Genomic DNA, 60,626 nt, shown 5'->3' on the forward strand with positions numbered 1-60,626 from the left:
GAGGTCTGAAGCGTCTCTGGATTTCCCCCATTTCCTCTCCGCTGCGCGGAGGCTGGCCCTGGAGGTACGGAGGGTGTCAGATATCCAAGGGGACAGAGGGGATGTGCGAGGCGGCTTTGAGACAGGGGGACAGAGGGAGTCAAAAGCAGAGGAGAGAGATGAGAGAAGGGCGGCAGATGCAGAGTCAGCGGGGAGTTTGGAGAAGGATTCGAGAGGGGGGAGTGAGGCGGTGACAGTGGTGGCAAAGGAAGAGGGTGAGAGGGAGCGGAGGTTACAGCGGGCTGAGGAAGGGTAGGTGGGAGGAGGGGGAGGAGGATGAGGAGGAAGAGGGAGGGAGAATGAGATGAAGTGGTGATCAGATGTATGCAGAGGGGTAACCGTGAAATCAGAGCATGAGCAGTTCCTCACAAAGACAAGGTCTAGGACATTACCTGCCTTGTGGGTTGGAGGAGAGTGTTGCAGGGAGAGGCCGAAGGAGTGGAGTAGCGGTAGGAAGGCAGCAGCCTGGGAGGCTTCAAGGTGGATGTTGAAGTCTCCAAGGAGAATCAGCGGGGTGTCATCCTCAGGAAAAGAGCTGAGAAGGGTGTCTAGCTCATCAAGGAAGCTTCCCAGGGGCCCTGGAGGGCGATAGATAACTACAATAAAAAGGTTAGTAGGGTAGGATACTGCAACAGAATGGAATTCAAAAGTGGATATGGACAGGTCAGAGAGGGGGAGAACAGAGAATTTCCACGAGGGGGAAATTAAAAGACCAGTACCACCGCCACGGCCAGAAGGCCGGGGAGTGTGCGAGAAGGAGAAGGAGGATGAGAGGGCAGCGGGAGTGGCGGTGTTGTCAGGTGTGATCCAGGTCTCAGTTAGGGCAAGGAATTGTAGGGACTGGAGGGAGGCATACGCAGGGATGAAGTCAGCCTTCCGAGTGGCAGACTGGCAGTTCCATAGTCCCCCTGTGACAGCAAAGTCCTTGAGCGGGGGGTAGCTGAGGTTGGAGGGGTTCCGATAACGAAATTACACTTTACCGTATCTAGTGGACGGTCCACAGCAATACCACACACCTGGTTACAATGATGCACTAATGACGAAGGACTACTACCGCGAGGCTAATATACGCCGGCGTCGCTCTGAAGACGCCTATTTAAAGCACCTACAAATCGCTCACAAGCAGTATCAAATCAGCGCTAATCTCCTGACAAACTCCTGACAAACTCAGCAATTTCAAACAAACGTTCAATCACTCTACAGGTATGCAACCAGTATGAGTGATTAACAATACAACAAACAGCAATACAACAAACAGACTGGCTCAAGCCCTAACCTCAGATTGTTCAAATTAGCAATAACGAAATTACACTTTACCGTATCTAGTGGACGGTCCGCAGCAATACCACACACCTGGTTACAATGATGCACTAATGACGAAGGACTACTACCGCGAGGCTAATATACGCCGGCGTCACTCTGAAGACGCCTATTTAAAGCACCTACAAATCGCTGCATGCCCCCATGCATTTTATTGTCATGTTACGTATTATGTTAGTCTAGTCTCGCCAGGTTGTTATGTTTTATTTCTTGTTACGTTTCATTTTCATGTCATGTTACGTTTCATGTTTAGTTGTTACGACTTAATTGTTAGTCTTGTCATGTCACGTTATATAGTTTATTATCATAGTTTTGCAAACTTGTTATGTCACGATTTATGTTTGTTTCATGTTATGTTCTGTTCATTGATTAGCTTATACTTTTTTGTGTCTTTCTGCAAACCTTGCATTCATGCTTTTTCTCTCTCTCCCTTTCTGTCACTCACGCTTCCTTAATTGTTTCAATTTCCCTTGTCTTCTTACTAATCTACTAACTTTAGATCAGGATTGGGTAATACTAACATTCTAACCATGTGTTCATGTTACCTTACGTTACTTGTGCATGTCATTTACTAATTTACTAACGCTAGGGCAGGATAAGTTTATTATTAATGATTACTAATTATCTTGTTAACTTGTCAATCCTCCACACCTGATTTCCATTCTGATGCTGCTCTCAAGCTAATTGTCTGCACCTGTCTACACCTGCATATAAGCTCAGTTTCATGTCATGTCTTTGTGAAATTGTTGCCTCCTGTTTGTCAGTGCAGGGTTAAGTGGTTTGGCAAGCTATTGGCGGCCCGTTATGATCCAATCCTGTTTATTTGCCTAAGATTATTGACTTCTGTTTTGTTTTTTTGCTTTTGCCCTGTGGAGTGGACTTCAGTCTTGACTCTTGCACTGTCGTCGACCCCAAGCCTGCCTACCGTCCATCTGTACTACTGCCCTGCTGACAGTTTTCCTGGTTACTGGACTTTTTGCATGGTGTACCGATTACAAGACTGCCTTCTCCCTCGGTACTGTACTTTGGTTTTGGCTGGATTTCACGTGAATGAACTTTGCTTGTTTTTTGACTACACTCACTGGCCATTCCCTGAATAAAGCCCTGACGGGACTATTTCATTTCTGTTTGAGTCATGCATTTTGGGTCCAACCCCCCCATGCACCAGTCTCAATGGCTCTCTTTTCTGTGTCATCTTTCTGTTTCCAGTACTAATTCGGTAAAGATGTAGTTTCTGAAACATTTTATTAGTTCACATTGGCAAGAAAGATGCATAAATTTTCCTTCTCTAATAACTTCTTGGACACTTTGGCCAGTTATCTTCAGAGAATGTATTTATCTTTATTGGTGATTATTTGTGGAGAGAGCCCTTGTCACAGTTCCTGTTTCTGACCAGCAGAGGACACTAACTCCCTGCTTCTCGTTGCTCATGTCTTTTCCTTGTAATTGGTTATTGGTTTATTTTTATTGCACCTGTGTCTATTTAAGTTAAGTGTTTTGTTGCCCTGATTCCTGTTTCTTGGTTCTATGGATCCTATTCTTTGAGCCTGTGTAGTTTTCCTGCTCCATCTTCCTGTCTTCCCTTGTGTGTGTTGAGGCAGGTTTATCAAGTTAATTTTCTCTATGGTATTTTTTCTTCTGCCTCCGTGTGCCTATTTCTGTACTTAACCCTGACAGCCTTAGGGTATGGATCAATAGCTGCAGTTAATTGTTTCAAGCTATCCTCTGTGGTTAAGGTCTTGTAGTGCTTCCTGTCTTGTCCTCTTTTTCCGTTTCCTAAAAGATGCATAAAAGTCAACTTTGCAGTTGCATCTATTATTCATAGGGTCATTGCCCCAATAAAATTTGTAACTGATTTATATACAGTATATGCAATGCAATCTATTTGGACAGTGGTACTGTTCTTTGGACTCTGCTCTCCAGCACATTCAACTAGAAATGAAACCATGAATATGAGGTTAAAGTGCAGACCTCCATGTTTCATTTGAGGGGGATATACTGTTCATTCATATTGAGTGGTCCTTACAGGAATAAATGTAATAGGCTTCTCATCTGATTTCTGATTAGTCAGGTGTATTCAATTGTTTTCTTAGTGCACATATAAGAACTTTCAGTACTATTAGTATTAGTGTTAGTGATTCTAGGCTTTTTATTGCCTTTGGAGTTAGTTATTGTTGTTTGTCAGCAGGAAGACCAGAGTTGTGCCAATGACAGTTATGGAAGCCATGATGAGACCGAGAAATAAGAAAAGCAGAGTCTGAGACAAATGCCAGACAATAAACTTACCAAAATAAACTGTTTGGAGCATCATTAACAAAAATGAGAGCTCTGGTAAGCTCAGTAATCGTAAAATGGCTGGTAAGCCAAGGAAGACCTCTCCATTCTCACCATAATGAAGAAAAAACCCCAAAAGCCTGTCTGACAGATCAGAATCACTTTTCAGGAGGCAGGTATGGATGTGTCATTGACTACTCTCCCACTATGACTACAGAGGCTATACTTCAAGATGCAAACCACTAGTTAGCTGCAAAAACAAACTTACAGTTTGCTAAGTAAATGGTTGGCATTTAAGTAGTCCATAAAAGAAAGTCTTTGACACCAGGGTTTAGTTCAAGCCAACCGTAAGCGGCCAGAGCAGTTAAACACATCTCTAGAAGTCCGAATTGAATTGCATTTCAATGCATTTAAAATTGCATTTCTTCTATGAATGTGGTCTAAATCTGATTTTCCAAATCCGATACAGTTTTTATTAAAAAACAGCACCATGTCTGATATGAATAGCATTTTTTCTGCAGTGAGCATGCATATTAAGAAAAATACACATTGTCCATAAATAGTGCCTGAAATCAAAACAAACCTACCATTTGGGTCAGTTTCTAATTTCTCTAATGTAAATGGCATGGTTTTACAAAGTAAAATTACTGTGCCTTTGCTATGTAACTTGAGTTATTTGAATAACTTGAATAACTTGTTCGTAAATTTGCATGTTCTTCGTCTCAAAGACATTTCTTTTTTAAGAAGTGAAAGTATTTTTTTCTTTTTATTGGGTTTCCTAAGCCTTAGATATTCCATCTGACTATCTTCAGATCTGTCCAATTTCCTCAGTTTTTATTAAAGAACAAAAAAATATATAAAAACAAATGCATGTGAAAAATGTCAAACCGAAAACAAAAGACAGATACAATTAGTAGTAAAGTGATTTGCATAACTGGCCACCGGGAGCATCCAACCTCTATCCAACACAACGGCTCCTGTAGAACTCAGTCCCCATGGCTGTAACATTGGATAACAGAGGTTGACATAAGCGATGTGCAAGTAAGCATTATCAGCAAAAAGATTAAAATGCATGGCAACTTTATCCTAACGGAATGTGTACCTAAAAACAGGGAGGCATTTGCGTTATTATGACATGAAATTGCTGTACATTTTAATCTTATTTGCTTCATTTTTACACTCCAATGAAACAGGAAGTGATAAAATGACACAATATAGTTCCTTTAGATTTCATTAATTTTATTTACAATAATTGTTTGGGGTGCCAATCATTTTGGCACCCACGGTTTTCATAAAAAATTTGATTACTTAATAAAAAAACATTTATTGAAAATAAAAGTATGAAGTTTCCCCATATGTTTGAACATAACATATAGGTATTATCTGTGTTGTTTGTTATACACAGCCTGTTTTCTTCATTTGTATTCTGGAGCCCACTTCATATATAGAAATATATGAACACCCATAGTTCCACACATGATATTGGCCTCTACTAAACACGTCAATCCAGACAACAATGAAGAGGTTCAAAGAGACAAAACAGACATCCATTAAGGTCATTTTCAAGCCTAGATGACCCTAAACTTGCCTCTGTATGGAGTCTGTGGCTGTTGGGAGAAAGGAGCAGGTTTTACACGCCTTTCTAAGCGGCCACGCAAGAGCTGAGCTCAAGTGGGGGAGGGGACTGGATGTTGAGATGCCATCTGGCCTCATAATTACAGGCTGCATAGTGACAGTCCCGATCATTACTATCCCCTCTCCCCTTCATATCCGTCTATAATAAACAATGGATCTGGCTAAATTAGTAATACATTCTAGAAATGCTTACTGGGAGAAATATGGATGATAAATCATCCACTATTGGTAAGGTGTCAGGAATAATGGTGGTGGGGGTTGGAGCTTTGAATTTATCTCATTGCTTAAGTGTGTCCACCCTGGAGACCTCGGCTGAATCTATGTGATGCATCTTCCAGGGAAGGCGACATTGAACAAGCACAATCTCTGCAATTTTGTATGACAATGTTGTCAAGAAACAGAATGATCCAATAAAATGTCCTCTGAAAGAAGCTTTTATTTTAATATGCTTTTGCTACCACAGGTTAATTACTTATCTGGTTTTTTTGTTATAGGCATACGTCTGTCATATTTATTGTCGCATCTGATTCTGGAGGAGGAATATTCCTCTTGTGTTTGTCGGTGGGGGTTGAGGGGGCGGTAGGTAAAGCATATGAGCCTTTACTTTGCAGGTTTGCACACAATGTCACGTAAATTTCGATAATTTGCATCCTGAAGAGATTTTTTAATGATGGTCGGGGTCCCAGTTTTTCTTGTTTCATTCTATGTTTTGGCAGGTGAAGTGAGACTGAACAGCTGTGCAATGGAAAATAAGCAGTGCACCCATTAACATCGACTTCAATGAACACTTTTACACTACAGTGTACTCATTACTTTATGATCCTGATCAGTGTTGCATACCCTGGATTATTGAGGACTGATTAGCAAGGGAAAAACTATTATATGTAGTAAGGGCTCTGGGATTGCTTGTCACTGAAGAGCAACAGAGAAAATCAGAACAGGCCCTAATAGATCTAGTTCATGTTGTGCTTGTTGGTAAAGATTTCCTGATGCCACCTACAATCCAAATAATCCACCATATAAGCTCCTTATGTTGTGCACAATCTCTTAGTTAATTGATTTGTTGTATGTAATCACACCCAAACCCCACATTAATGTATCAGTTTATTGTGGGTTCAGAGTTTGTGTTCATGATCTGATGCCATTCTATTTCAAAACTGATTTCCTATCTAGCATACTGTGAAATATGTTTTAAAATCAACAGGATTTTAATGGGTTTTATCTCAGTTGGTTAGATATTTAATGTAGTTGATTTAATTAATAAGCATGAAACTGATGAAAATCTATACTTTTATAATATGGACACTAGAATGTTTTAGTTTATTTACTCTGAGGTATAAAATGCATTTACTGTAAGACACTGTGTAAGCCATGTAGGGCTAACAGATTCACATATGAATAATAGAATAGGAACACTCATATTTTGGATGAATATTTTATCTGTAGGCCATTCAGCATAGGAGTGAAATATTTTCATTTGAAAACTAAATAGAGGCAGGTTGTGAAACAAAATAAGGGACATTTTGAATATATGTTTTTCATAAGAATGGTTCATAAGTGGCCTGCTTTGATGTGATTGTATTGGTCAGTTCCAGTCATTTGTAGAGGAATGCAGAGGTATAGCACTGAGGCTTACAACCTATTTTGTACACATTAGCTAAACAGTATTATATTATTAGTATTGTTATTATTATTAGTAGTAGCCTATTATTCTTCTTATTGTTATTATTATTATTATTATTATTATTATTATTATTATTATTATTATTATTATTATTAGGTTTCCCTAGATTTGCTTTCTTGATTAAATGTGTTGCTTTACTACATAATATCCTGATTTACAAATACAAGGCGGTGCTTTTGCGTCGCCCGATGCGCCCACCAAATAGGATTTCTAGGAAATGAGGTCCTGTGAATTCCATTCCGTGCCTGAATTGTTTGAACATGAAGGATTTTGACAAAATTAGAACTACAATTCCCATGTAAATGATTCATGTCGCACAACCGTGTCACGGTTAGAGAAACTCCCTGTGAAGGATCACGTGTGAGCACGTTGATCTCGTTGCATCCCTACAACGAGAGGGCAGCTTATTTGTTCATTTCGTTTTCGTTTTTATTCCATTTTTGTTTTTTAGCTGTTCTTTTACTAGATCAAATATTTCACCGAAGAATGAGCGATAACGATGACATCGAGGTTGATAGTGACGTAAGTACCTCCTCCGTTTCTATTTTGGACTTGCTGTAGTCGATATTAGCTCGGTGGCTAAATCTTGAGAATAAAAACGCCTTGTGTTATGTGTTTTGAGCCTTTACTACTGGGCGGTTGTTGGCTTGCTGACCACAGTTAGGTTAAGGAGTTGAGCGATCTGCTGCACCATGGATTCTTAGGTTAGCTCGCTAACTAACCTCGTTTATGTAGCTAGTCAAGTGATTGGAGTTTTTCGCTTGATTTAGCTAGATAGCATTGGCTATAGTACTGCTAATAACTAGCCTAGCTAACTAGAATATTAGCTATATTGCAAGTAACTGGTTAGCTTTGTATACTTAACGCTAGACATCGATGCTATCTATATGTTGTTTACACATTGCTACATAGATGGCAAGGTAAACATTTGCTTAATGCTACTAACTTGCTGGGTAATTAGCTAAACTAGCTACAGAGCGATACAGTTTTAACGTAGCTAGCTAACTAGGTAATTATTTTTAATTTTTCTGAAAAAAAAAAAAAAAACTTCACTAAATTACAAAACGTTTTCATATGTAGCTAGCTAGCTAGCTAGCGGTACTATTATTTAACTTAAAAACTGCCCAGCACCATAATTTAGGGCTAGCTGTAAATTAGATCCGCACTGAAAATTATATTGGGTTTTTGCGGTTGGCTAGTCCCCTATCATACTAGGGAAATTAACAGTCAGGGTACAACTGCTGTGCATATAACTTAGCTACTGGGCCCCGCAAGGGCAAAACGGTACACACGAGCTAGCTAGCTAGCTAGCTAGCTAATATCATTCGTTATTCTATAGCTAATAACGTTAGCTGTACTATGATTCATGTTAATAGCTATGATTAATAGCTTGGCAACTAATCAGGAAAAGTAGCTAACGTAACGTTGACAGGCTGTTGAAATGCCAGATGTCACCTCGTGTGCTTTAGTTTTTTCATATAACGCTTGTGCACGGTAGCTAAGGTTATCATTCATTGAGCTGGAGTGCATGAGGGTAATCCCAACCCACAAGTCTCGCGTGTCCTTTATTTAGAATAAATTACAATTGCCTCAAGCGGTTACCACTCCTACAGTTTGTGCGTGTCCGTGTTTTAGTATTAATAGGTGTATAACTTTAGTTGTGAGACTGGCGCAATGTAGCCAGCTAGCTCACTTTAAGAACCAGGTCGTATCGGAGAGAATTGAATAGAAGCAACCTGACACATTTTGACTAGCTAATGGAATGAGTGGCTAGCCAATAATAATATCAACTATTTGGTTTCGTAATTAACAGTGGACAAAGTCAGCTAACTATTTACGTTCTTAACCTCAAAGGGTAGCCTAGATGGCACTAACTATTTTTCTGAGCAACCAATATCCAATAATTTAAAATATAGATAAAGCAGAGTGAACGAGATAACTATAGCGTTAGGAAATAATAAATGTCAATTCTCCTTCATAGGATTGCATCAGCGGTTTGTCCATTTTCATGCTCGTGAAATTAATTTGCACTGTTAGTTGGCTAAAAAATTAACTAATACATGCTATGACAAACGATAACAAGCTAGCGTTTTAGTTTTGTTCTCTTGGAACATGTGTTCGTGACGTTAGCTTCCCAACGTTTTCTGGATTGCCACTGTGGAAAATGCCCCGGACTCAACCTTAGAGTCAGAACTTTAACATAATCTGGCAAAAACATCCAGACTCTTCTTGTAGTGTCCGCGAAGGGTGTGGAAACATTTGAACACTGTATAACGTGGCGAGTTATTGACGTTAAGTGTCTGATTATCCCTGTCCAATGTTTGGGATGCCGTTGCTGCATCCTGATCAGGCTACAAGGCAGCGTTGAAGCAAAGGCCTTTTCCTGTAGGCCTCAAGCCATATCGGTAGACTGGCGTGTTTTCTTTAATTATTATTTTTTGTTGTTGGCTTGAAAACCGAGGAATTTTTGCCAGTTAATTTAACAAACAAGGAAATCTTCCCGGTGACATTCAGACGCTTGTTTTTGAAATGGTAGCTGACCATTTTTGTTCTTGAAATTCTAATGGAGAAAGTAGAAGCATAATTAACGCAATTGCACAGTTCACAATCAACAATCGCATTGAATGTTGCCACTAGTTTGTAGATTGAACAAATATATAGATTTGGTTTGCTAAATTTACCACTACGGTTTAAGCATACTATTCGAATTAAATGTAGAACCCCAAGATGCAGTTGAGAGCAAAATTACCGGGTGGTGCTGAAGAGTGCGGGGGTCTGGTCTTGTGACCTCAGCGAGTCTAGTAGGCTCTGCATTGTCCCCTGGATGTTTTCAAATTACAGTGATACAACTCATTTATTTCTGACCGGTTTGCATGTTTGTTAAACAAAAACGGAATATGTGCATAATATGTGTGAAAATAAAGTGACTATATTGTGTATATACACCTACCATATTATTTGTAAACACATATTTATGATGGATGTGACATGCACTATCCTTCAATTCTTGGCTGTCATTTCTGTCACTCCATTTACGGGCTGTTAAAAGATCCTTGGTCAATACAATTTTAAATAAATTGGCACTTACTTAGTATGTCCTTAATCCATACATAATACTGAAGGCATTGCCTCTTTTGAGAGAAATGTATTGGAAGCAGTGCAGCATTTTGAGATAAATTAAGTAATTTTAGCACATTTCAGGATTTTAAAAACATTAGCTTTTTTAGTTTGCATTGTATTGTGTCACAGAGCTTTAATGATTATAATGCCTGTCCCTATAGCAAGGGAACAATGCTCCTGTTTGCGATTGTAAATAAAAAATAGGTTAGGCTAGAATGTACATTCTTTTGCAAAGAAAAACTTATTTTGCACAAAGGATGAGCAGGTTATTTTTAAAAACCTGTACCATGTTTTCCATATTGTGCTTTCGACTGGCTCTCCACAACCACAACTTGTGATTTTATTTTGATCCTCTAACTGACTGGTGCTTCCACTAAATGCTGTACTCGCTGCAATTTTAGCTGTGCAAATAGTTTGACTGGATTTTTTATTTAAATGAAAGCAGCTCTCATTAACTGGTCTGTGTATTCCTTATTTTCAGAGTGATTGTCGTCCGATAGAAAAGGCAATATAACCTCCACATGACAAATTTAACCGAAACATGCAAACTGGATGGGTGGTAAAATATATAGGCTTATGTGTGCAACACAGACTCTTTGGCCTTACTGATTTGTTTCGAGGTACACATGACTACCAACTGCTGTTTGAAATTCTTAGGGATCTGACCCACATTATTTGTCTGCATTATTAATTTCTTATAATACTGAACAAGTAGTACAGTAGAACTTTGAATGTGCAGACCGACCAGTCAGCCAAGGACATAGGAGAACAGAAATAGAATGCACAATTGTGCCTTATCGGTATGAAGTTGTGTACTCCATATCAGTCATGTGGTCTAGGTGGTGCCACTTGAGTGATCATACATAGGTAAGGTAATGACTCTGAAAGACAGTAACAATTCACTGGCTATGGGGTGTATTTTATACTGCATCTAATGTCAGTGAAAGAAATATATTTTTTCTTAAAATGGGATTCTGCAATCATATGTATATAGATTGTATTTCCAATCATAAGAGTAATTTTCAACATTATCAATGCTGTGACTGTATTTTTGGATCAATTTAATGCTACTGTGGTGAATAAAAGTAGACATTTCTTTCAAAAACATGATTTCTCAGTGATTCCAAAATGTTGACACATTGCTCATCATTCTCTGCATGGGCTCTGAAAATGGGGGGCTTTCATATCAGTTTTAGAAACTTACACTAATATAAGGGCTGACATTACCTTAAGTAGGCTTCCCATTTTAAGCCAAGAGGAATAAATTGAACCGTTTGAGCCATACATTGAATAATTTAATAATTGTGTAATTTGTAAAAATGTTTTGACCAAAATATTGTTGAAAATATAATGGTGATATTATAAATATGGAAGGGTGAAGACTGCAGTAATTACGGTGGAGAAAGCATGATACACTGGCATTGGATTATACAGCAATTGCCATAATTTCAACATTAAATATCATAAAAGTGTTCAATTATACATTTGAAATTGCACCTTTTTATATTGCAGTAGGATTGCTGCAGGTCTGGCAAAAATATTTTTTTTGTCTTGACCAAAGCATATCGACTCGCCTATAGTGGTCAAGAATATATTTTTCTTTCTGTATTGCCAACTTATTAATATTTTTAACCAATGCTCATACTACTGAATCAAAATAAAACCTATTCATACAAACATTTGAATTCATAAGCAAATTAATGACTCCTAAATATTGCCCAGTTACACTGCTTTCAATGGGAGGTATTTTTGTTCACTTCATGTCTGTATATGATTTGCATCATTAGTGTAGATTATTACATTATCTGTTCTTAACATGTCGCAAGAAGGGAAAATGGCACTTCATTTGCACACAAAGAACCTTAAGCAGAGTGTGACAGAGCATTCTGTATTTTCACGTAAATGGTAAAATTGTTAATTGTTTGTCATTTATATAGCACCTTTATCCAAGTGCTTTACAATTGATGCTGCTCATTCACCGATTCATACACACACTAATGGTGATTGGCTGCCATGCAAGGCACCAACCACATATAATGTTATTGGCGAGTGTTAATCTGATGGTGCTCTCTCCTTTCAGGCAGACAAACGGGCACATCACAATGCACTGGAGCGCAAACGTAGGGACCACATCAAAGACAGCTTCCACAGTTTACGGGATTCTGTGCCTGCATTGCAAGGGGAAAAGGTTAGCGATCACCTTCAATGTAAAGTAAGCGCCGTTGGCCTCTAGCAAGAGTGGAGAGTGGGGCTTGAATGTTGTGGGCCTGCTCACTGTTGTTATAATGATATAGGTTTGAATTTCCTATTAACTATTTATCTAATATGACACAATTAAGTGTGACACATTATTTACTGTATGCTAAACAAGGTGTTTTCTTGTGCAGTATGGGATAATTTTAATAATTTGTATGTTTGTTTAGTGTTTGCGTCTGTGTATATGAATATGAAATATGTTAAATATGTTGCAGTGCATGAAAATGTAAAAACAAAAAGGTTTTAATGTTAAATGAAATGTGTCATTAGGTTGTTTGCTTTATTTGTGTGCTTTATTTGTTTGCTTTATTTGTGTGCTTTATAAATGTGCGCACCACCACCTAAAAAAAAAAACTATCAGACTTGCAGCATTTTAATACATTTTCTATCGCTGGGGGGAAAAAAACCCATCATTAAAATCAAAAGTATTGGACTAGTCTATTCAAAGGGGATAACTGGATGCACACTACGATGTATGGATTCTGTTCCAGATTGTATTGGGATTAAGTACTTGAGCATTATGTCCCCCTAGGCTGAAAACAATCTATTGAAGTCATAATGTAGCTGATACAGTCTTAATGTGTGATTGGTCCATTTTGATGATTTTTTGCGTCAAGATGGATATTCTCAGGATGTTCTCCTAACTGCAGTAACTCCCCTGAACACTCATGGGATTTTTTTGCATGATAGGTTTGTTTGTAGTATAGGCTTTACTTGTTACAGTTGGTGTGCTGCTGTATAATAGCCATACAAAATACAGTCCAATTTAGCCAGGATTATAGGAGACTCTTCAATTGGATGCTTAACTATGGACGGGAGTGTTTAAACAATTAAATGTTTAAACTCCTAACGGCTCTCTATACGTTTGCAAAATATAATATTTGTTTGAACTGAAAATCATATTGCCTTCTGTGTTATCGCCCAAAAATAAAACTATTTTAAGCCAAACCATAGGGTGGCAATTTTCTCATTCTGTAATGACTCATACAGAATTCATACAGCAATTTAACATGCCTGAATGTCTAGATGCAACCATGCTCCCCTAGTGTATTAATGCAGTGTGTCTTGATGGAGCGAGGAGACGACGATATAGTCATATGTGTGCAAAATTATTTGTTAACACTTGACTGCTAGCGAAAACCGAAGTTAATGATGCAGCTTGGCTACTAATCGTTAATTAAATAAAAATGGTAGGATCAGATAATAGGGATTGAGATTTTTCAGCAAGCAACAACCAGGAGATTGAGCAAGCAAGCTAGCGCTAAAGTAGCTCTTGCTTGTTTAGCAATTTAGCTACTTGGCTATCGATAGTCATCTCAAGCTTGTTATGAAACAAAATGCATTAGACCAATTTAAAGCAAGTTGCGACTTGTACTCTTACCTGTGGAAAGACTAGCAAGACACATAGGTAAAAACTTTGCAGATCATCTCAACCACAATGGTGGGATGATAATACTAGCCACGTCAGTTCCAGTGAAAGAGTGGTTTCATCTGACATGGTCTTGGCTTCATGATTGACTTAAAAAAAGAAAAGAATATGAAATCCGAGTTCAGCATTTTATGTGTACACATGCCAAGAGATAGTGCTCTTGGTGGGGGCAGGGGTATAACACCTGTATAGTAATGTGATAAGGACAATGTAACCTTGCGTCATATTTTAGTTTATCATTTGTCGCTGACAGCAATCTATCAAACAGGCCTCCCGAGCCCAAATCCTAGACAAAGCCACAGAGTATATCCAGTACATGAGGCGGAAAAACCACACGCACCAGCAGGACATCGACGACCTGAAGAGGCAGAACGCTCTGCTAGAGCAGCAAGGTCAGTGGGATTGTTTGATCAAAGCCAGCCTCATTTACGCACAATATGCATCCTGAATTTCGTTTGAGGAAATGTGCTGGAAAAGTTCCATAGGAAAATTTAAGGTGTATATAAAAGCCTGCAAACCGTCATTTTCCCATAAGTGAATAATGGCCAAATAGGGCGGAAGAACCCGCTATGTTTCCTTCATTGCATAACAGTTTCCGCCTGAAACATGCATATAAAACTATCCAAACTTATATACAGTTTGATTTCCTGATTTCCTATTTTTTTGCATGTTTGTCACACTTCCAGATGTTCCAGATCATCAAACAAATTTAAATATTAGTCAAAGACAACACAAGTAAACACAAAATGCAGTTTTTAAATGAAGGTTTTTATTATTAAGGGAGAAAAAAAATCCAAACCTACATGGCCCTGTGTGAAAAAGTGATTGCCCCTAAACCAACTGGTTGGGCCACCCTTAGCAGCAACAACTGCAATTAAGTGTTTGCGATAACTTGCAATGAGTCTCTTACAGCGCTGTGGAGGAATTTTGGCCCACTCATCTTTGCAGATTTGTTGTAATTCAGCCACATTGGAGGTTTTTCGAGCATGAACCACCTTTAAGGTCATGCCACAGCATCTCAATAGGATTCAGGTCAGGACTTTGACTAGGCAACTCCAAAGTCTTCATTTTGTTTTTCTTCAGCCATTCAGAGGTGGACTTGCTGGTGTGTTTTGGATCATTGTCCTGCTGCAGAACCCAAGTTCGTTTCAGCTTGAGGTCACAAACAGATGGCCGGACATTCTCCTTCAGGATTTTTTGGTAGACAGCAGAATTCATGGTTCCATTTATCACAGCAAGTCTTCCAGGTCCTGAAGCAGCAAAACAGCCCCAGACCATCACACTACCACCACCATATTTTACTGTTGGTATGATGTTCTTTTTCTGAAATGCGATGTTACTTTTACGCCAGATGTAATGGGACACACACCTTCCAAAAAGTTCAACTTTTGTCTCGTCAGACCACAGAGTATTTTCCCAAAAGTCTTGGGGAACATCAAGATGTTTTCTGGCAAAATTGAGACGAGCCTTAATGTTCTTTTTGCTCAGCAATGGTTTTCGTCTTGGAACTCTGCCATGCAGGCCATTTTTGCCCAGTCTCTTTCTTATGGTGGAGTCATGAACACTGACCTTAACTGAGGCAAGTGAGGCCTGCAGTTCTTTGGATGTTGTTGTGGGGTCTTTTGTGACCTCTTGGATGAGTCGTCGCTGCGCTCTTGGGGTAATTTTGGTCGGCCGGCCACTCCTGGGAAGGTTCACCACTGTTCCATGTTTTCGCCATTTGTGGATAATGGCTCTCACTGTGGTTCGCTGGAGTCCCAAAGCTTTAGAAATGGCTTTATAACCTCAGGTCTGATAAACCACAGTTATGTTTTAACATGGGGGCAATCACTTTTTCACACAGGGCCATGTAGGTTTGGATTTCTTTTTCTCCCTTAATAATAAAAACCTTCATCAGTTGAAGTGATGTTTTCCAAATGTTGTGACATTGGAAGATTCAAAATCAAAGAACCTTTTTGAATGTGACAAAAGTATAAAAAAAAGTTTCCAATTCAACCTAATGTCACTCATGAAAATTCAATCTGAAAATAAGAAACACTTGTAACAGAGGTTACAAAAGTTGTTAAATATTGAGCAGTCATGAAAGAGGGGATTTGGTTACAGCATATACACTACAGCATCACATTGCAGGAAATCTTGGAGGAAACATTGAGGGGATTCCCCCATTAGTTATTCCATTAATGGCTAAATCTACAGTTTGATATTAACTATGGAATATAATGCAGCACTGGAGCAGAGACTGAAGAAAGACAAATTGCAACCTTATAATAATAAGTATAAGTGTGGAAGTATTTCAAAGGGGTTAGCAGGAATTTGAAATGCAGGATCTGTTCTTCCCTCTCTCTCTGTCTCTCGCTCCTGCCCCTCCCCTCCTTACAGTCCGTGCACTGGAGAAGGCCAAGGGCCACACCCAGCTCCAGGCCAGCTACTCTTCATCCGACAGCAGCTTGTACACCAACCCCAAGGGCAGTGCCGTGTCGGCCTTCGACGGGGGGTCGGACTCCAGCTCCGAGTCCGAGCCCGAGGAGCCACCCAACAGAAAGAAGCTGCGTCTGGAGGCCAGCTAGACCCGACCCGACCCGACCACAGACTGTCCCGTCCCTCCCGTTCTCCGTCTCTTCCCTGCCCTTTCACACCGGTCCAGGAGAGGGAGGGCAGACCGCGAGGAAGATCACAACGACGAGAAGAAATCTGTCGCTTCCTTTCTTTCACCTCTCCATCATCCCAGCGTTCTTTTCTTAGCAACGGCAACAATCCAAGTCTGTGCAAGGCAGCTTTTTTGCAGTTGAAGGACTCAATGCTTTTGTAACCTCAGAGCAATCCTTATGGTCAGATCTGGACAAGGGAAAGTCATATAGCTATAAGTAAGCAAAAACAGAAAAAAAAACTTTTTTGGGGGATCACTTGTATGAACCTGTTCAAAACATTTTGAAAATTTACACAAATCCTTAAATGAATTGCCCTTAAGAGCAGTTGGCTTTTTAATGTTTGTACTTTTCCACAAAAGAATGTGAAGTTAAAAAGATGTATGTATAAGCAACCCACCTCAGGCCCTATAAATGGCTGAAGCTTTCCATTTTGAATATTTTTAATTCCCTATATTGAAAGTGATGTATTGAAAGAAATTGTATTGTACTTTGTCCTTTCGCTTGAACTAGTGAATGAAGTTAGTTGGCTGAATTTAGGCTTCAAAGTATAAAAAAAATATATTAAAAAATGGGATATTTCCTTTTCAGGTTCATCAAGATATGTTTAGTATTTTGCATTGTTCTCATGGAAGATGAGAATATGAAATGCTACATGTAGTTTTCCCAAGTTATAAACTAGATATTGAATGTTCTACCAATGCAGTTAAAGGTAGTTACCTTTATTTTTATTAAAGGAAAAAATGTCCATATCAGTGTGTTGTGCATTACACTGTAAATTCTGATAAATGTCGCTGATTTAAATTTTTACAAAAATAACTTCCCTGGAAGCACTTGTCTGTCTAGGGTATGTGTATATGTATGTCATTTTCCTTTTCTCATTATTAGGACATAATTAGCGTGTGCTATAGATCTTTGTTTGATTCCATTCCATGGAAATTACAGGTATGTTGTACATACTGCCAACAATTGTCTTGCAAGTTGAGGCCTACCTTTACTATGAGACTATAAATAAAGCTATTTTATCCTTTAGTGGTGTCCTAAATGTGTGGTTCTTTCTGTCATGTTGAGCCTGATTGTTATTCTGAAAACTGTAGTGAACATTATTCTTCATATTGGGTCATTATGTGAAAAATCTGCCAAAGGTGTGGGGGGTGACCACTCAAATTTAGCACAACAATTAAATGTTCTTTATATATGCAACCAAGAACATGCAAACAAAACATTAGACACAACGAATGTTAATGTTAAGTCTAAGACCAAACATAATTTAAGACTCGATAATAGTAGTAGTAGTAATAGTAGATAATGTTTGGGACACAGCAATGTTATGTAAATGAAAGTAGTCATGTTTAGTATTTTCTTGCATATCCTTTGCATGCCAGCAAAGACTGCTTGAAGTCTGCGATTCATGGATATCACCAGTTGCTGGGTGTCTTTGGTCATGCTTGTTTCGGGGGCTAGTCCCCTGAAGTTCTTCAGCATATGAAAGGCAAGCTCAATTGGGTTCAGATAGGGAGATTGACTTGGCTACTCAAGAACTGCCCATTTTCTTACTTTGAAAAACTACTTTGTTGTTTTAGCAGTATGTTTGGGATCACTGTCTTGCTGTAGAATGAACCCCCAATGAGTTGAGGCATTTGCTTGAACTTCAGCAGATAGGATGCGTCTATATACTTCAGTATTAATTTTGCTACTACCATCAGCAGTTAGATCATCAATGAAGTTAAGTGAGCCAGTACCTTCGGCAGCCATACATGACCAGGCTATAATACCCCCACCACCGTGTTTCACAGATGAGGTGGTATGCTTTGGATCTTGTGCAGTTCCTTCTCTCCTCCATACTTTGCTCTTGCCATCACTGATATTAATCTTTGTCTCATCTGTCCAAGACCTTTTTTCAGAACTGTCGTTGCTCTTTTAAGTACTTCTCGGCGATCCTGTTTCTGCAGCTAACCAGTGGTTTATTATGGAGAGAATTTTTCTGTCATCAGCTGTGGAGGTCTTCCTTCGCCTGCCAGTCCCTATGCGATTAGTAAGCTCACCAGTGCTCTCTTTCTCCTTAATGATGTTCCAAAATGTTGATTTTGGTAAGCCTAATGTTTGGCCAATGTATCTATCCGTTTTATTCTTGTTTCTAAGCCTCATAATGGCTTCTTTGACTTTCATTGGCACAACTTTGGTCCTCATGTTCATAAACGGCAATAATCGTTTCCAAAGGCGATCCAAAGACTATAGGAAAAGATGAAAGACTAGGTGCTGAGAGCTCTCTTATACCTGCAATAAGGAGGCAATTAAACACACCTGTGCAATTACAAACACCTGTAAAGCCATGTGTCCCAAACATTATGGTGCCCTGAAATGAGGGGACTGTATAAACACCGCTGTAATTTCACTTTAACCACATGTTAACTGTGTGAATCCAAATCTAAAATTGTGGCAACAGGATACTAAACATCTCAGAAATGGAGAAGAATTGACTCAAAACAACCATACTGAGACAGGTGAATGGATTCAGAAAGTTTATTTGGTAACACATGTTATTCAAGCTGTTAATTGTATAATCCAGTTTTCCAAAGAAAGTATTCTTGTGCCATGAAGAAGCAGGAGTCTGAGTGCAATTAGAGCTGCATCCAAAATGTTGGATAAAATGGAGAACAGCAGTTTTCCTTCAAAATCTATGACACATTGGCGGCTGCTTCTCTTTGCAATGGGACTGGAAACAGATTGAAGTGTTCAAGTGCTTGAGCTACTTTCTCTGGGCAGATGTTATAGACTGGGTCTGTTGGTGCCTACCAATGCAGAGGGAAAAAAATATACATTTGTCAAGTAGCTAATGTTTTAAAAATACAAAACCTGATCTGCAAATAGCGGCAAAGCCACAATCATCAGGATACATTTTGCCATGTCTTATTACTATTCCCTGCCACTAGATGCCAGTGTTGAATATGAAGCTGTCAGTTCACAGACACTACAGGAGATCTGCAAATAACAGTAGAGCCTTGTACCCTTGCTGGCATAGAGAGATGGTTGCATTGCATAACTGGATTATGCATTGGTGCCTTTCACACATCTTGTGAAGTGATGCACTTATGTTCAAAAATATCATCTACGTGCTTGAGTGCATGTCATGTTTGTATGCTCTGTGCCTCTGCAAACATACCAGTCTGTTCTCTTCTTTGCCGAGGATGAGTTTGTGGTGGACGTCCCTGATTTTAAAGTGCTGCGCTATAGAAAGTCCACTCAGGCAGTAACAGGTATGGTAGAAGTCTCTTGATCTGAAATGGCAAGCCCAGGTAGTGTGAGGAGCCCATGGCCTTTCGCAGATGACACTCATGCACCTTAGTCATAACCTACAACCAGTGCAGTAGAAACTAACAATTGCACTGGAATGTTACCATCTTCTGAGGATGGAAAATGAGTTGTGTTTGTGTTATGTTTGTATGTAGGAGGGTGACAGGATAAGGAGTCACTCACTTGCCAGGCTTGTCCAGTAGGCCCCCGTCAGGGTTCTGGCAGCACAGCAGTATGTATTCTTGAAGGGCCTGGCGCTCAAACATCCAACTGCTTGTGCTAAGAGTGGAGTCCCCTGAAACGACAGTGCCTCCCTGGGTCCAGATGGGTACTATGACAGTTGGATGGGTTCTGTTCCTATGGCATTACTTGTTTTTACTATTACAGACAAATCTACAGGTTTGCCTAAAGGAGCTCCCACAGTGTGGTTTGCACATCAGCGGAAATCACAGACAAGTTTACAAGTTTACAATGAGGGGCTCTCACAGTGGAGTTTACATGTTTACAAGGAGGGGCTCTCACAGTGGAGTTTACATGTTTACAAGGAGGGGCTCTCACAGTGGAGTTTACATGTTTTTGGGAAGCGGGTCTAACAGGGGTGAGTGTTTGTAGACAGGTAATGTGACATTCGCTGACAGACTCGGGGGAGCGGTTATGTGCAAGACTAGTCTCTCAGGAAGCTCACCTTCCCTGAAGAGTGCGAGGTGCAGAAGGGGGAGCAGTCCGGCCTGCCAGAAGGAGTAGCATCCGTCCACCAACTTGTTACAGCGCCCCTGGAACCCACCTTCAAACCGCATCTGCCTGTAGGCCACCCAGCGCTGAAGCACAAGAGCGTCCATGAGTAACTGAGCAGGAGGAGACCATACCGTTTTGCAAAATACACACAGAAAAATATTTTTGGGTGCAATAATCAAGCAGTGGATGTCATCACAATTCTGCACAAGTCTACGACAGGGAATATCTGTAGGCTCGACATGTCTATACACTACTCACTAGGCAGATAAAAAGTACATAATGATAAGTGTTAGTGTTCAGACAGGCAGGAGTAGAAGTTGGTTTATATATTAGGCCGCAATTCCAAGTTTCACTTCCTGAAGTAAAATCACAAATTCACACTCCTTGAAAAGAAGATTAAAACAATTTTTATTATTACATTCAGAAAATAGGTAGTAATTACTACCTGAAGTCTATTTTTCTATTTGTTCTGCTGAGCCCATGTAATTAAATTGGTTCCAAGAACAATCATACAATAAATGGAAAAAAACAGAAACATAAGTTGTTTTTGTACTCTTTTTAAGAGGTTCTGCCCTGTGTAATTTCTTCAATTGGTTTTCATAGTGGTTTTCCGCAAGACAAATTCAGTAGCATAGTGGCTTTCCCTGTTACATGTTCGGTAGGTTACACTTCATCGCATCTCACTGTAAAACCAATGACATGCACTGCTTCCACAGTGAAACTAATCATGGCTGCTCCTTTCACAGTAAAATCAATTGCATTGCAATGTTTCACAGAAAAAACAATCAAGGCATGTGTGCTTTAACCCTGCATTTTAACCACTAACCAGTCCCCTGTGAAAGCCTGATTAAGAGTGGCCTTTTCCGTCTCCTCCAATTACCCAGCCAGCACATTTCATGCCCGGGACCATCTCTGCACCACAGTTATTTCCTGCCTAATGAATGGTGTGGCTTCAGGAGCTGGCTTTAGGCTGCAGTACGAGGAAAACCTATTTCAAATTCCTTCTAGGGTTATTAGTCCCATGCAGACTCGTTACAGTGCATTAGAGAATGTGATGCAGCAGGAAGTTGATCCTGGGCATCCAATCAGCATAGCGGCCATTGCACATCTTCCTGCTTGCCTGCTTTTCCATTTTTCACACCAGGTCTGGTTGTCAAGCTGGTCCCAATATGTTACGAGATCCTCACCCTGTTTTTCCCATCTTTTTTCAAGGCGAAATGCAGAACAAAGCCATTATAATAAAGTGGTGCTTGTGAACACCAGTCTTTTTGAGAATAGTATGATACTTTGTACATTTATTGGAAGCAATCACTGCTACAATCACATAATTTTTTTCCACCACTTTCACACCATTCTGAAGTGTGTTCAATTGTTAAACGTTGTCTTCTCCCGTCTGACCTGTTCAATTACAGTACTGTGTTGTTCTGAGTATTACTAATGGTTAATCTTTAGATTACTAATTTAGTTTTTGTTTTAGTTTTTTGGTCTAAGCGGGTCCATATCAGAGAGTACCTATTATCCTCTTGCTTTGCCAGCCTGGCTGAGACATGGCATAATGGCAAGCGACATCCGGTGCAAATAACAAGCAATAACAGGCACCATCAGAACAGACATTACCAGCATAGATGTTAGTGTAAAACTGATCAGTTCACCTCCATGAATGAAAGAAGTTGATAGAATTAAATAAGAAGACAGTTTGATGAACTTGAATTAACAAACTGTATATATTGCATGTGTGACCTGCCTGTGTGATCGTGATTGGCCTGTCTACTTACTAACAAGGATTTGAGGTTCAGCATGTGCCCCTCCCCGAGGATGACCATGGCTGCCGTCCCGCAGAAGGTGTACCCCCCGTGAGCCTCCATCCCCGGCACTCCCCCCAGACCCCCCTCCCAGTTCTGACAGCTATGAGGAGAGAGGAGAGGAGAGCGCCTAATGGATCTTCTGCAGATGAGTCTACAGGTGATTCGGTAGCAGTAACCGGTGACAAGGTGAATTAAAGAACAGACACAGCATGCCAGTGTAGGCGCTCAAAACTGTGCTGTTTTTGAGAAGCCAAACTACATGCTTTGTAAGTACATAACCAAATATTATACAGGATATTTGAATAGCTCATTATTTTATAATCCAGATTTTTCCCCCTTTTTCCAACACAACAAGAGACACAACACTGACTGTGCACATTTCTTTTTTCACATTGTCAACACACTCCTGCTTAGCATTTTTAACACAAATTGAAGCACCCTGCACCATTTCTACTTTTAGCATGATTAGTAATGCAGAACAGAGGCTCAATGCAGCGCCCTCCTGCGTTTCTGCCTCCCGCACCTGACAATCCAGCCGGGGGTTCGCTCGAATAGCTTGGGCGTGGTGATGTTGGTCAGAGATGCCACAGACACAGCACAGTACGCACTCCTGCAAGACAGCAGAGAGGAGTTAGGACGCATAAGAACTGCAGAACCACCCAACTGGGAACGTCTCTTAAAGGACATGAATCAATTTTATTGATGCAATACATTTATAGATGTTCAGAATAATTAGGTATTTTTAGACAGGACAGCTGTGGTACATAAATACTGCCAATGTTACAATCACACTGGGGTCTATGGCCCTGTTAAACTTATTTATCTTCCTAAATATAGGAATTTGCCGTGATTATTAAACACAGTTCACTGGGGCCACAGTTCACTCTCCAATCAGGTTAGGCTGATTGGAGAGTCTAAATTGCCCATGGGTATGAGTGTATGAGTGAATGGTGTGTGTGCCCTGCAATAGACTGGCGACCTGTCCAGGGTGTATTCCTGCCTTTCACCCAATGTATACTGGGATAGGCTCCAGCCCCCCTGTGACCCTGTTCAGGATAAGCAGGTTAAGATAATGGATGGATGGATGGAGCCGGGTGAGACTGTGAATGATTGTTTCAGCCCAGACAGTCGATTCGCTATCCCGGCATTGGCTGGAGAGCAGATGACGGCCAGGGACAAAGGCCAATTCTCCTGATGGAGGAGTCCCTCTGTGCCCAGTGCCGACCAGCGCCTGGTGCACACGGTCCAGAGGGACACCTGCTGGATGCACGCGGCAGTCCTCTCAGGCTCTAAAATACCACTGTGACAGGCGACCATCTTGTTGCTGCCCATATCAGCTGATGAGGAAGTCTTCACCATGACCGGCACGCACCTGATGTCCACCTCCCCGCCCACGTGCATCACAAAGGAGCCATCTGGCTGCTTCACAGAGAGCAGAAAGTCAAGGAGTTTCTCTCTGTGAAGGAGAGGATGAGCACACCCAGATCAGTCCAAAGAGCTGGTTCGTCTGCAATCCTGTAGACCTGGGGTGTCCCACTCTTATCCAAAAAGTGCCGTTGTGCCTGACACTACACCCGATTACACTAATTAACTAATCAAGACTTTGATGAGCAGAATTAGATGTCTTAGTGCTGGGCTAAAACAAAAATCTCTGCAAACCCACCTATTTCAGTTAAAATTGGATACCCCTGCTGTGGACACTCTGTAATGTCTTATCTGATGGACACAAGAGGTTAAACTAAGAATATCAAGAATGTCCAGAATTAAGTATAGACATGTAAAGAAACAGAATGAATAGTTGTGTAAGTAAATACAATATATAATCTGCTGATGCATGACAGATATTTTTGTTAAAAGTATGTACGTACAAGTGCGAACAGTAATCTGGATTCTTTATGTGTCCATAGTCCTTTCTTACGGATATCGCAGGCCTGCACGCTACCTGTCAATGACGTCATATGCCTCCTGTGTGCCGATGATGCAGAGAGCACTGACAGCAGCATATGTGGGTGCCAGGTGGGCCTGCTGACCTGGGCCTCCAGCAAACCCTCCCGTCGGGCTCTGACACCTGGCAAGAAACCTGCAGACACTGGAGCAAGGCAAGGAAGAAGCAGTCCGATGACAAACCATCCGCACTGAAAACTCCACCCCACACAACAGTGCAGGACCATACCCTCCCCCACCCTTCACTAAAAGCTCTGCCCATAGGCTAGTCCCTGAAAAATCCCTTTACAGCACCCCCTCAAACACTTCACTTCACCCATAGTACAACCGCTCAATATCTTCTCACGGGGAAACTATGGCATGTATCTTTGTTGCCACTGTAAACTGATCCATGTTTCCAGTAGCGCCTGTGTGGAAAAAGTGTGCGCTGAGGGTCCCAGCAAGATCAGAGCCTGTTAGTGGTGCTGAACACAAAATGGCGGAATATCAAAAGTCTATGCCCTCTGATGAATAGAAGCACTGTTCTTGCCATGCGCTGATCCAAGATCTAATCTTTCATAGGAGGGTCGGGGGGCCAGCTGGCAGTCTGTACTCACTCTGAGCATACGGAGGCGGACACGGGCTCGTCCAGCAGCTCCAGGCTGTGCAGGATCCAATAGCAGAGCCAGGGGCGGCTGGCATCAAGGGACTGGACAGGAAAGCACAGACTCAGCTCAAACTAATACAGATCTGGCCAGGAGCACATGCACATTCCAAAAAAACCCATACAGGGGAAACCAGACAATAGATCAATTGGGACATTTTTTAATGACTCATCAGAAATGGAAATTGTGAAAAAGCCCACTGGAATTTTTCCCCCACTTAACATTTCCTCTAAATCAGGGATCTCAACCGCAAATCCTGGAGGGCCGCTGTGTCTGCTCGTTTTTTCCACTTGTTCCTGTACTCGAGTGCATAATTTAAGTCACTGATTGGTTAGTCCTCAAGGCCTAAATTGGCTGCTGATTGAAAAGAAATCAGAACAGCCAGCAGAGACCACATCCCTCCAGGTCTGCAGTTTGAAACCACAGTTCTAAATGGCGTCGATTTAAAAATGACTAGCCTATATCTCCCAACACTGGCAGAGCACACCGTACCTCATAAGCATCAGAGAGATTATGTAAGCCTTTCTTCAAATAACCGTAGTGCTGCTCCCTGAGTAATGTAGGCCTGGAGAAGCCAAACATAGGGACAGAAAGTCAGACACAGGCGCAGAGGTATGGGATGACAACACTGAAGTGGGGAAAGATCTTTCACCACAAACCCATGGGTACAAGCAAAATGCTGGCAGTGGGGCTACACCCGGGAGAACCTGGCTTCATGTGCCCCAGGCTCAGCTGGTAGAAAGTGCCTGGGTTGGATAACGAGGGCATTGCAAACCACGACTTCAAGAGTGGCCACTCCACTGAGACTGCCCTACTCGCAGTCACTGAGGCACTCCACTCTGCTGGAGCCAAACCCCTCTCCTCTATTCTCATCTTCATCAACCTGTCAACCTGTTATGAGCAAATTATTTATAGAAAGACAAATCCAATAATGATAATGTTTTGCGTGTTCTCTATTGAACATATACAGATGAGACAAAACATTATGACCATATATGCTGTTGGTCCTCCATGTACCACCAAAACAGCTCTAACCTGCTGGGCGTGGACTCTTGAAGACCTCTGAAGGTGCCCTGTGGTATCTGCCACCAAGACGTTAGCAGCAAATCCTGTAAGTTGCGAGGTGGAGCAGCCGTGGATTGGACTTGTTCCAGCACATCCAACAGATGCTCAATCGGATGACCTCCCACCTGAAGCTTAACCTTGGCAAGACTGAGCTTCTTTACATCCCTGCTAAGTCCTCTCCTTCAATCGACCTCTCGCTGATTTTGTCATATCCCCTTCCGCACAGACAATCTTGGAGTGACCCTTGATGACAGCTCAGCTTTGCTGCACATGTATCCTCTACTGCCAGACCCTGCAGGTTCTTCCTCCACAACATACGCCATATACGTCATCTCCTGACGGAGAACCACCACCCAGCTTCTAGTCCAGGCACTCGTCCTCTCTTGCCAGGATTACTGCAATTCCCTCCTGGCTGGTCTCCCAGCTTGTGCATCAAACCCCTCCAGCTGGAATGCTGTAGCCCGCCTGTCCACCAGTCAGTTGAGGTCAGCTCATGTCACCCCACTTTTCATTACCCTCCAGTGGCTGCCTATTGCTGCTATTTATGGATTTGATGCCTTTCACTTGTTGAGGAACTTATGCAGTTGTAAGTCACTTTAGATTAAAACAGTCTGCCTAAATGACAAAAAAAAAAAAAAATATATATATACAGTCACTACGTCCACTGGAAATACATTTGGAAATACATCCTTTACTCATTTTTAATCCTTGTAATAATTGCATATTCAATTTTGTAAACACCTAGGATCAAGGTTTTTTTAATAGTTTAACTGTTGATCAAACAGGATGACCAAGAGAATTGTCCCTCATGATCTGTAATAATCAGCGGGAGTCTTCCCCACTTCCCCCACTCCGCAGCTCAGAAAGCAAGTGACTGCTCTGCCCTTTGCTGCAATAACCTAGCTTGTCATGTGACGTTGTGGGATGCCTGGATTGGTTAAGTGGATGGGCCTTAGAAAAGCTGAAGCTGGCCAGGCTGCATTTAGTCATGGATCAGTTGACCGTGCCACTTTCTAATACAATCACCCCTGGTGTATTAGGATAAGCTCAAAAATGGAGTAAAGGGAGCTACGTGGTGACGTCAGCTTTAACAGTAAAACTGTTTCTCCTACCACATATCAATGAATTCAGTAATGCTACAGGTGTTGACGTATACGTGTATACAGTGTGTACATGACTTTTGGCTTGGGCCATATCTTCCGATAACACACAGTGCCTACTGTGTTGTACGATCTAGACATCGTGAAAGTGACAAGATGCTTAACTGTGTCAATGCACATTTTTACAAGGGGGAAATATCAATACTATCACAAAATAGCTTACAATCGGCTCCAATACACCCGGGATTAAAAGAAAAATAAACACAATCTCTGCCCTGGCCATGCATGACTCACTGGAGCCAATAATGTCCACCTGGCTCTCTGCCTGTTATACACCCAGTGGTTGCCATGGATGTCCCCTGAGTCAGCCCAGTATTGAATGATAACTAAAGACATCAGTTTCAGGACAAAAAGCAGGACCGATGGACATATATAGATGACAGTAAGCACATAAAGCAAGTCATATTGTCAGCTTTATGATAGCATTATGCCCCATTTGGTCAGGTTACCATAGAATGATTGTTTACAAAATGAAATGAAATGCTATACTATACGATTTGCCATTTCACCTTTTACCTGCTTAGCTACGAAAGTGGTGTCCAGTAAAGTTCCACTGCTGTGGGTTTGTGCCAATATCTATATTCTAGAAATTTGGATTTCACCAATCAGGATTCTTGGCAGTTGATTCTATATTCTGAATGTACATTATATTGAAGCCATTGGATGGAAGGATTTATTATGCTCATTTACTAGTTATGCAGAATATTAATGTACTTACTGTGGCAACGTGTTGTTTTGCCGGTAAGCATTGATTACTTCTTGAATAGTTCCTTCAATTCTATTCTAAATTACAAAAAAAAATAAAAATAAACACACAATTCAGACAGGCAAAACTACCCAGAAATGTTCAATTGCATGTACACCAAATTAGTGCTATAAATGAATTATGGCTGCATTTTTATACTTTTTGTCAGATCTCAGAAAAATCACATTTTGTGAAAACATTCGTTGACTTAACTAGTTAAATGACTGGTGCTTACTTCTGTATTCATTCATTTTCCTGAATTATTACCACACTTACCTCTAGGTGCGTAATGCCTAAATGTATCTTGATGCCATGCTGTCATTTCTGTCACTAATTCTAAAGGCGAAACGGAGCAAGGCGGCAGTCTCAAATGTGAATAGGTAGAGCAACTGCCAAAGCATGGATAGTGTAACACTCGAAATTGGAAGCACGTCGTTGGTAACAGTATGTGGTGGCTTTCGACTGACAGGTTAAGTAGACAACAAGCTTGAAAGCTAGCTAATCTTGCTGTCTCGGGAATTAGTGCACTGGCTAATTGCTGGCTAGCTAAACTCAACATAAATTGCGTGTAATGCATTCAGTTTTGATAAAAGATTGGTTTGCTATAAATAGTTAACTTTTATTTACAAGTTGCCGGGTACACTAACTGAATTAAAACGAGCTATTGAACTTAGCTTTGTGAGAAATTTGAAACTAACATCAGCGTTAATTGGGAAACCAGAAGTATGGCTCCAAAGTACTCGTAAATTAGAACAACACGAGTTAACGTTCAGCGCATAATCCTACTTGGTTATCGAGCAAGTGAGCTACCTGTTGCGTTGATGTTACCGTCTTCACCTTGTCGTCTTTAAATGATTCCAAGTTATGTTTTTTACAAAAATATCGTAATGGTGTGGACATTTCCTCCATATCCATGTAAAAAAATAAATAATAACAAGTACACGGGAGTTTAAGACCCTTCAGCAGTATTTCCAACAAAGATTTTACTCCACCAGTAACGGGTACTACAGAACATGACTTCTTGCAAAGAGGATGGTGACAAATACTTTCTCCGGCGATGAGTCGGTGACTGGACTCTCTACGCTGTATGACTGGAGAGATGACTAAAGACACCGAGAAGGGACCGTGTCTAAATATCTGCAACCCATTCGGAAAGATAATCGTGGGACTCCAGACTAGCGTCTTTACGCTCCCTAGCGGTTTAAAAGAGTAAGCGCTGCGGTATACTTCAAAGGTGGAGGAGGCGTCGCAAGAAACATGCGTAGCGCAGGTGCCCTATTTCTTAGTTTGACTACATACTATACTTTATGCTATATTAGCTCAATGACAACTGTAGTAGGCCAGCTCTAAACATGGATTCAGATTAATTAATTAATTAATTGTCCCATAAAAAAGCTGTCTGCAAAGTAGTATGGATACATGATGTGTGGTTGGCTGAGCTGAACCTGCTGCCTTCACGGCATCACTGAGGGAAGGAAAGTACAATGGGCTCTAGCCCATGGTTCAAGTCCACGCCATGACACAATTTGAAGTCCCGAAGCATCACCCCGCCCCTCTAAACTCCTTATTATATATCCCTTCATTTGGATTTATACTTACCTACTAGTTAATATCTTTAACCTGCTCAACCCATTGGATAATTTACTGTGATACGCAGATCCCTTATTACATTCCTCTTACATCCATTCTACCTCTACTTTACACCGGGCTGGCCAGTGGAGGATGGGCTCCCCGCTCTATAGCCAGGTTCCTAAGATTTCTCCCCATCAGGCAGTTTGGTCTCACCACTGCTTTAATATTTTTTCTTCCCTCTGGAGAGTTATTTTTTTAACCTCACTGCTTGCTTTTTGGGGTTCTGGTCTGGTTTTTGCCCACATCTCCTGTTACTCTGTAAAGATTATTTGTGACACTTGTCTGTAAAAACTATGATTTAAATTAAATCAATTTTATTTGTATGACAGAAGACTTGATTTAAGACCCACTTCAGTCTTCCCCCTTACATATGTTGATCTATCTCACCTTCCAACATCACATTGACAATCCACCTGTGCCCTGGAGCCTATTCCCCATCTCCAGACCATATCACACAGAATACCATTTATCTCTTACATGGTGACCTCATCAATGTCCACAGGCACTGTACCCACAGCCTTCAAGGAGGAATGAGTGTAACACCTTAAGTATCGCCCCTTTTCTCAAGTTTGAAAATGAAATGACCCAAAATAAAATGGTTACTATTCTTAAACCCTTATGACAACAAAAGGAGAGACATTAGCTCAGGAGGTAAGAGCAGTCGGGGGGTTGCTGGTTCGATCCTACCCTGGGTGTGTCGAAGTGTCCCTGAGCAAGACATCTAACCCCCAATTGCTCCTGATGAGCTGGTTGGTGCCTTGCAGGCAGGCAATTGCCATTGGTGTGTGAGTGTGAGAGTGAATGGGTGAATGAGAAGCATCAATTGTACAGCGATTTGGATAAAGGTGCTATATAAATGCAGACATTTACAATTTACATAATGGCATAATCCTGGTCTCATCTGAAAGGTAACCCTTTAGGGTTTGTTTTCCTAGAGTCAGAATTCTTACTCTAAATGTTACAAAGTTACAGAAGCCCAAACACAGTGAATGAGGAAACTTTTATTCTCTTTTATTCTCACTGAAAAGATTTTCTGATTTTGACACCAATTATAGTGGAAAATCCAATTTCAAATGTGATGACAATATCACCAAAAATGAGCATTCTGCATTGCTTTTTCTAAAGCTAGGTTTTCCAAAAAGGACATTTGGAGACTCTAAAAGGACACATAGAAACAAAATGATATTATGGGTCTTACATAAAATAATGCATTTTAAAATACTGAAAAAAAGTGTTTGTACTTCCTCCCACCTGTCACCCTCCCCCTATCTCTCTGTCTCAACCTCCCTCTCCTTGTGCTCTCAACAAACAGCAACATATCCCAAGAAGATCATTAGAAATAAGTACAATAATGACAATAATAACATCTTGTATGCTAATATATTCATTGAGGTCAATTATTTGACGATTTTGTCAAATACTCAACCCCCAAGTCGAACGCATCCACAATTTCACATGCTATTTATTATTTAAAAGCAGGCTGGCTCTTTATTCATAAGCTTACTGAATAATAATACAATAGTTTGACAATGTATTTAGATGCTGACCTATATAAGATGGGGTCACGTCACTGAAAATGCCCTCTATAGTAGAGTCAAAAGCGATTTCACTGTCTTCCTCAGAAATATTCACTCAGACAAGAGATTCCTTGGAAGTCCTCCAAATTAAGTCCTCTATTTAGACAAAGGCATTGCAGGCATTGCTGTAAAACATCAACCTACCTCTTTTGGCATAAAATCTTAAGAACTGTTTTTGCCGAAGCACAACAGTCTCCACATGCCTATAGAACATTATATGGTTTCGTTGCGGACTATTCTGCTTTCCAGGATTATCAACCAGTCTCCCCATTCCCCCTTCTCTCCAAAACCCTGGAACATGTAGTATCTACTAAAAGAACCGTATTGTACCCCTTCCAATTTGGATCCAAGGCTGATTAATCCACAGAGACTGTTCAAGTGTGTCTCTCATCTTTTCCTGTTTCCTTCCATCTCACTTTCAAGTCTCACTTTGAATCTCAGCCAGCCTGGACATACTGGATGGTGGGCTGTTGTCTTAAGGTTAAGCTGAGGAGTGAGGTACTGTACATTCCCTCCAAGTCCTCACCACTGATAGTCACCTCTTTTAATCTAGGTATTACAGGGGAACTCATCCAGAGCTCCTCTATCGCAAGAAGATGTCAACATGGAACAGAATCTCAATTCTGAGAACTCAAAGCGCAAAGGGAGGCCCTACCCAGTATTAATATAGTATCCTAATAGTGCTCAGTGAGTGTAAATCTAATTTCTAAAACAAATAAAATTAAAAAAGACAAAATAGTATAAATATTTAAAAAAACATAGTATAAGTAAATAATAAAGAACAATAAATTCAATTTCATATAGACACCCCACAGAACGACAAAGGGGAAAAAGAACATACTAGCCCTAAGCCCCCTGACAGCACAGGGGGTAAACGACTCCCCAGTGGGGAGAAAAACTCCCCTATGGGAGGGAATCTTGAAAGGAACCCGGCTATAGGCGATGCTGATCCACCTAAATGTTGAGTTACCACAAACTGTCTGCACAGCTCCTAGTCCAGGCCCTGGTAGTCTCTCACCTGGACCATTGCAGCTCCCTTCTTTCTAGACTCAATGCTGGCGCTACTAAAAACCCTGCACTTCAGAACAAAGTCACAGGACTTGTCTTCTATCTTCCAAAGCATCCTCATGTCACACCCTTCCTCCTCTCACTTCACAGGGCACTTGATACAGCGGGTTACATGAAGTCTAAAGTCTTGATGCTAGTCTACAGGGCAGAAAGGGAACAGCTGAACCAGCATCCAGTCAATCTCTTCATTTTATGACATTGAGCCAACTAGTTCTACCTTACCTGTGTGGTTGCCTCTCCTAGTCATAAGACATTTCTGCACTGGCGACTGGTGAAACAAACTTTCAAAAGTGATCAGGGCCACAGAAACTGCTGACACAGACTGAGGCTTACCTCTTTAGAGGTGCATCTTGGTTCCCACCACATCCACACACCATAGCACTCCCTGCTTTGGTACTAATTTAAGTTATGACATTTTATCCAAGGGATTCATTCTGAGGCCTAATTATGGACTTTGTTATTTAACTGATGCTTTTATCCAAAGGAACTTACAGTTGATTAACTTTAGTTCGTTTATTGACTTTAGTACGGCGTATCAATAAGACAGCATTCATGTCAAGGATCAAGGGTTTCTCAATTACATCCACCAAGCCAAGGTGTTTGTTTATTTATTAATTTTCTTATTTATCTATTTATGGGATTTAATGAGAAAACAGTTGTGTGATCCAGAGGAGAAATAACATGGAATCCAGCCTACTGTTTCCTGACTCATATTCAAGCTTAGAACACAACTGCTATGAGACAAACTACTGAGGGGAAATACTCAAGCTGAAAGATGATTGTCCATGTTATGATTGGATGTCACAGATCCCATAAGCTTTTAAAAAAAAGGAATCATGTGTACAAGTAGGGTAGTAGGCTGTGCATATCCCAACCTAACATTCTTTTTTTTTTGGCACAATACTACGGCCGTAGCCTATTGCAAATTATTTTAAATTGGAATTGGGATTTAAAAAAACACCAAAAAAAAACACACATATACACACACATTCCCAATGAATGGGACGTTAAATTGTTTTGTTCAGGTAGTCTATCACCTCGATCCATTTCTCCACCCATTTTATGCGTTCCTAGTGATGTAGAAACAACAACGGCTGTAGCTTGCAATCCTGCCTCTTGACTTGTAGTCGCCAGAAACGGTGTGTCGGGATCTACAGGAGACTGCTCCGGAGGAGGAGGCTGACTTCGCGAATAATCCTTTCTCCTGAACGTAAACGTATAAACGTCTATTATATGTCGAAATGCAAACGAGAGCCTTCTGTCACCGCGTTTGTTTCCGGAGCTGACTGCCAGTCGCCGTTTCGCTGCTAGCTACTCAGCAACCGCGGCGGCTTTCCAGCGTAGCACACTATGGCTAAGCAGTACGATGTTCTGTTCAGACTGCTGCTGCTTGGAGATTCCGGGGTTGGGAAAACCTGTTTGTTGTGCAGGTTCACTGACAATGAATTTCATTCTTCTCACATTTCAACAATCGGTAAGGCATATAATATCCTCATATTTATGTTATCTGTATATGCACTGCTATTGATAACCATTCGTTTCCAGAGGGTGCTAATACCAACTCATCAATAACAGCTACTGTGTTTTTCGATGGAAAGACATCGCGTTTTGTTTTCATCTTGTAATCGGTTGCTTGTATTTTGCAGGGTGTGTATGCAACATTGGCTACTTTTCCTATGTTCTTTCGCCTACCTCGTGCTCTACATTGTACCCTTAAATTACGTCCTTTTTGAAACTACTTGGACGAAGACTGTAAGACTGTTTGTTTTTTTTTTGGGGGGGGGGGGGGAAATGCAGTTCTATAATTGTCAGTAGGTTACCGGTACTTTACTAAGGTCTCAAGCAGCGAAAATAACCTTTAACAGAGGAAGACCGGTGGCTCACTCTTCTCCCGCCATGTGCCAGAAGCTATAGAAATTACGTCCTCCCTTCCAGAACTGTTTTTCGGTCAGTGCAATGGGCGTTTCGTTGAATTGCTTTTTGGTTATTATGCTTTATTGAATTGTATTTTATGTTCTTTTCAAAATATGGGATTCCACAGGATGTGGAGACGCTTAACAAAGTGTGTAAATAATATTTCCCCCGTTGTGAAACGTAATTTGTTAGATATTCAAGTCAAACTAGGGTGTGGGAATCGCTAAAAATGCTGTCTACTTATAGAGATCAATAAATTACCTGTTGGAATAACCTGTTGTCTCACTTTGGGTACTGTAGTTGACAGGTTAAATGAACAGACTGACATTTAAAAGGATATAATATGACATATGCATGTAAAAGTATGGAAAGCAAAACCCCTTTATTAACATATGCTATCTGTACAAAATGTAAATCTATGTCACATAAGGTGCTATGCAAACCACAACACATGCACACTATTTTTCATAATCATGTGTTCCAGTGTGTGAAGCATGTGTGCAAATATAAATTGAAATACTGGAACCAGGAGGATAATCACTTTTACAAGATAATTATGGAAGTACTAATTTTACGGCATGACAAAAACAAGAGGCACATTTGTCCTGAATGGGACAGTGAGTTATGAGTGTTCATCTGCAATCCAGTACTATGGGCTATGCATGACATTAATGTTATGCATCTCATAATTATAAATCTTCTAGGTGTGCAAACAGGCTTGCAGGTTTTATGCAAACAAATTGCATAAAAGCAAAGAAGAAATCTGGATGTTGTTTTATGTTCCTATAAGATGTCAGCACAACATGTTTGTAAAGTCCTGAAGGAATGTTTTCCAAATATGGGTGCAAAGCCTTTTGACAGAATTGATCAAATTAAAAAAATGCCTGACCAGTGCTATAGAAATGTGTTCTGATTGAAACAAGTGATGGCATAGAAGCAAACAAATCAAAAATACTTGGTTATCTTCTGTCCTCTGGCTAACAAGACCATTCTGAGACCACAATAGCCTCTTAACATATATAACTCAATATTATAATTGATAATGAGATTCAGGGGGTTGTATCTGAGAACTACAATTCAAAACCATGTCCATCCGTCTACATTATGATGGATTCCATAGTTGCATATTGCATGTGGCATATTGCCTCATCTCTGTTGTTTTGTAAATGAGCAGATAAGCTGAAATAATCACCATTAGCTTTTGGCAAAACATTTAAAGTCAGTTCTCTGTCAGTGGGCACAGGTGAAGACCTATAGCATCTCTAGAGATATTATTTTCAAAGAGACTCACTTTGCATGGGTAGAGTTTCTCAATGTATACTATTTTTGAGCAATGATGGAGTGGAGAGGTATTCAGAGGAAAAGGGTATTCAGTGTTAAAAAGTGATTTGGTAACCTTTCCCAGCACTGCATCTGAATTCAGGGAGATTTTAAAGAGCTGAAACTCACTGACCTCTTATCTACTGGTGACAGGCAGGCTTGTGCTAAGTGGCTGTGCTTCAGGACCGACCCTCTGAACAGGGGCTCTCCTGCACTTTAAGGGAAGGAAATGGAGACAGGAGCTTGGAAGCATATCAGTGCTAGTTCTTCTTTATCGACTGGATTAGAGGGCAGACAATAGCCAGACTGCGGTGGGTAATTAATGTGAGGTGCTTTATAGGAGAGAGGGGGCTGGAGCCAGGGTACCAGAAAGAACTCTTTTTAATCTGCTTTAACTCAGAACCTCATGGGCGACATGTTTCAAAATGTGGGGGCCTAAATAGACAGGCTTTATGAAAATGAATTGTGGATGTTTGTTGTTGATTTTGGATTACACTGATTTTAAAGTTGCATAGCTGAATACCAGAGAGAACTCTTTTCAATCTGCTTTAACTCAGAACCTCATGGGCGACATGTTTCAAAATGTGGGGGCCTAAATAGACAGGCTTTATGAAAATGAATAGTGGATGTTTGTTGTTGATTTTGGATTACACTGATTTTAAAGTTGCATAGCTTTAACTTTGTGGTTTTTCTATTATAGTTTTATGTATTGCCGGGTCAGAACCTGGTGCGAGGTGGGATCACACTCCGGGCCGGTGGGCAATCAGTGCATGCAGGGACACGACACACAGCTGACTGTACAGAATGTCTTTGCAATATGAGAAACGGATTCATGTGGAGGGATCCCCAGTGGTCATGGAGCACAGCATGTAAACTGCTGATGGCAGGGCCAGCTTCATACCGGCATCAATAATGATATGCAGTATCGACGCATTCCAAAGATTTATTTTGCTAGTATTTGAAATACTTCTTTCGCGGCACATTTCCGCAGCCTGATTCTAAAGCCATTTGCTTTGTATTCCTTATAAACATATGCAGCCACTTTAAAATGACAACTCCAGCAGAATATATTCTCGAGAAGTAATCTTGAGGAAAAGTTTATTATAACTAATTTTATGGTCAGAAAGTATATTTTAAGTTGTCAGCTGTGGCTTTCATACTGTACGTGTAAATTAACTAAAGCTAGAGAAACTGTTTGGATTTTTTGTATAGTTCTCCAATTGCAGTCATTTTCTTAAATTGTTTTACTTGTATTTTAAGGGTTGATGTGTTGGCTTTGCATCGCATAATAGAGGTAAGGTATTGAGACAGCAGACAGGATCCTTTGATTTCTTTGTTATTATACAACTGAAGACTGCCAGTATGGCTCTACTCCCATACAGCACGTGTGAGTGCTACTTATTTACAGACAGAGTTGTTGGTTATGAGAAGGAGAGGTCAGAGTGGCAGGGTGCAGCTTAGAGCTCAGTTTTGATCCTTCGTATGGACAAATTGGTCCAGTCTCACCTCCATCTCCTTTAACTCCTACAATATTGATGTTGGAAATCCTCCTGAGTGCTGACCAGTTTCAGGGAAAGCAGGTGGGAAACGTGTACAAATCTTTGGGGGAATCTCTACTTATGAATAATTCTTCCCCTTCCAGTTGTGCCAACTGTATCGTCAGCAGCATTCTTCTTCAGTGAAGGCTGAGGCAGAATATATTCATATGGCATGCATCCCATCCCTGCATTTGGAGAATACATTCTGAAACTAAAGTATTTAATACAGCAGAAAATAAATAAAATAAATCAATTGCATTGTATCCATTATTTCACTGTATCCTGAAGTTGTTTACAGTACAGTTATTTTTCTGACGCTTTTAGCCAAAGCTACTTACAGTTACAGCCAATGCCCCCTGGAGCAATGTGGGGTCAACGGCCTTCCTCAATGGGCCAACAGCTGCACAGATCTTATGCTGTGGCTATAATGGGGCTTGAGCCACCAACCTTCCAGGTCCCACCCAGTCAAGCAACTTAGTCACTAGGCTATAGGCTGTTTGGCTGTATTAATTATAAAGGAGGATGTCCAATGCATGTAACACATGCATTCTCTGATGAACTACTTGCTCAATGATGAACTCCTGTGCGAGTATAAAATGGACAGATTTACATGCTGTCACAGGGGAGTCCTTAATAGTGATATTCTTTGACCGAGTCAGTTGTAATTTCCCACAGGGCATCGCCACACATTGATCTGCCTCTTATCAATGGCTTTGCCTGGAGCGGTTGGACTGTCCAAAAGCAGCCCTTTTCTGTCTGTCGTGACCGGCTGAGTTTAATGTTGGCAGCAAAAGACCCAGGCTTTTCTGGGGCCACAGCAGTTCCTACATATCCTCGACTGGGGACCACCCACTCGTTGCCTGAGGCGTATTGGCTGCAGTGTAAAGCTTTTGTAATCCAAAGAGACTTACAAGTGCATAAGTTTCTCAATAAGTGGAAAGCATCAAATCCATAAATAACAATACACACATGTAGAGCAAAATAAAAACTATAGTCATAGTAAGTCATAGTAAGTGCAGATTAAACAGAAATGTAAATATGGAGGGGATATTGGGAGGGGTAAATAAAGAGCGACGACTAAGGTACAGTCTGAAAAGGTGCGTTTTCAGTCGAAATATGGGGAGGGATTCTGCTGTTCTGACAGGAGTAGGCTTAGTTTACTGGCAGTTCTGGAGGAGTATCATGGCTCTGTGATAAGCTGGCATCTGAAATTCTGCTTCCCACTGCCTTCTCATTCGATGTTTTCTGTAACCACTTTCTAATGAATACATTTGCAATCTTGTGTGGACACAGAATGTGTGCCTATGTTGTATTATAGATGACCAAATACAACTGATTGCTTAAATGTTATCCCAGAGTGCAACAGTGGACTCCTCATCACTAAACTTTAGTAATCTACCTCTGCACTGCGAGAGACATACAGTATCTCTGTTAATCCTGTTGTTGAGCCAAAGTATCTGCCAATGTTTGGGTAGTGATTGACTTGAATGATGAAGATGGGATTTCTGCCCCATACAGCAGGTTTCTGTTTGATGCCAGCATGGAATATGCTTGCTTGCAAATGCTCTTGGTATAGTGGGTTGCTTTGTTTCATTCTTTCTTGAAAAGCAGCCAGTGAAAGGGGTCTTGCTGACATTCCAAATAGCAGCCCTCTAAATCAGATCAGCATCCCCCATGTTTATGCCTTCACAGGCTGTGGTATATGGGCTATGCTTCCAGGGAGCTGATAACGGGAAATTGTGACCCAAAACTGTTGTAATTGTTGTAGTCTATGCGTTGGGAGCCATGAGAAGCTTTTGTCGGATGAAAGGCCTGGCGGTCATGGAATGCATGTGACTTGGCACCTTCATTACTAATGCAGGACTTCGATAAAATAATGGGAGCTGTTTTGGAGTAATCATGACAGCAGAAGTTTTTCATTCCACCTGCACATTGACAGCCTCACAACACAGCCGGCTAATTAGGGAAAGGCACTATCATCCTTTCTGAGGGAATCAGTTTGACTAGATAGGACACCTTCATTGGTCTTAATTGACGCATTGTTGGGCCTGCATTAACGCCTTAAGTTTTTGCATTCATTCCTTTTTTCACAGTGCAATTTTCAATCACTATGGTAACAGGATATGCTGTTTGAAAGTGTTAAAACTCACAGTTCTATTTCTATAACCCATTTTAAGATGCAATTGCTTTAGCGACAAGTTTCTTATTTTGTAACATGTTGGAAAACAACCGTGGTGAGCCCTTCTCTGCATTTTGTAAGTCTGCAGACTACACAAATCAAGGTAATGTCAGTCACGGCAAGGGTCCAGTCACCCAAATGCATAATAGTTTCTAATTCTATATTCTATATTCTAATTCAATAATAGTTATCCACTCAAAAACCGAAAATATTTTCAGTGAGAAAAAACTATTCAATTTCTAGTGTGTTTGAGCATCTGTAACTTTGTTTTTAGTAATATTTAGTGTAATTTTGAGGGTTCAAGAGAGGGTATGTCATTTTCAAGCTTGTGTTAAAAAAGGGGGCGATACTTCAGGGGTTAAAAGGCACCTGGATTCCCTCAGATTTTACCTGACTTCCTGAGCACTGAAAAGCAAGGCTCGGCCACCCCCCACCCTCCTGCCCACAGGCCTACATGGAGGTGACTCAGACAGTATGGTTTGTGAAGAAAAGGTACAGTGACTACCAGTACAAGGCTGTGCCAATAGATACCACTTACTACACACAGGGACAGAACAAGGTAACCATCTGATGTTTCAAGTATTCCTATTTGTTTCTTTAATGATAAGAAACGGAACCTACTCTGTATATTTTATATTATATTGACCTGTCTATGCCTTTTCCCAAAATTGCAAGATTGGGGTTGCAAGGATAGCACTGGTTTTGTGACCAAAAGGTTGTAGCTTTAAGTTCTTTGTCATTTTTGTTCGGTTTTGTGTAATTATTTTGTAGTTGAGCCACTTGTCCAACCAGACTTGGCTCAATAAATAGCCCAGCTGAAAAAAATGACGTGTCTATATACAGAAAGAGAGAGAGAGGCATACATACAACATGATTCATTGCTTCATGTTCATCTAACAACACTCTAGGGTATAGCATATATGTATGCATTAAAAGTGGGCGCTATACACAGGGAATGTCTGTTAATTTTGCCTGTGGCATAGCTCTGGCCTGTATTTGGTAAGTTCTCGGATGACAAAAGAAGCAAATCAGAAAAGAAAAAAAAAACACTTGTGTTTAATGCACTCGCTTGTGAGTGCCAAGACGCTAATTATAATGACAGTCCACTTCACCACTAGAGATTACATGTCATTTGCTGATTGTGTCTAACAGCCCAAAATCCGAAGTAGTTTCTGATGTCGTTAGAGAGAGTTTCCTTCTGTGTATTTATTCATTCATATATAGCCACCATGTGCATACAGAAAAAAGGAACAATGATTAATTCAAGCGCTCATGTTTAATTCAGTTCAAACAGATGTCTGACACATTGTCATCAGAGACTGACACCATGTTTTCTGTGCAACACCTTCTTGTTCTGTGGCCCGGTCATGTAGTTTTCTCTTTTTGATGATCCTGCTTGAAGCCTTTTTTTCCCCCTTCACCCATCTATTCATTACATTTGTGCAGATTTTTTATCAGTGCTTTTACACGGATGGGGAACTGCCGCTCTTTCAAACAGTTCATACAGTTTGCAGGCCCAATGAATTCAGTAGAGTTCCATTAATTTAGTGAAGCCAAAACAAGGCAGTGATCTTGCCTCTCTTTGGTAATTATTTTGAATTCTTTGATTATATTATGAAAGCAGTCATGCCCAATAACAAGGATCACCACTTTCCACCACAGCTGATTCCTTTCTAATGTGCTTGAATGCACTTAGCAAGAAAACAATTTTGAAACGAACCTTTTCTTGTTAAATGTTAGTCTCCAATCTTTCTGCTGTATTAAAAATGATTTAATGTGCAGTGCACACAGGGATAACTGTCACATTTTAATTTTGTCTTAATTTTCAGAATCGGGTGAAAACGAGTAAGGTGGATGAGTGGGTGATCCTTGCAAGCACAGGCAAACATATAGTTTTGAAGCAATTTGTCTTCAGTGTTCCCCTCCACCCCTGCGTGTAGCTCAGCGGATGCCACTAACTGAATAGTTATTGCTGTAGACTTGCTGTTCAGCTCTGTTGTGCTGGGACTGCAGTGTCACTGTAAATCTTTGTTTTCATACATCCTTGTCTGTTTGCGTCTGCATTCTGCCAGCTCCCAGGCTGCTGGTATATACAGTAATACTGATTTAAATTACTGTAGAAGCACACCATGATTTACGGCATGCTATTGCCTGTTGAAAGAACTAGCTGCTGCATTTGGCTCGGGTCAGTGCGTATCCAGGCAACCCCCGTCACTGACAAATAAAGAAAAAGTGGATTTTCAGTTCATTGTTGATCTCAGCCCCTGGGCAAAGATGCTACTGTTCAATCCATCATGTCTGTTTGACTACACTCCTGTGAACGAAAAACAAGATAATCATTTATTCAGCTGTAACTTTGACCTCGTTTTGAGATGCAGGATCTGAAGTGTCTCTAATGTCTTCTGATTCCGGCTTTTTCTGCCTTTCTTGGACCTCTTGGATTCTGCAGCTTGGACAATGTCTTGTTTTGCCTTTTCAAAGGAAAGGGAAATTCTATTGAAACTTAGCCCAGTCTTGTTGAAACTAGTATATTAAGAGTGCTCCCAAGCACACAGCAAAATGAAGAATAAGAAATCTTATGTACTTATGAAGCTGTTTTCGTTGTGTAGCTTTTTCTATTGAGTCAGTCCCTGCTGGGCAGTATTTTTGGTGCAACTAAATGAGCACTTCTTTCTCCACAGTAATCTTGTATGTTAAATAAATGTGTTAAACTTGAACTTGTATTTGTGCTTGGCCAAAAGATACACGCATATCTCCACTGCTCCAGCGTACCACAACTTGCTCGTGACTCGCAGGAGGAAATCGTTTCCATGGAAACTGTTGAAGTAAAGCGTGAGAGTACAGTAATGGCAGCCATCTTGTAACCCTTTCCTGGACAACCTAAATGAGGAGATTATGCGCTTGTGTCAGAGTGGCAGATATGCTGATTGGTGATGCGTACGATTGATTTGGATAATGTGGCATGAAATTAAATGGTGAATGCTGAACTGTGTTTTAATATCAGCAATTCAGAATGAGCACAGAGCAGTTTCTTGCTTCGAATGCAAATGAGACAACCAGGGGAAATGAGTTGTGTTCTCCTAAGTGTCTTTTCACCCTTTTATGCTGTTAAGATCATTCAGTTGCAGTTATTCTTTTCTTGCAGGTGTCGATTTCAAAATGAAGACCTTAGAAATAGATGGAATCAAAGTACGGATACAGATATGGTGAGTGAATGATGACTTCAAATGAAACCATTAATATCTTGCACTTGGGTGCATTTTGCACTTTTTCTGCTGTTTTTGATAGCATTATTTTATAGTTCACTTGAACAGCCTGAGGTCTAGCTCTGCTAATCTACATATACCAAAGAGCATCTAGGGGAATACGCTGCAGACTCAATTGAACCTCTAACCCTGTATGGTTAACACTATTAGCACTTGTGCATTGCCCTGTAAGACTCCCTTGCTACTGTCAACACTGGCACAGTATTGGATTCCAGACTGTGTGGCATATCACTGCTCACAAATCAAGATCAGTGGATGGATATGTCATCTGAGATCCCTAAATTCCACTTCTTGTTGTCACATATGTATATACAGTGGCAAGAAAAAGTATGTGAACCCTTTGGAATTTCCTGTTTTTGTGCATTAATTGGTCATAAAATGTGATATGATCTTCATCTAAGTCACAATGTACTGAAGCTAATAACCCACAATTATAATCCGTCATCTCTTTATTGAACACACCCTTTAAACATTCACAGTGCTGGTGGAAAGAAATAAGTGAACCCTTGGATTTAATAACTAGTCAAACCTCTTTTGGCAGCAATAACCTCAAACAAGTGATTCTGGTAGCTGTGGATCAGACCTGCACAATGTTCAGGAGGAAGTTTGAAGTCATTCAGCTCAACCATATTCATAGGATGTCTGGTGTGAACAGCTCTGGAGGTCATTCCACAGCATCTTTTTTGGGTTAAGGTCTAGGCTCGGACTGGGCCATTCCAAAACCACATTTTCTTTTTTTAAATCCATTGTGTAGTATATTTACTTTGATGTTTACGGTCATTGTCCTGCTGCATCACCCAACTTCTACTGAGTTTCAGCTGTATCACAGCCACCCTGACATTATCTTGTAGAATACCCTGATAAACTTGGTTAATTTTTCCCTCGGTAATGGCAAGCTGTCCAGGCCCCTAGGCAGCAAAGCAGCCACAATGCATGATGCTCCCTTCACTATTGGGATGATGTTGCAGCATGTTTTTCCATGAACAATTGAACCTTAGTTTCATCAGTCCACAAAACATTTTCCCCAGTAGCAATGTGGAGTGTCAAGGTGCTCTTTGGCAAACTTCAGGTGCACAGCAATGCATTTTTGGATAGCAGCGGCTTCCTCTGTGGTGTTCTGCCATGGACACCATACCTGTTCAATATTTTGCGTATGGTAGACTCATGAACAGAAATGCTATCTAGTTCCAATGATTCCTTCAAGCCTTTAGCTCTAGGGTTCTTTTTTTTACCACATTGAGCGTTCTGCATTGTGCCTTTGGAGTCATCTTGGCTGGGCGCCCACTGGGAGAGTAGCCAGAGTACTAAATCATCTCCATTTATGGACAATTTGTCTAACTGTGGACTGATGAATATCAGAACTCTTTGAATCCCTTTGTAACCCTTTCCAGCTTATTGCAAATCAACAATTCTTGTTTGTAGGTCTTCTAAGATCTCTTTTTTGCAAGGCATGTTTCACATCAGCAGATGCTTCTTGTGAATAGCAAACTCAAAATGTTTGAGTGTTTTGTTTTTTTTTATGAGTGAAAGTGGCTCTAACCCACACCACCAATCTCGTTTAATTGATTCATTGATTCTCGACTTCAGATTTGCTAACTCCTGACTCAAATGAGATTTTTTTAAAGTCATTCACCTAGGGATTCACATACTTTTTCCAACCTATACTGTAAATGTTTGAATGATGTATTCAATTGGATAAAACAGATTGTGCTTGTTCATTATTGAAACTTAGATGAAGATCAGACCATATTTTAAGACTAATTTATTACATTACATTACGTTACATTAATGGCATTTGGCAGACGCTCTTATCCAGAGCGACGTACAACAAAGTGCAAAGTGCATACCCATAACCAGGGATAAGTGTGCTGAAAGACCCTTGAGGGAAGTACAATTTCAACTGCTATTTATACATAAATATTTATACATTTCTTTCTCAATTGTAACTGAAGGTAAGTGAGTTCTTGCTGTATGTCCATATCTACTAGGGATACAGCAGGCCAGGAGCGATACCAGACCATCACCAAGCAGTACTACAGACGTGCACAAGTGAGTTCTTTCCAGACTTATAGCCCTGTTACAACAGTTCTCATCTGCTCAGAAGACACCAGTATGCCGTCCTTTTGTCTCCTATTTTGAATTTCAATGTCCAGTGCTTAAAGTGGAAATAAATAAAAGGCAGTACTCTGAACAAAACAAAGAAGTTCTGGTACGCTACGGCCAGTCCATGCCGGCTGACTTCAAGCACTGGTGGTAATATTACCATGCTAACTACAACAGTCTTTTAGTGAGGAGAGAATATGGTTGGACGGGGAGAGAAAAGAGTACCGGGAGCTTAAAATGAGTGCAGGTACGCAAGAAAACGTCCAGCAAAGAAGTGCGGGTACTGCATACGAGTGAGTACTAGTCCACTTGAAGCACTGTCCCATTTATACACCCAAGGACAAGAGACCTAAACTCTGTTGCTCAGATGAAAGCTTTAGTAGTTTGCCTATGTAGGTCCAGTTTTGGACCTGTGCTACAGTGCTATTAATGATGAATCTTTTTTTCATCCTCAGTTTGAAACTTGTTCAAAACAACAGTCCAAAATGTTCTGCATTTTGTTAATAAGAGAGGTCAGAGGAAAAGGGCCAGAATGGTTGAAGTTGACAGGAAGGTAACAGTAACGCAAATAACCACACATTACAACAGCGCTATGCAGAAGAGCATCTCTGAACACTTCAAACCTCTAAGCAGATGGGCTACAACAGCAGGAGACCAAATTAATACCAAATCAAGTGCTCACAGAGTGTATATATATTATTTTCTGCATTTCTAATGATGGTAAACTAACAAATAAAAAAAAGGAAAAATACACATTAATTCTTTGACTAATCAATCAAATGCAATTCAAAGAGAAGATGCTCTTTGAGTACTGTAGAAAATATTTAATGTAATAGAAACAAGCCGAAACAAGTACTCTAGGTATTTCATGTTGCCAAAAATATTTATTCACTCAATATTTTTTTTGATTCAAATTTGCTTAACAATATGGTACAATGCTGAGCCAGTAAATAAAAATTTGAAGAGGATGGACATCACAGGGTGAAATATTTTTGTCCAACCACTGGAGATTTGAGATCTAATGCTCAGGTGCAGAGACAGGTTATTTAACACTGATTCCTGGATCCTGTTTCTTTCTCTTTTCCACCAATCAGGGGATCTTCCTGGTGTATGACATCACCAGCGAGCGATCCTTTCAGCACATAATGAAGTGGGCCAGCGATGTGGATGAGGTGAGGCCAGAGGATATAGAACTTGACAAGCATGCCACAGAATATCACTGGAGGAAATAATATCAGAATATCACTGGCCCCCAGGAGCACAAACTCACTCTGTGCTGCGATGACTGGAGCTCCTCTGGGCTCCTTCAGCAGCTGTGGCCTGCTTTTCTGACCGCGGGCCTCTGACCCCTGCATCCCTCCTGTGTCTGTGTTTCAGTACGCTCCAGACAAGGTACAAAAGATCCTCATCGGGAACAAGTCTGACGAGGAGCAGAAGAGGCAGGTGCCCAAGATGCACGGTGATAAGGTATGACGGTCAATAGATTCTCAACTCAAACGCCATGAGTTTTTGTAGCCTAAAGATCACCCATGCAGCATTTCTTGATAAGAAATTATCCCACGCCTCTATGCATACTGGGAGCATAAAGATATTTCTTACTACACCCAGTATATTGCATTTACAGGTGATTTCTTTCACCTTCCAGCATTGAGTGTCTTGCTGGATTACAGTAGGTAATGATTGCCAACTTGATAATCTGTGAGCTGATCAAATTAAAATAATGTTTTACATCTAAATCCATTTTTTTCTGTCCCCAACATTACTGTTATCTTGCAGCTTGCAAAAACCTATGGAATGGACTTCTTTGAGACAAGTGCCTGTACAAATTACAACATAAAAGAGGTGAATCTTTCCTCACCCATGGTGCTGTGCTTTATTCAAAATGGACACAGTCCTTCAAAAGTGTGTTTTCATTGATAATTTACAGTTTAATCATTTAGAGTTGCTTTCAGTCAAAACAACTTACATAAGCGTCTTTGACTTTTTGAGTGGCTTTGACCGTCAGACTTGTCAAATGCTGAATGCGGCCTTTCAAGTTGACACTAACGATGTATCCCTCCCCTGTGTGTCCGACTCTCTTCCCCAGTCATTCACCCGTTTGACAGAGCTGGTCTTGCAGGCCAACAGGAAGGAGCTGGACGGTCTACGGGTGTCCATCGACGAGGATTTGGGTATCGCCAACCTGGAAGAAGAGGAGGACCAGTGCGACAGTGCAGCAAACGCCCAGAAGGCCTGCTGGTGTTAAAGGGGAAGCACGCTTACAGACCCTCAAGCGTTCCAGCAAACGTGATGCCTTCACAAAGCTGAGACAAGATGAAAAGATTCAAATGATGGAATTGAAATGTTTCAAAGGTGCTGTGTTACCCGGGTATTTCTCCTGTCGCAGGGTTCTCGGTTCATATCTTTATTTAGTTTGGTATTCTTTTCTTTATTTTAAAAACAGCTGAAATATATCATTATCATAAGCACATTTTCTGTTCTTGGCTTCCACCAAAATACCGAACCCCATCTTATGCTGTAAATCAGATTTTTTCAATTTGTTTCAGATTGTGCCACAAGAGGGCAGCAGTCTCTTAATGGCGGTTTTATATATTGATTGTGATTCGCTTCTTCCTCTGGGTAAATTCAGATCATCAGCATCAATTCAGGATAGTCCAGCTCACTCCACATGTTTTCCTTGACCATTTAATATCAACATGTGATACTCCGACAAGGTCAGTTTCCTCAGCACAGGAGTTGAGAGGTGGCATTATACAGCATAAAGGGAGATACTGTGGAATTTATCATGCTTTTCCACCGTTTCCGTGTATTTGCGTTAGTCTTTTTACTGAATCCTTTTACTGGTAAGCTCTTGGTTGCCTTTCAATTCAGTTTCTGTCTGGATATCTCCCCAGATAAATCGCCGAAATGAATGATATAGAGCGCTGCTCAACTATACATCCCGTGGGCCGCATTGTGTGCAGGTATTTGCTCCTACCGTAAGCTACACCACCTGATGTCACTCATCATTTTACCTGCTTGGTTCAGATAAAGCTTTCTGGTGAAATCAGGTGGTGTAGTGCATGGTTTATGCGAATGCCTGTAGACATTGCAGCCCGCAGGATGTGGAGTTGAGTAGCGATGATGTAGAGGTTCCCCTCTTTGCCTCTTATGCCTGAGAATTACCCCATTTAATATCAGTGGTGGTTATTTAAAACATTGTAAGGGGAGTACGGCACATGGATATAAGTATATATAAATATATATAAATATAAAAGTGTAATTAATATTGATATATTAGTCATTACATTGTAATGCAAAGTATTCACGAGAAAAGGGTCCATGATTTCCTGTGTTTAAAAGCTGAAAGTATTTATTTTTCAAGCATTTGTGAGTGTCAACTTTTAATGGATTTAATGGGACTGCAGGAATGTGTTTAACTATTATCGAGCCCTCGTGTGCTTTACCGGTAGGGCCGGAGTGCAGGTGAATCTTTTATCGAAGGTGCACTCACTCACGTAAGAGGAAACGGCAGAGTAGACAGACCGAGTATGAATTATTGAGAGGACGAAAAGATTGCTCCTTTGTCTGAAGACATCACAGAACCATTCCTCACAGTTACTCAGCAGGTATTTGAGCGTAATTCGTTAACCCTATACTCGGACTGCAAAAACGTACTGCCTGTGTTGAATATATCTATGTTGTAGCACGAATTACTTGGGGCATATCGATCAAATTTGATGACTGCAGAGCTGTGGAACTTGTATGTGTTTATTGTAATTGATTGTGTTTATTCCATTCATAGAGTCTCCAGTGATGCTTGTGGTCTCTTGATGAATTGGGATAGTTGCAAATATCCTGCATTCTCAAATTAAATTTCTGGCTATTATATCAGGTTTTTAGTCACTGCACATGGCTAATGCCAGTGCCTTTGACCTTCGAAGACCTTTGAGTTTAAGAAATGTATTTATACTGGTTATGTACATGCGAGTTGCTCACATTTCATATGACTGTGATATCTACAAAGGAAGGGAAATTACATATGTAATTCCCCACTGTTCTCACCAACTTTATTTCAAGGTGACCGAAGCTAGTAAAAAGAAAGATCATGTGTGCAAGGTAAAATAAAATTTGTGGTCAGCAACTCCTGTCAATACAATACAATTTCAGAATTTCAAAGTGATTATTCTGCCAGCTTACATAATAGCAGTGCTCAAATGAATTGGTGTTTTTTGTGGTGGTTTTTGAAGGTATTTTCCATAAATATCGAGTCCCCTTTTAACCTTGGGTAACTTTAAATTATCCATTGTTTATACATGTGTTATTGCACTTATTAGGAAATGAAATAATTTTCTGCCCTTGAAGAAAAAATATGTGCATTGAATTTACCCCAGGACTATAAACCCCACTCTGAGTTAACAGTACGTTGCATCTGCACAATACGATTACACTGTAGAAACAAAATGCATCTCTTTCTTGTTTCTGCTGTCTGATTTCTTTGGAGGAAAAAAAAAAGTTTTGGAGCACTACTTGAATTTTATCATGGTCTTGGTGGAAATATTTAATGTGTTTCAGGATTGAGGTTCTTTTGAAAGAATAAGAATATGACATTGGTTTTGAAAAATAAATGGTAGTGAGATACAGCATATACTTATGAGTGTTTATTTAAGAAACATTATTGATTCATTTGAGAATGATGTGCACAGAAAAGTCATACTTGTTTGTGGTCATAGGGGTTCACCATAACTCACTGGCTGCCAGTCCTTCTCATCTATGCCACACAAGGTAATTAAGGAGGTTTTAAAAATGCAGCACAGCTGAACATGTGTTAAATGGAACAAAGAAATACTGGCAGTCATTCTAAACTGCATTATGTACACTGGTAATCAATACCTTTCTGTATCTAAAAGGTTTCCATAATACTCTAGTCAATTTTAGTAATTGGTTTATAGTAACTACATTCAATCCAATGTACAGCCACTCAATGATTAAATACCATTTAAAATCTTGAAGGATTTCCCTTGAATTCACTCTTCAGGGTCCTTTGTTTTTAATGACAGCTATACTGAGAATGGATAAAAACCAATGTGAGATCTTATGTGCAACATTAAAAACATGCCATCAGCCTGACTGTCTGAGGGGAAATATTTACTGAAGACCCAGATAAAGAAAAGATGGGGGCTGAGCTTGGACCCAGTAAGTAAGATTAAACAGTCATGCATTTTTAATCACCAGCTGAGAAAAGCAGGGAGGCTAATGAGTAGATGCATTTTTTATGGGCCAGAAACTTATACGTGTCATAGAATTACCACAGTGCCTCTGCTGCATGTATCACTACCATGGCCCAAATGTCTATGCCCAGATCCCTGTATCCTGTATGAACTAAAGATGGAACATCTTTTTCTGAAAAAGAAAAACGTGTTCAGCACTGCACACACATTGCATATTGGTACTCAAGGAAGAGGCTCTCACTCCATTCATTTTTACTTGATTTTTTTTCATTATTAGTTGAATAACCAGTCAACCTCATAGATAACCTTCTAAATAAAACTTAATAAATGCCCTATCCAACATTCTATAAATTTGCATATAGTGCAGCTCATGCTTATTGTTCCATTTTAGAGACAGTGGCTTCAGTATAAGTATAACTTCAATATAACTTCCATTTAAGTATAGAGACTTTTTGCACACTTTATTATGTTGTAGATATTATTTTAAATGGATCCCATTTGCTTTAATTGTTCTTGAGATGTGTCTAGAACTTGATTGGCAAATCTGTGGCAAATTGAGTTGATTGGACATACACATTTTATAAAGTTTATAAAGGCACACACCTGTGTATATAAGGTCCCACAATTAACGCTGCATGTCAGGACAAAAAAATTAAAACAAACTGCAAACAAGACCATCTCAGCAGCACTCCATCAATGAGGCCATTATGGTAGAGTGGCTAGACAGAAGCTTAGAGTTTAACAATTTAAGAGGACTGCGAGCATTTGGAAATTTAGAGGCATTTAAAGGACTGAGAGCATTAGGAAAACGATTCTCTCGTCTGATGAGACAAAAATGTAACTCTTTGGGCAGAACTCCAAACATGATATTTGGTGAACACTAGGCACTGCTCATCACCTGGAAAATACTGTCCATATGGTGAAGCATGTTGGTAGCAGCATCATGCTATGGGGGTGCTTCTCAGCGGCAGGGACAGGGAGATTCTGGTCAGAATTGAAGGAAGGAAGAATGCAGCCAAATACATAGAGGTTCGTGAAGAAAACCTGCTCCAGAGTGCACGTGACCTCAGACTGGGGCAACGGCTCACCTTTCAGCACGACAATGACCTAGACTTAAGCCCCACTGAACATTTGAGGAGATACCTGAAGATGGCAGTTCACAGACTTTTCCCATCCAATCTGATGGAGCTTGAGAGGATCTGCCAGGAAGAATGGGATAACTGCCCAAATCCAGCTGTGCAAATCTTGTAGAGACTTACCAAAGCTGTACTTGCTGCCAAAGGGGCTTCTACAAAGTACTGAATTAAGGGTCTGAATACTTACCAATAAAATTTCCATTTTTGATTGAATACATTTGCAAAAGTTTCTAAACATGTTTTTGCTCTCTCATAATGGGTTATTATTGAGTGTAGATTGATTAAATATTGCAAAAATGGCAATTTTATCCATTTAAAATTAAATCTACAACACACAAAATCTGAAGCCTCCGTTTGTTATAATATGAATGGGATTGTCCACCGATTGCAAATGGATGTGTGAGCCTCTGGGACTTCAAGTCAAACATTATTTTTATATTTACCATTATTCAACCAGTGAGCACGATTTTATTAGTCAATTATTTCTAAGTTTGGTAAGTTATTTTAAATTGGGAAAAACTATCCTGCTCATAAACTGAGCACATTAAATTCAAGCTATTATTTTCTGCCATAACTCTATAAGATGAGATTTTAAAGGCATTGCTCAATGTCTGACTGTGGAAATTATTGAATGGCAATGGAATGTTGCACTGGCTTCTTGGACCCTGGAATTGCTGCCTGTTGTTCAATGAGTTCAAACAAACAAAAACTTGCAACAAACTGAAATTGAAGTAGGTCTGAGTAGGCTTTATTGCCATCATCAAAGTATCAGTAACTGGTGTGTATCGGTTTTCTGCTAGGTCATTTGACACCCAACAAGGCTGCTTTATAGCCTAAGTCATGTGAGTGTTAGCAGTACCTCTGCAGTTAAGAACAGATACATCCACCGATACATCCACTCTTCGAAGGTCAGGACACCTGCACAGTATGGCCTTCATAGCAAAGACCTTCTACGATCTGCGTGCGACAACGCTGGAGGGAGAGTCGGTGGATTTTAATATATACAGGGGACGGGTGGTATTGATAGAGAATGTGGCCTCGCTTTGAGGTACAACCACGAGGGACTACAGTCAGCTCAACCAGCTACAAGGGAAATATCCCCATCGATTGGTTGTCCTTGGTTTCCCCTGCAATCAATTTGGCTACCAGGTCAGTATGTGGCAGTTGGGCAGTTCCTTTTAGCCTATACATTTAGATTTTATCATCACTCTGATACAAGTCAATCTTGGTCTCATCTGTCTATAAGACCTTTTTCCAGAACTCTGCAGGCTCTTACGTACTGCCTAGCAAACTATAACCTGGCCATCCTGTCTTTACAGCAAACTAGTTGTGTGCACCTTTCAGTGTAGCCTCTCTTGAACTGTTTGTGAGGTCTAATGCAGAGTGTTGTCACTGACTCACCCACCCCTGCCTCCTGAAGAGTGTTTTCTGATCTATTGAACAGGTGTTTGGGGGGGTTTCTTCATTATGGCGAGAATTATTAGGTTATCAACTGTAGAGGTCTTCCTTGGCCTACCAGCCCCTTTGTCATTACTCAGCTTGCCAGTGCTCTTTCTTCTTAATGATGCTCCAAACATTTAGTTTCAGTAAGCCTGTCCAGCTTGAAAATTAAGTTGGTCAAGGTGTTCATAAAGCTGGTGTAGCTGGGTACGATCTGGTCAACCAGCTAGTGCTGGTAGCTTGTCTGAACTTTGGGGGGCGGATGTAATTCCGACACGGATCACTTGATATGGATGTACATATCCTCAAATTAAAGGTGAGTGTCTGCACCTCATATTTATTGTTTGATTTCCAATCCAGTGTGATGGAGTACTGAGCCAAAAGGACAGAAATAGTTTACATTTCTCCGGATCTACTGGTTTGGTCGGCCTACATATAGATTATTTATATGTATTATTTATTTATGTAGTAGCCCATTAGAGAAAGTCACCTGCGAAATTGAGACGTCTGGTCACAAGTGAAATAAGCCTACACTGATATCTTACAAAATTCCTAAATTGTAAATTGGACAACTTTGTTTCAACCAGCCTGGCAAGCTAGCCATTTTGTATTACGTACTATACATATGTAGGCTAGGCTATTGCTTAATATTGAAACCTTTTTAACAGGAAAACTGTTCCAATGGAGAAATTCTGCATTCGTTGAAATACGTGCGCCCCGGAGAAGGGTTCCAGCCTATCTTCACCATGTTTGAGAAATGCGATGTGAACGGAGAGAACACACATCCCGTTTTCGCCTACTTGAAAGATAAACTGCCGTATCCCGCCGACGATCCGACCACTCTCGTCCAAGATCCTAAATTCCTCGTCTGGAGCCCCATCAACCGGAACGACGTCTCTTGGAATTTTGAGAAGTTCCTCATTGCGCCAGAGGGTGAACCTTTTAAACGGTACAGCAAAATATATCAAACTATTGACATTGAGCCCGATATACAACGTCTGCTGAAGCTAACCAAAACCTAGAGAGAAGAAATAGATATGTCACACAGAAGACGATTTAAGGTTCTGGTGTTAAATTGTGGCATTTTCCATACATTTGAGTTTTACTAAATGAAGGTAATATTCTAAAACAGTAAGTGGAATAATACCGGAGGTCTTGTAAATATTCAAAAGGTATGGGTTGTGCTATTTCTGTATTACCCCTTTAATTAAAAATGTATAACACAAATATTGGTTTTTGATGTTGGACGGGCAAGCCTTTGCGCAAATATTAGTTCTGGCCTGTTTTTCTCTCATTCTGCATAATTACACTTGCTTAATGATGCAGACGTGATAAAAGCCATTGTACCACAGTTATCCTTTCCTGCCATTCATCACTATTATAAATTAAAAATTGATTTCAAACACATGGTCAGCACACAAAGGCAAGTTTTTCTGTGGTATCTGTTGTAGTAGCGGTTCTGTGTTGTGATCATACACTTTGTGTAGAGCCAAGAGTCTTATTTTTCTTGTGAAACTGACTGCACCTCTGCACATTTTCCCCTTCGGGGTCCCGTATGTGTCCAGCAGGTGGAGACACGTGCAGAATCTATTAATTAAAATGGCTCCTTCCTCTACTAACGCACTATACAACACAATACGAAAAAGGCAGACTACTATGTTTGCTCAAGTCGGTTCACCATATTAGCAATAGTAAAGTGAAAAGTACTCAACTACTGATGGGTGATTCTTTCTCAGGTCAATTAATAGTTTTTAAATGTTTCTAATGCTCCTATTTCAAGCTCACAATCCCCATCAGATCCCTAGACAAACTGTTTATTATGATGTCAGCTGTCTGCTGATTTCTTGTGGTGGCATACCTAGCAGTATAATGAACCAGCACTTCTACAAATAACCCAGAGACATTATACTGCTACGTTGAGTTGAGCATTATAAAGTGGATTTTAGGTTGCCAGCTTGGTAAATCAGATTTGCTATTTTGAGTACACATCTTGGTACCAAAGGCCTCTGCTGCTTACATTCTGCTGGTACATTCAGTATTACTGTGTGCAACAGTGCTCACCTTATATGGTAAGAGTTTAGCCAGAGTTTTACAAACTCAGATGACTTTGGGCATCTTTTCATATTCTTCATTATTCCCCATTTGCTGTGTATTTTGCCACAGCTGAAATGGTTGTAGCGAAAATAACAAAAGAGAACTGCTTATTTGGGTGCCAAACAGTTGTTCTATAAGAAATGCATTTTCACTGAAGTCATGCAGCAGACTGTGAGTCACAGAGGAGCAGTATCAACAAGCTTAGGTGTTAGGCATCATAGCCAATGTTCAAGCGACATCGTCACTGTTAAGATATTTTACCCAGTATTCTTTGTTATATTTTGCTTGCTGACAGCAGCCTCAGCGGGGGATTAAACAGTCAGTGTAAATATCAGGAGATAGAGGGAGATATTTTGTTGGATTCTTGCTGTTGAGCCTGCTGTCTGACTGAGATATGTGCATAATACTTTCTGCCTGCCTGGCAGAGAAGAGATTTTCCTCCGCTCGGTAAAACATTCTGTTCCCAGCAGTCTCTGATACTCTCTGATACTAAACTGGAAGTGAGAGACAATACTGTAGATAGCAATTGCTTTCCATCAGTCCAGGTGATTAGCACAATAGGGCACCATCCAAAGTGGTGATGTAGAAAGCAATTCTTTCCATCTGAAGTATCAAGAAAAACCTTGATAATCAGAAGATAAATGAAAAAAAAAGGTTTTGAATCCAGAATGATAGACAAAATGGAGATTGTCACCAATTCTGCTTTTATTTGACTCTTCAATCACATAAAAGAATAAATTAAATAAAACGTCTGAGAAAGTTACAAATTAATCAGAATGATTTTGTCACCATTGCTATCATAGCATCCTGGAAGCTGGATTCTGTACAATGACAATTTTGGAATTGGGGCAGCTGTGGGTAGCTGGTACTTAAAAGAATACAGTCATTTGTATGATCTATTTCACACATTAGTCAAATTCTAGAATATTCCTTTGACGATGAAAATGCAACAGAATATACAGTTGATTTCATGAGAGACCAAATAAGTTGCTTTGCTGTGATAGGAATATATATGTGGACTAGGGCTTCTATACTGACAAAAATGATGTCACCCCAATTGATGTGTCATTCTCTTCACAATACTGTCACAGTTTTGTGAGTGTCGCTTCTTCATTCAGCAGGTGAACATGGAGCATTTGGAATATAAGGGTTTGCGGTTTAACTGGGATTCAATTTATTTGTACAAGAACAGCTGACAGAAAGAAAATTGCTGCATAATGGGAATATCATGATCACATTTCACTTTCTGACACTGTTGCTTTTTACAGTATATACATGATCGGTCACATTTTCACTTTTCTTGTCTTCCAACCAGCTAAAAATAATGTTCTGCTCCATATAATTGCTTTCCGCACCCACCCCACTGCTGTCATGTAACTGTCATCCTACCTCAGGTTTAGCCAGTATGTCTTTATTTCTCCTTCATATAGGATATTGGATATTTCTACCTTAAAAAAGAATAGATAAAAATATAAATATTCTTTTGCACTAATCCACATATTCCCCATTAAATCATTTTTGCTTTGAGACTACAGAATGAATGCCATGCAAAAACCACAGCTATCATAAACAAGGATATGGAAAGTCAGGAGCATAACAAAACAGTTATGCTGGGAGCAAAACGAATGCATGTTGTTTGTGAAATAAATTGGAAGTTGTCTTGACAATAGTGGCAGGACTGATGTTTTACAAGTCCAATGGAATAGTCAATAAGAAATTTAAACTTGGTAAGAAATTCTGAAGCGTATTCTGTAACTAGAAGCTGCGTTCTGCATGAATGGTCCATTTTTGTATTCCCACAATGAAAGGCCACCTGGCCTCTGCACCCAGTGGCAGAATTTCTCAACCGAATTCCCATGAAGATTGTCCATGCACTAGGTAAATGTCATGTGACGATGACTTTGGAACATTTCAACCAAACCTCATTCTCCACAACAATATATCATTAATAGCAGGAATGACCATATTCACAAAGGGCTTGTGCAATTCCTGAAGGGATAACTGGCTGGTATTCATTCTGGACAAGAGCTTGACCTAGGAACAAAATGGTAATATCTGACAATGCAAGAGTAATTGTTCAATACGAAAGTGCTTCCAGCTTTGAATATATATTGAAAACGTACAGGTAAATCAATAATCAAAAGGCTGTGTTGATTTACTACAGAAACCATTTTTTCTTTTCTTTTTTAGAAGAATCAAGTTATTAATACAGTTGTTCAACTACACAATATATTTATTTTATATATATTTGTTTTATATAATTATGTAATTTATTATTAAGCTGACACATATACAAAGCAACAGTTGACAATTTGCTAAAGATAGAATTTTTGAATGCTCTGTATTTTCCTGGTACTCATAGATAATAGATACAAATGCTCATTTATAACCTGGAAGTAAAATTTTAATTTTCACAGATGTGACACAGAAATGAAAATAAATACACACATGCAGGTGCATTTGAGTAAACTAGTAAAACTTCTTGCAGATAGAACAAAAGTGTTTTACCGGTACACCATATGATTCCATTTCTGTGGAGGAACTGAAGCCCACATGTCATCTCACCAGCATAAAATCTAAGTCAGAGAAAGAAAGGAGAAAAGAACAGTTAGCCAAAGAAAATAAAGTCAAGAGCATTTTTTAACATTTGTCTGTGGCATTTGATCAGAGATACCTGAAAGATTCAGTCAGACGGATGTCCTCTTAACAACGAGCCAGGCTAGGTAATGTAGTGTAGTGACTCTAATGTTGGAGGAATTAACATTGTGACAACTTAACCCACTCTCCCCTAATCCAGAAAAGGGTATTTAGGTATTTCAGCATTGGTTCAATGCAAAAAATGTGGATCTGTTCAGTCTTTTCTTCCAGGCCAAGCTACCACTGAGCAACCATGTCCTGAAGATCCCTTTGGGCCTGGATGGAGTTTTCTTCCATGTCATGTTGAACCTTGTCTACTGGCACTTTCAGGTCATGCCAAATATTGGATTGCAGTTTTTTCAGTTGGATACAGGAAGTTGGATACAGGACACTGTTTCATGACTAAAATATAAATGTAATCCAAGCTGCTGTGTCATCTAGGTCACACTGGATCCAAACTGTGATCCAGAGCAATTTAATACTTGTCATGAAAATGGCTGCAAGAGCTGTGCTGGTGTGACCTGGTGTTAATCATCACAACACAAACCTATTTAACATAATGATATAAACATGTCATTATATTAACTATACAATCCTCAAACCAAACCCTGAGTAAATACTTGTACATCCTATCAAACATAACTTTTACTAATAGCACCGTCTCGTGGTGAAACAAATCCGGAACTCAGATAAACATGGCTGTTCTTTTTAATACTTACCTTTTCCCTTAAATTCTCTTTGAAAGCGTAATTGACATCACCACAATGAGTGACTGAAACAGGAAGTGATGGTATCGGTGTTTTATAGTGTAGTAAAGTGTAATCTAATCAGGGGGGTGACATGGCTCAGGCAGTAAGGTCGTCTGGCAGTCGGAGGGTTGCCGGTTCGATCCCCCGCCCGGGCTGTGTCGAAGCTGAGCAAGATACCCAACCCCAAAATGCTCCTGATGAGCTGGTCAGCGCCTTGAGTGGCGCCTTGAGTGGTGGCCAGTCGCCGTCAGTGTGTCGGTGTGTGTGTATGAATGGATGAATGAATTGCCATCGGTGTGAGTGTGTGTGTGTATGAATGTTTTTTAAAAAAAAGTGTCATTTAATCCAGGCTAAGACAAATATATTAATATTTTGTCTTTCATACTCCTAATTTTATTTTGATAAATATAATGGCCTCAACAAAAAGAAAAAAGCATGCTGTCCACAATAAATCTTAGGGCACTGTGTACTATAATTGCTTCAATAGACAGCAACATGTTAAAAAATATTTAAATGGTTGGAATTTATATAGCGCCTTTATCCAAAGTACTGTACAATTGATGCTTTTCATTCACCTATTCATACACACACTCACACACCAACGGCGATTGGCTGCCATGCAAGGCGCTGACCAGCTCGTCAGGAGCATTTGGGGGTTAGGTGTCTTGCTCAGGGACACTTTGACACAGCCCGGGCGGGGGATCAAACCAGCAACCCTCCGACTGCTAGACAACTGCTCTTACAGCCTGAGCCATGTCACCCATTTACATATTTATGGACAATAAATGCCAGTCAAACTGACCTCTGAAATATGGCCAGCACTAAAAGTAACTAACACGTGAAGTGATCAGGTGAAAAACAGAAATAACTACACCCTAAATCACTCCATAGGTATGGAAGGCTTCTATAGGAGCAGACATGGCTTTAAATGCAATGACAGTAGATTTAGTCTAGCCTTGATTTAACTAATTTGCTTTGTTATAGAATAATTTGAAGTATCAAATTAAGTATCATGACTCCGTGAGAGCCTCCAATGATTAATATTTGGTAGAAGGCAATGTCGGAGACATGACAGTGATACGCACTTAGCACCATCACAAGCGAAAGAGTGTAAACGATTTGTCCAGGATTTGAAATCTGAGCCAAGCAGATTTTTTTTTTTACAAAATACACCCTTTCCCAAGTTTAATCAATCTTTGCTTCAATTTCATAATATTTATGACTTTCATTTTAATATTTTATATGTTATCTAATATTCTCTGTGATTGCTTGGTTTTTATATCTCATCCCAGTTCCAGTGAAACAGGACAGAGCACTTGTCCAGAAGTAACTAAATCCAATTTAAACCAAGTTCATGAAAGCCACTTAAATGTTTTAGTGGTATTCCAGATCAGGGGCTACTCGTGATTAACAAAATTATACATGCTTAACCAATACATTCTTCTTCAAAAAAAGGACATTTTGGACTGCTGCTTTTCTTCAAATTAAAATCTCAACATTTGACACTATGACAAACTGAGTCCTGAAGTACCACTGACCCGATTTGAGTGAAACATTACTGTATCTTTTTCAAATAATCTCATTACAAAATTTGGAATGGAAAAAAGTACAATCTGGATTGTAATAAAGTGTCAAACATTTCATGGCAGACCAGGTCCTGAAGTACCTCTGACGAGAGTTGGGTGAAATATTACAGTAGCATTTTCAAATAATTAATTATTTGTGCATTTTCAAAAATACATTAGCCGGCTCATTCAGTTAAGGCACTACACTATAGAGTATAAATGAGCATACCTCAAATTGAATCCAGACATTGCTGTCTGTGGCCGACAGGCCCATGGGGCGATATGCCGTTGCCTATTGCTTTCTCCTGGGTATAGCAGGGTTCAGTTGAATCAGGTATCATGTTTAATCGCTCTCCTGTTACCCCCACTGGTCAATCAGAGTGCCCATAGAACTTACTCTGACTCCACTCTACATGAGCTTAGCTGTAGTGTGCAGTGTGAAATGAACCATAGACTGGTCTGCTGTATGATTAAAAGGACATCAACCAGTAATAATTACACAGCCGTGCTCATTTGAAATTCTTTGACTATTGGTATACATTATTGTGTGTTATGCTATTTTGATTGCTTCAAGAAGATCTCCGTTGCTAAAGATCTCGGAGCTATATTACCGAGATGTCCGACTTCCTTTTTTATTCTTGTCTCTAGGTGAAAGCAATGCTTCCCAGTGTTTCAAAGACACATAATTAATGAACCTCAGGAAAATGTCATGTGAGACTTTAAATTGTCATTTGTCAATTACAGTCCTCAAAGAAAAACAAGGATACCCTTGGCTCTAATGAATTATTTCAAATGGCCCTTATGACGAAAAATAAATAAACCAATAATAAAAAATAAAACCACCATAGAACCATCCTTTACAAATGCATACAAGCAGTTTCAATATTAGAGATAATATATCAGATTTATATTTAAATATAATCATGTCTGTCTCTAAGAGGAGGAAAACAACAAAATTGAATCTTGTATCATAATGTTCACAATTAGTATGACAAGTATCATACTTCCTCTTTATGAATCTATAAAGCCAAAATGGGAGTGGTTAAGGATTTCCTCCTGTATTTTGGCAATGATTATGAATTGCTAAGGTCCAGATAAGGTCACATGCAGTACCTTATATATCCAGTAGAGGGTGTAAGTCAAACACTTTAATAGTTTCTCCGCTACATAACACAGGAAGACATCTGTGGCTAAAGGGAGAGAAAGTAAGAATTAGAGCAAATTTCCTCCTAGAATTGCAATACAATGATGCCAATAATTATTGTTGCTATTTTCTCTCAGAGAAATTATAATTCTTAAATGAACTTGCAAAAGATTGTATAAGTCTGCTCTGTGCTACAAGGACAGTTTTAAAGAGTTGGCAGACAATTGTGTGTCAATTTTTCTATCCATCTTAATCACTTT

The 60,626-nt window shown here is 40.1% G+C and overlaps 4 protein-coding genes across 8 annotated transcripts; 3 read left to right on the forward strand and 1 right to left on the reverse strand.

The window, feature by feature from the left end:
• Positions 1 to 7,307: 7,307 nt before the first annotated feature.
• LOC133105666 (protein max-like) lies at positions 7,308 to 16,470 on the forward strand. Of its 5 annotated transcripts, none has more exons than XM_061215929.1 (4): positions 7,308 to 7,474; positions 12,153 to 12,284; positions 14,011 to 14,149; positions 16,137 to 16,470. In XM_061215929.1, the coding sequence occupies exons 1-4, from the start codon at positions 7,439 to 7,441 to the stop codon at positions 16,322 to 16,324; spliced, it is 495 nt and encodes a 164-aa protein (XP_061071913.1). In that variant the 5' UTR covers positions 7,308 to 7,438; the 3' UTR covers positions 16,325 to 16,470. The 5 variants fall into 5 exon arrangements, with proteins under 5 accessions (XP_061071913.1, XP_061071920.1, XP_061071936.1 ...); XM_061215936.1 differs by having other exon boundaries at positions 14,026 to 14,149; XM_061215952.1 differs by having other exon boundaries at positions 12,153 to 12,279; positions 14,026 to 14,149.
• A 2,502-nt stretch (positions 16,471 to 18,972) lies between these two features.
• Positions 18,973 to 28,873, reverse strand: LOC133107757 (protein farnesyltransferase subunit beta-like). Its single transcript, XM_061216919.1, has 12 exons — positions 28,605 to 28,873; positions 27,768 to 27,832; positions 25,317 to 25,389; positions 24,777 to 24,868; positions 24,179 to 24,325; positions 23,609 to 23,692; positions 22,760 to 22,846; positions 22,207 to 22,336; positions 20,382 to 20,514; positions 19,880 to 19,991; positions 19,566 to 19,680; positions 18,973 to 19,194 (listed from the first exon to the last, which is right to left on the reverse strand). Exons 1-12 carry the CDS (start codon positions 28,707 to 28,709, stop codon positions 19,081 to 19,083), a joined length of 1,257 nt encoding a protein of 418 aa, XP_061072903.1. The 5' UTR covers positions 28,710 to 28,873; the 3' UTR covers positions 18,973 to 19,080.
• A 4,087-nt stretch (positions 28,874 to 32,960) lies between these two features.
• Positions 32,961 to 49,013, forward strand: LOC133136552 (ras-related protein Rab-15-like). Its single transcript, XM_061254156.1, has 7 exons — positions 32,961 to 33,545; positions 42,168 to 42,228; positions 44,277 to 44,337; positions 45,486 to 45,563; positions 45,769 to 45,858; positions 46,168 to 46,233; positions 46,478 to 49,013. The coding sequence occupies exons 1-7, from the start codon at positions 33,422 to 33,424 to the stop codon at positions 46,634 to 46,636; spliced, it is 639 nt and encodes a 212-aa protein (XP_061110140.1). The 5' UTR covers positions 32,961 to 33,421; the 3' UTR covers positions 46,637 to 49,013.
• Positions 49,014 to 51,661: 2,648 nt separating this feature from the next.
• gpx2 (glutathione peroxidase 2) lies at positions 51,662 to 53,199 on the forward strand. Its single transcript, XM_061230895.1, has 2 exons — positions 51,662 to 51,886; positions 52,846 to 53,199. Exons 1-2 carry the CDS (start codon positions 51,665 to 51,667, stop codon positions 53,197 to 53,199), a joined length of 576 nt encoding a protein of 191 aa, XP_061086879.1. The 5' UTR covers positions 51,662 to 51,664.
• The last annotated feature ends 7,427 nt before the right edge of the window (positions 53,200 to 60,626 follow it).

Source organism: Conger conger, chromosome 1 (genome assembly GCF_963514075.1).
Source record: "Conger conger chromosome 1, fConCon1.1, whole genome shotgun sequence".
Taxonomy (NCBI): Eukaryota; Metazoa; Chordata; class Actinopteri; order Anguilliformes; family Congridae; genus Conger; species Conger conger.

Bases quoted from the DNA above. Each gene is read 5' to 3' on its own strand.
- LOC133107757 (XM_061216919.1), bottom strand. From the start codon at position 28,709: ATGGATATGGAGGAAATGTCCACACCATTACGATATTTTTGTAAAAAA. The intron at 24,869-25,316 runs GTACGGTGTGCT...TTTCCTGTCCAG, and splicing joins ATCTCTCTGATGCTTATGAG to TCCCTTGATGCCAGCCGCCC. The intron at 20,515-22,206 runs GTAAGTAGACAG...CTTGTGCTTCAG, and splicing joins TGAACCTCAAATCCTTGTTA to CGCTGGGTGGCCTACAGGCA.
- LOC133136552 (XM_061254156.1), top strand. From the start codon at position 33,422: ATGGCTAAGCAGTACGATGTTCTGTTCAGACTGCTGCTGCTTGGAGAT. The intron at 33,546-42,167 runs GTAAGGCATATA...CTTTTCTTGCAG, and splicing joins TTCTCACATTTCAACAATCG to GTGTCGATTTCAAAATGAAG. The intron at 44,338-45,485 runs GTGAGTTCTTTC...TCCACCAATCAG, and splicing joins AGTACTACAGACGTGCACAA to GGGATCTTCCTGGTGTATGA.
- LOC133105666 (XM_061215929.1), top strand. From the start codon at position 7,439: ATGAGCGATAACGATGACATCGAGGTTGATAGTGAC. The intron at 7,475-12,152 runs GTAAGTACCTCC...CTCTCCTTTCAG, and splicing joins ACATCGAGGTTGATAGTGAC to GCAGACAAACGGGCACATCA. The intron at 12,285-14,010 runs GTAAGCGCCGTT...TGTCGCTGACAG, and splicing joins GCGATCACCTTCAATGTAAA to CAATCTATCAAACAGGCCTC.